The 66,403-nt window shown below is 33.3% G+C and overlaps 5 protein-coding genes and 2 long non-coding RNA genes across 10 annotated transcripts in view; 4 read left to right on the forward strand and 3 right to left on the reverse strand.

Annotated features, from left to right (window-relative positions):
• The window catches only part of LOC7490384 (probable E3 ubiquitin-protein ligase RHC2A), a 1,818-nt gene extending 625 nt beyond the window's left edge, over nt 1–1,193 (forward strand). The window contains exon 1 of the mRNA XM_024611331.2: nt 1–1,193. This exon is cut by the window's left edge and continues 625 nt beyond it. Within this exon, the coding sequence (XP_024467099.2) occupies nt 1–732 (732 nt within the window). The 3' untranslated portion in view covers nt 733–1,193.
• Nucleotides 1,194–8,216: 7,023 nt separating this feature from the next.
• On the forward strand, nt 8,217–10,162 carry LOC7490385 (aspartic proteinase PCS1). The gene has a single exon (XM_002315179.4). The coding sequence runs from the start codon at nt 8,444–8,446 to the stop codon at nt 9,776–9,778; it is 1,335 nt and encodes a 444-aa protein (XP_002315215.2). The 5' UTR covers nt 8,217–8,443; the 3' UTR covers nt 9,779–10,162.
• A 2,653-nt stretch (nt 10,163–12,815) lies between these two features.
• On the forward strand, nt 12,816–16,458 carry LOC7490386 (E3 ubiquitin-protein ligase SDIR1). Of its 3 annotated transcripts, XM_002315180.4 has the most exons (9): nt 12,816–12,990; nt 13,069–13,260; nt 13,355–13,409; nt 13,568–13,620; nt 13,747–13,975; nt 14,147–14,261; nt 14,854–14,899; nt 15,629–15,757; nt 16,140–16,458. In XM_002315180.4, exons 2-9 carry the CDS (start codon nt 13,183–13,185, stop codon nt 16,263–16,265), a joined length of 831 nt encoding a protein of 276 aa, XP_002315216.1. In that variant the 5' UTR covers nt 12,816–12,990; nt 13,069–13,182; the 3' UTR covers nt 16,266–16,458. The 3 variants fall into 3 exon arrangements, with proteins under 3 accessions (XP_002315216.1, XP_024466522.1, XP_024466523.1); XM_024610754.2 differs by lacking the exons at nt 12,816–12,990; nt 13,568–13,620 and having other exon boundaries at nt 13,075–13,260; XM_024610755.2 differs by lacking the exons at nt 12,816–12,990; nt 13,355–13,409 and having other exon boundaries at nt 13,121–13,260.
• A 365-nt stretch (nt 16,459–16,823) lies between these two features.
• On the reverse strand, nt 16,824–19,336 carry LOC7490387 (peptidyl-prolyl cis-trans isomerase FKBP20-1). The gene is made up of 6 exons (XM_002316238.4): nt 19,170–19,336; nt 18,733–18,855; nt 18,512–18,645; nt 18,341–18,420; nt 17,216–17,308; nt 16,824–17,097 (listed from the first exon to the last, which is right to left on the reverse strand). The coding sequence occupies exons 2-6, from the start codon at nt 18,839–18,841 to the stop codon at nt 16,947–16,949; spliced, it is 567 nt and encodes a 188-aa protein (XP_002316274.2). The 5' UTR covers nt 18,842–18,855; nt 19,170–19,336; the 3' UTR covers nt 16,824–16,946.
• Nucleotides 19,337–26,420: 7,084 nt separating this feature from the next.
• LOC127905815 (small polypeptide DEVIL 11-like) lies at nt 26,421–27,231 on the reverse strand. Its single transcript, XM_052456194.1, has one exon. It carries the CDS (start codon nt 27,054–27,056, stop codon nt 26,802–26,804), a length of 255 nt encoding a protein of 84 aa, XP_052312154.1. The 5' UTR covers nt 27,057–27,231; the 3' UTR covers nt 26,421–26,801.
• Nucleotides 27,232–45,546: 18,315 nt separating this feature from the next.
• On the reverse strand, nt 45,547–48,463 carry LOC112328900 (uncharacterized). 2 transcript variants are annotated; one of them, XR_002984185.2, is made up of 4 exons: nt 47,841–48,463; nt 47,016–47,565; nt 46,860–46,928; nt 45,547–45,961 (listed from the first exon to the last, which is right to left on the reverse strand). It is a non-coding gene; the product is annotated as an uncharacterized LOC112328900 (long non-coding RNA). The 2 variants fall into 2 exon arrangements; XR_002984184.1 differs by lacking the exon at nt 47,841–48,463 and having other exon boundaries at nt 47,016–47,834.
• A 335-nt stretch (nt 48,464–48,798) lies between these two features.
• On the forward strand, nt 48,799–49,977 carry LOC112328901 (uncharacterized). The gene is made up of 3 exons (XR_002984188.2): nt 48,799–48,932; nt 49,404–49,468; nt 49,641–49,977. It is a non-coding gene; the product is annotated as an uncharacterized LOC112328901 (long non-coding RNA).
• The last annotated feature ends 16,426 nt before the right edge of the window (nt 49,978–66,403 follow it).

Genomic DNA, 66,403 nt, shown 5'->3' on the forward strand with positions numbered 1-66,403 from the left:
ATGAATGGAGGGTTTGGCCGCTATGAGAATCAGCACCCGCCGGCGTCAAAGTTGGCGATTGAATCGATGCCTACGGTAATTATTAACGAATCTCATACTTTTACCGAATCGCATTGTGCTGTTTGTAAGGAGGCTTTTGAATTAGAATCCGAAGCACGAGAGATGCCTTGTAAACATATCTATCATACTGATTGTATACTTCCTTGGTTATCTATTCGTAATTCTTGTCCGGTTTGTCGACATGAATTGCCCTCTGGTGATGATGACGGTGAGGATGGGGTTGGGAGTCCGTTACCTGAAGCAGGGAATGGACAGGGAAATAACGAGGAGGAGGCAGTTGGGCTGACGATATGGAGGTTACCTGGAGGAGGGTATGCGGTGGGGAGGTTTACAGGGGCGAGGAGGGGAGAAAGAGAGTTGCCCGTGGTTTATACAGAGATGGATGGTGCGTTTAACAATGGTGGGTTGCCGAGGAGGATATCTTGGGGGTCTAGAGGGGGTGGAAGGAGGGAGAATGGTGGTGGGGTTAATGGTGGTAGAGACGGTGGTAATAGAGGGTTTGGTTTTGGGAGAGTTTTGAGGCATTGGTTTGCTTGTTTTGGCGTGGGACGGGGTTCGAGTTCAAACTCCAGAGTCACTGGGAGGAATAGGCCTTCTCCTGTTTTTAGCAGTTCCTCTTCGATGAGGAGAAGGGGTTGGGGCGCTGAGATTAATACTGGAAGGAGACGGTGAGAATGCATTAATGAGAGATGATCAAATGGATGTTCTGTTTTTTGCTTCGAAGGTGCTTGTTACTGAATTGTATATACGGAGATTTGAGAATGACACCCAATTGTGAGTTTCAGTTCATAATATAAAAAAAGTAGGGAGGTTTTATGAATTGTGTAACGATACTGTCTCAATGAAAGAATCTCGAAGAAGCAGTGGGAGCAAAGTACCTGAAAGATGCTGGAGCTTGGCATTTGGAGAGGAACATTTTGGGAGCCAAGAAGGTACAGGCCTAATTATACGAAAGTGCCTTTAACTAGTTTTCATGCAGTGAACTACAGGCCTTGCAATTTTTTTTTTTTTGTTTCTTCTTTAATGTTCCATTATTTGGTATTTGTAAGTTAGCAGCAGACCAGCAGTTGTTTTTCATCTGTCATTCTTTTTCCAAGAAATCTATAAACTCTAGCACCTCTAAGTTTGAAGCACGTTGCAAGAGCTTTGGTTTGGGCGTTTTGCTTCTGTATGTTTTAACTTGCACGCACAGCACTTATGTTGAATCTTCTTGGAGTTCTGGTTGCAGTCCTATTTCTCTCACTTTCTGGAACACAGGAGTAACCCTAGACTGGGTCTTGTCTAACCTTGAAGGGAGTTACGTGTGGCAACTTGCTTTTAAAATATATATTTTTAAATATATTAAATTTATTTATTTATTTTTAACATCATTATATTTTCATAAAAAAACAAACTTGAAAGGCATCAAAGCTTACGATATTGTTTGATATTTTAGTAATGATTATTTTTTAAATTGTTTTTTTAGAAATACATTAAAATAATATATATATTTTTAAAAAATCTATTTTTAACATTTGTAATTTAAGAACATAAAAAAATTTAAAGCAAAGTAAATTTAAATTTTTTGAAAAACATGACATTGCTGCATATAAAGCACATTCGTTTGGGTGTGTGTTTGAAAATAATTTTAGATATTTTTTAAAAGTATTTTTAACTTAAAAAAATATTAAATTATTAGTTTTTTATGATAAAATTAATAATTTTTTTAGTATTTTTTATAATTTTAATAAGCTAAAATAAAAAAATATTTTTAATATATTTTCAAAAAACATTATTTTAAAAATATCTTAATAAAATCTCGGACACAAAAGTTAATTGAATTCTTCAACAAATCCTTGTCACGCATATTGACAAGTGGGGTTTAATAATAGAACGGACATGGCGAATCAATTTTTTTTTTTTTCGAAATTAACATGTGCTGTCAAAGTTGAGCCTATTCGAGTTCTTGGCTCTCTTGCTCTGCAAGAATTCCAATAAAAAAGAATTAAAATGTGATGAATTATGGAGGGTAGCAATCAGGAATCATATTGAATTGTCATTAATACAGAAAATTCTGAAGTGAGATTTGGTCCATGCATATATATTGGGACGCTTTACAGTTGTGATTCCAACAAAATTCAGGGCCTCCTAAGCTGGCAGACCAAGTTGCTTACGGAGTGTATGACTTTTGGGGACAAAACGGTGACTAAAATGCGGTAATTTACGCTTAAAATCATGCCCTGGAAGTGCCAAAATTCTGCGAGGACCTTTGGAAAGGAATGATGACAAGAGTATGAATAAAGGAAATTATTCCACATCAATTTTGCAGTTCGAGAATTTGCAATATATCAGAATTCTCAGTTGCCAACTTCTTACGCATGCTTCTGATTTGCAGTGAGCCCAAAACTAGTGCAAGGCATGTGGAATAAGATTTTATTCGATCCCCAGTTTGCGTTCAATTGGGATCAATGATCTTGGAAAGTAAAAACTGTGCCAGAATCTTTTCTAGGCGATACAAATATATTTAAGCAATTCTCGCCAAATCGAAAATGTAATACAATATTGAAATCTTCTACTCTCACGCGATTGATTTCTAAGATTGCCTGGCTCTAGGCATATGATTCTGTACAGTCTGAATTTGGACCGTTCATTAAAACCCACGAGCACCACATCAGCCTCCTTGTTCAAATCAACGTGGATGTGTTTTTACCTCTTGTTTGAAACCCTACTCGATACTAACATTCAGGATGTGTTACACACACACACACACACACAACAGTCTACTTGCCGTCTAGCCGGCAGATTGATTTTGGGCCTGTTGACCAACACATGATATTGAGCTCAAACAAAGACATGATGGAGCAAATGCTTTTAAAAACATTTTTAAAACATAAAAACAACTGGGCTCTGAGCTAACATCATCAACTGGAAAAGGACATGGACTAAGCTGCTTCAAAGAAATATATATAATGGTGAGAATTATGTGGTGCAGGATTGAGGTCGACTGCATTGAGAATTATGGTCGTGGTTGGCTGCTCTGAGCTATAAACTAAAGAAGATGTGTTTCTCTGGGAGGTTATATTGCAATGATACAATTGAATATGATATCATGCGAAAAAAATCAACTCAGCACAATAATTTTAACAAAGACTTTATATTATTTTTATATTAATCCAAGAATAATTTTATATTGTTTCTTAACAAAGATTTCTATCCAGCTTGAACAGCTATTTCAAGCAATTTAAACGTAAAACAAGTATTAAATGGCTTCCTCTTAGGGGAAATGCCTTAAATTTTAATTCCTAACAAGAGTTGGTCCCGTCTCTTCGTTGTTTTTTTAATGCAAAAGGTGATTTACAGGTTCGAGGCTTTGCCCGTCCACGTAAATTTAATGGCAGAATTATACTGTTGATTATTTTTTTTATAGAAGTATATTAAAATATTATTATTTTTTTAAAAAAAATATTTTTAAAATTAGTAATAATATATATATATATATATATATATATATATATATATATATATATTATAATAGTGTAATTATTATTTTGCCACTTGATCATTTTACTTTTAGCATTTGCTTGAAGATGATTTTTTTACCATGATATAAATATTTTTTAAAAATAATACAAGGTTATTTTAGTAAATGTATTTTTTTGCTGCATAACAAAATTACTAATTTCTTGTGCAAGCAAAATATTATTATATACAATTACTTGCGTAGATTTACAAAAAGTCGCAGTGTTATTTTAGTTTCAAGTTTATTTTCCTTTTAAATATACAAGAAGACTTCCAGAAATAAAAAAAGTGAACTTTCACCACAGTCGTGACAAGATTTATGTATATATTCCAAGAACAAGAATTACAATATACAGAAACTGAAATGAAAGATGGACCGACATATGCCTCACCAAGGTCAATAATCAACATAGTATCAAGTAGCTGGGAAAGATCTGGATTACTCTTTGTAAGATTAGAGCAATCATGCATGGAATTCGTAAGTATTAATGTATGGAGAAATAAGCATGCCTCCCCCAGAAACAATCAAACCTTACTGGAATCAGCATCCACAAATCTAATGAAGTGGGGTCTTGTTTCTAGATTTAAAAACGCGTTAGGTTTCCTAAGAATAGAGTTCACATCACACTTTGCATGCATCGCCGACTGACCTTCTTCCTAGGTCATGACTTTTGATGATGAAAGCGCACCAAATTCTTTTGTTTCCTTTCGATTTGACTTCTCCATTAGCCATTAATATGTTTTAAAACAATTTGTGTAAATAAACTTCAGCGAGACAAGTAGTCCCAGTTTTGTTAGGTATCTTTATGTTTAGAAGCAATAAAAGAAGGATATAGACTATCGACCAGCATATACCGAACTGAAAAGCAAATACCTCGGAGGTCTAATTGTTTAAAATATGTAACTTGCAACCCGAAGGCCAATTCTAGCAAAGTTCAAGTTTTGTTTTTAATCTCTATTAATGATCGGCTACCCACTCCAAAATTGGAATTTCATAAAACTTCACTCCATGTTCTAGCATGAGATTAGAGTTCTACACCGAGTATGCGTCAAGGAGATTCTTAGTTCGTAAATCTACTCAGCTAAATGTTAAGGAAAAACATCGAAGTTGTTGTTGTTTAATGTTTTCAACTCAATAGTTCAAGATGAGATGAACCGGAGCTGTTCTCTTGGCATTGAGTGTCTTGCCGGTCTCCATATCAATCCAGCTATCGAACAGTAATTGAAAATATTTTGGAAACTGAGTCGGTAACCAAACAATGGATTGGAAGGAGAGGCATATTTTCAACTCACTAGTGGACATAAGATGAACATTGTAACCCCTGCAATTTTCCAGGGAAGTGTAAATATGGGCGCTTTACCGTCAAAAGTATTCTGTCTTTATTCTAGAAAATGTGTTGCATAATTGTGTAAAAGCCAACGATGCAATAACTATTCGATTTGCGATTGATAGCGAGAGGTTCGTCTGGTTACTTGAGGTGTCATCACTAGCTAGCTAGCTAGCTAGATTCGTGATTCTTTAGTACAGTTGTGACTTGGCTTGTCTCACGATAGAAAGCTAATGCACGATGAAGCAGAAGCACAATGAATTTTGGTGGCCGCCAATTCATTTGAGGAATCATTATGTAGGATAATAATATAAATTATATTTTATAATTTTATTTATTTAATATATATTTTAAGTTATTGAATCGTAATTTTTTGAATATGATATTAAAGTTTTGTTGTTTAAATGGTGATAAATTTAAATCTCAATATTTTCATCTTTTTTTTATAATTAAAATTAATTAATATCATAGGATATTAATATAGGATATTAATGTAAATTTATACAAGTTTTAAATTTAATTTATTTGAGAGAAAATGTTAAAAATAATATAAATCATATATTGATGCAAGTTTTAATCTTAAAGGAATTTCATTTAAGATGATATTTTAAAAAATAATAAAAATTATATATTTACATATTTCACTTAAAGGAATGTATTAAAAAATAATATAAATTATATATTGAAATCTCACCTAACAACTCAAGTTTTTAGATTGAGATGATTTTTTAATAATGAATAATTTTTTAATAAATTAATTAGTGTTTATTTGAAAGTTTTTTTTATCTTTAATCAGCTTTCTTAAAAAAAATAATATATTTCTTGAAGTTTCTTTTGCAATAAGATTAGAGCATGATTACTTTTCATCATGATTTATTACATAAAATATATTTCTTTCATAGGCTAGAGATCTTATGTAGAGCTTGATGAACTAGTTGAGTAATTTGAGTTTCATCCCGCGTGGTCCTTGTATTTTAGAATTTTGATCCTTGCTTTATTTTACCTCAGCATATAATTAATTCAATATTTTAACTTCATAATATGCAATATGGAATGATTGTTAAATACAATAATAATAATAATAATAATAATAATAATAATAATAAACATTTTTTTAGTTACGTCACGACATTCTTGAGGTGTGAAATTACAATAAGAAATCAAAACTCTTGTCAATATGTTATAATTGACTTGTTTCCGTCAATCAGCAATCGAGACAAACCTAAAGTTAAAAAATCTCTCCCTGTTACAATTTATTGATTGGAAGAGTTGGCAAGCTATTTCCTTCTCACAGACCAAAGTCTCGATTACGAATCTTTGCCGAAAGTTTCAAATTTCAAACCTTTGTTTAATTCTGGGTTACAATCACGAATATTTTACACATAAATCAATTTGGCTTGTCTATTATTGTTCGTGAGTCAAGATTAAATAAGAGCTTCTCATGTCCAACCGAAGGGTTTTGATGGCTACCGGTTCTTGGGCTCTTCCTGGTTTTGATAAAACAATCCACTTTTTGTCCCCCACTGCACCTTCCAGAGAAATACCCTTTTTGAAAGGGCTCATTGGCCATTGTAAAACTGTCTCCATGCACCATGAAAGCAGTTGGAGATACAGTCTTTGAACTAAAAAAACAACAGATTTCTCATAAACACAAAAATTGTAAGTGCTCACAGTTCTCAAAGGAGAAGAAAAAAATTCAAGTCGAGCCTGTAATAATATCATGGTGTCGTTTTATTGACAATGTAGTAAAATTACAGGACAGCATCGTGCTACAAAAGTTATGTAACAATCGCACACAGAACACTATGCATATGTGATGAAGTAGAAAATCCAAGCAATTGACATCGGCCAAGAGAAAAGGTCCAGCAGTTTTCATGGAAACTTCAATAAAATAAACTTTTAAAGGCAGAGGACAATGTTTTAGCGTACAGGGTTTCATGGAGATGATTTAATTACCAAACTCTTTTATATAGTTTCAATGTAGCAATCACTTTAAAACAAGACAGTTTTTGTTTCGTCGTCAAGAAATTCAAGCCTTGATTAACTAATTTTTTAGTATCTAAATTGACTTGGGACAACATTAAGCAATTGCTACCTATCACAATGCAAAGAAAGGGGAGTGGAATTTGCCAAAATGCAAGCCGCAATGCATTGCCTATCACATATAACAGTTGCTTTTCGTGCCAAATTAAGAAACCACAAAGAAATTTTTAGTTAACTACGACATTAATGGAAGGAGAAAAGTAACATTCGAATTTTAAATTATGATTTCATTAAAAACAATTAATTAAGCACCTAACCTAAGATCTATATGTCATCTCCCGACCAAACATGTATTAATCCCCACTTCAACATGGTTGATTCCATAACCATCATTATCTTATAACTGTTCTCATGTGTGCCGTGGATAAACTTAGCAGATGAAATTTTTCAATTTCATTTTGGAAAATTACCCTTTTCCTAACAGGAAGAGTACATGTAACGGAATTAAAATCCAACATGAATACGCAGATGAAGAGTATTGAACTGATGCGAGTTTAGACTTGAACGATAGACAATCCAAGACAGACAGCAAACACAACAAATTCGACAACATAAAATGATAGTTACACAACAATATAGTGAGTTGTTATGTCAGTTACGATCATAGCTTTATGAGAAAAATGAGTGTTTAGATCATAAAGGCATGACTACTAAACATGAAAGCATGACTGAGATTGCTTTCTAAAACACTAAAATTATAAAAATATATAACAAAACCATTCACTAAGTTAATGAAAATATGAGAAAAAAAGCACCTCACTACTTTTTAAAATATAGAGATGATAGTTTTATATTTTGTAATTTTTCATATGCTTGTTTTTAAATAGGTTGCATAGTCTTGATTGTGTAGGGAAATGTTAGCTTGGGTGTATAATATGTTAGTTTTGTATATACTATTCAAGTTTTGTGCATAGAATACATGCATACAAATTTGTGTAGTTTTTTGTTGTTTTGAGATTAATAAAGATTGAAATTGATTTATGTAATAATACGTGTGCTTATTTAGGTTATATCCTTTTTAATTATGTGTTTCACTTGTCTCGTAAAACGGAAGAGTATAAAAAAAAATTTAGACGAAGAAAAACACTTAATTATTAGATAAAAATGAGTAGTTGAAAAAAAAAAAAAAAACTGAATCCGAGAAGAAGCTAGTCTGCCGCATAAAAGCTGGAAAATTTCGACCATAATTTAACCCTGTGACAGTACTGTGATGGACTCGAAGTCGAAGGTGTCATTCACATCATCCCCGAGAAAAGGCCTTTTGTTTTGTAATTGTCCACACGACGAAAATCCCAGTCTCCAAAACTAACACCACGTATTCTCTTACAATTAATGCATTTTTCCAAGCATAGTATTTAAGCAACACAAATAAAGGAAACTCCACAAGATTGACCGCAACTCCCTCCCTCGCCTTCATCAATTAGTTCATTGATCTTTCAAGTTTACAATTATAAGCCATTGAAAGCGATTGAAGCCCCAAGCCAAGATAAACAGAATTTATCAAACAAGACATCATGGTTTATCTTCGGCTTCTTGTCCAGCTATTTATTTCCTTCATTTTCTTGCGATCCAAACAATGTTTCTCTTCAAATCAATCACCAATAATATTACCTCTAAGAATCCAAAACAACCATCATATCTCAACACGAAGACTCTTCTCCAATAGTTCTTCAAAAACCACGGGCAAGCTCTTATTTCATCACAATGTTACCCTCACTGCCTCTCTCACCATTGGCACGCCCCCACAAAACATTACAATGGTTCTTGACACAGGCAGTGAGCTTTCTTGGCTCCGTTGCAAAAAAGAACCGAACTTTACATCCATTTTTAATCCTCTTGCCTCCAAAACATACACTAAAATACCTTGTTCTTCACAAACCTGCAAGACACGAACCAGTGACCTTACCCTGCCCGTTACTTGTGACCCGGCCAAGCTCTGCCACTTCATCATCTCTTACGCTGATGCCTCTTCCGTTGAAGGCCACCTCGCATTTGAAACTTTCCGGTTCGGATCGTTGACGCGGCCCGCTACTGTTTTCGGGTGCATGGACTCGGGCTCTAGCTCCAATACAGAGGAAGATGCAAAGACAACCGGGTTAATGGGCATGAACCGTGGGTCATTATCATTTGTGAACCAGATGGGATTTAGAAAATTCTCATATTGCATATCGGGTCTTGACTCGACCGGTTTTTTGCTTCTTGGGGAAGCCAGATACTCGTGGCTTAAACCCTTAAATTACACTCCTTTGGTTCAAATTTCGACCCCTTTACCCTATTTTGATCGGGTCGCTTACTCGGTTCAGCTTGAGGGAATAAAGGTAAATAACAAGGTTTTGCCTTTGCCCAAATCGGTGTTTGTACCGGACCATACCGGAGCAGGGCAAACCATGGTCGACTCGGGTACCCAGTTCACGTTTTTATTGGGTCCGGTTTATAGTGCCTTGAGAAAAGAATTTCTATTACAAACTGCAGGGGTTCTAAGAGTTTTAAACGAACCTCAGTACGTGTTTCAAGGAGCAATGGATCTCTGTTATTTGATTGACTCAACTAGCTCTACCCTGCCAAATCTACCGGTTGTTAAGTTAATGTTTCGGGGAGCCGAGATGAGTGTATCGGGTCAAAGATTGTTGTATCGGGTTCCGGGTGAAGTTAGAGGGAAGGATTCAGTGTGGTGCTTTACTTTCGGAAACTCTGACGAGTTGGGAATTTCATCGTTCTTGATTGGTCACCACCAACAACAAAATGTTTGGATGGAGTATGATCTTGAAAATTCTAGGATTGGATTTGCGGAGTTAAGGTGTGATCTTGCTGGTCAACGGCTCGGCTTGGACGTCAAGAATTTAGCATGACTACTCTGCGCCGGGTCAGCTCACACGTGGGGCTAATAAAGTCTATATATTTTCAGTAGAAAAAAAAGGGAAAAGGCCCTTTATTACCCGTCTTTGATGGATGGGGTGCCACCCTATTTTAAAGACTTGAGAATATATAAAGTTCCATGTTTTTTGGGGGCGTTGTGGAGTGTGGGGATTGGATTGAAAAAAATGAGCCATCGTCCAGTCCATGGTTCACCACGATGCCTAGTCGTAGCCCACTGATCGGACAGTGGCTGTGCGTGAAGAAAATTTGGGATTTTGGAGCATCAAATGCACTGCTCGGTAATATATTTTTGTATCTTAAATAATATATTTAAAATATGATGCCAATTGGGATTCAACTCCCTTCCATTGCTTTCATATTTGTTATTCTCTGAATCTCTGTTGAATTTGTGTCAGGTTACTGAGTGATTTCGTCTTCATGTTTCAAAAATGATTTTTAAAAAAATTAAATTTTTTATTTTGAATTTATTTTTTAATATTTTCGTATAATTTTGATATATGATGTCATATATAATTTTTAAAAATAAAAATAATATTTAAAAAAATAACTGTTATTATAATAATAATAATAAAAATAAAAATAACTAATGAAATATGATTAATTTGGTTTAATACTGGGGGCAGTTGGCTTGTGGGTGCCATGCCAACACATTTTGCTCTGTTCTGCACTTTACAACTAGCAATAGTGTAAAGTTGCCCTATCGGCTGTTCTGGAGAGCCATTTGATTGTGAAATTTCACCAATCTCCATGTCTCTGTCCAGCCAGCGGTTCTCCTGTTAAGGTACTCTCCTGTCTTTTGATGCAAATGGACGGCTAGTAATCATTGAAGTTCACGATGTGATTTGTTAAATTGTTTTGAAAGTATTTTTAAAAATATTTAATTTTTTAAAAAATTAATTTCATATTATTTGATATATTAATATCAAAAATAATTTTTTAAAAATAAAAAATATTATTTTAATATATTTTAAAATGAAAAGTCTCAATCATATTTTAAATCTTATACATGCTTCTGACTTCCGGTTCATGTAGAGTAAAAATAGGGTGATATTGTTTTTAAAAATATTATTTTATTTAAAAATATATTAAAATAATATTTTTTTAATTTTTAAAAAATATTTTTGATATTAAAATATTAAAATGAGAGGTAAATATATATAATTTTTTTAAATAAACAGGCTTTTAGTTCTTCTGAATACGGATTTCTGAACTTTCTGAGAGGTAGGCTGGCAGTGTCAGCCGCCATATGTGATCCACTCACTTGTATATGTGTAGTCATTCAACATTGTACAATCAGACTGTAGAAATATCTCCTTTGAAAAAAATAACATTCTTGCTTGATGTAATTTACATGACTGTCCTTTGCGAATATTATCTTATCTTTGTAGTTTTATATGCAATAAATTAGAAGCCAAATCCATTTTGATTTGATTAGAGAAATCTAAATCAGGGAGGTTAGCAGATAAAAAGCACAGCTGAAGGGAGTAAGTTAGGTATTAAGATTACGTGGGATTGGATATAGCTTGGCAAAAAGCCCTCCAGAAGCCCCGTACCGTCCATGCAATTATGGGTGTTTAGTATTGTAATTAATAATGTTTTATAAATGTGTTTTTATTAAAAATACATTAAAATAATATTTTTATTTTTTTCATATTAAAACAAAATCCAAAAAATAAATTTAATATTTTTAAATAAAAAAAAATTTTAAAAATAAAAATTCATACATGATACATATTGGAGCTATAATACCTAATGTATAAGTTATAGCCCAATTGTGTGTCACTGTTGCAGACAAATTGAGTTCCTATTTATCTCACTCTTTAAAGATAGGTAAGTTCAAAAATGTCTCCGGGACGGGCGGTGAAACCGGAGTTTAATAAAAATTTAACTTTTTTTACATTTTTTAATATATTAATATTAATCTTTAAAATTTTAAAAATAAAAAATATTTTAAAAAACTATCACTATTGTTCCAAACACTCTTTACAAGTTGAGCATGAAATCCGGCTCATAGGCTTTTGGTCGGCACACGCATGATAATTAACGAACAAGAAAAAGAATTAAGGTTGGTGGCAGTTCAATGTTGTAATAATTAACGAGTGTCAATTTTTTAAATTTAAATGTTAATCTTGTCTCCATCAACTAGTCACGTGTATCAATTGTTGGATTTATAATATGATTAAATGATAATTTTGAAATTCAAAATTATTTAATTATTGCAACGGTTAACTAAAAAGGCTAAATACATTTTTTTTTCATTCTATCGAATATTTTTAAAATTAAAAAGTCAACTGTAATATTATTTTATCCTCGTTAATTGAAGTAATTATTAGAAAAAAGTTTAGAGCACCTCTGCATAGTAGTGATCCAAAAGCTTGATCCCTGAAACCAGGATTACAAAGACGAAATCGTATCTACTTCCCTCACAGTAGTAATTTCATTCGAATTTATAATATGCTTTACTGGAGAGATTTTTTTTTTTTTTTAGATTTGAGGAAACCCCACTTTTAGAAAGCATGCTTTGTGGGTCCAGGTGAACAAGTAAAATCCCGGCTGTCTCAGGCTCTTACAAAATATGCACGTCATGACTCGAACTCGAGACCTACTTTGCAGATCTCAAGTTTTTTGTCATTACGCCACACCTTTTAAGAACTCTTTACAGAAAAGATAAATTAGATATATTAAACAAATAATACCGTTTCATAACAAAATCCAAAGAAAATAGAATATCACTGAAACAGTGACTTTTTTTTAAATATACGAAGAGGTAAAATAGTTAATACAATTCAATAGAAGTGAATTTATTAGTTTTAAAAGATCAAGGAAGAGCTTATTATTGTTGATTTATCTTAAAAAGCGTACTTTTGTAACAAAATACTCATCCAGCCCAGCCCAGCCCAGCCCAGCCCAAGGATCCCAAGAAAGAGAAAACATGGTAAGCATTTTCGTGTGGTGAATAAAAAGCACAAAACCGACGTCGCTTAGACCATCATCATTAACAAATAATAACGGACGCAATGGTTCACAAAACGGAAGGAACCGAGTATTGGCTTCGGGGAGTCGACAAAGGTTGAAATGAAAGCGTTGGTTTTAGGCAACAAAACAAAAGGAAAGGCCTAAAACCAACCAACAAATTCATTGTTCAATCCCTTAGATCGCATCATATCCATCATGATCATCCTCTGTAAGTACATCTCATCTCATTTCATTGATTGAGTTAGGTGTTTGAAAATTGAAACCCTAAATCACGAACTAATTGCAGATTGACGGAATCGAAGCTGAGTGGAGAAGCTGGTGCTGTTGCTATTGTTATTGCTATTAAAAGAAATACATTGATAATATAATTATTATCAAGATAGAAGGAACGAAAAGAAGAATGAGTTTTGTTTTCCGGGGAGCTCGATCTGATATCGAAAATGGCTTCCCTAGTTTTGTACCTGAACGACGTACACTGGTAATCTTATTATTAATGTCACTCCTTTCTTTATTTTTGTTTCTTGTTGATTATGTAATAATTTGTTGTGTTTTTTTCTAATAACAATAATCAGCGTGTTCACGCAACTCGGCCTGTCAATTCCAATTCACTTGTTTTTCTTGTCACAGGTAACTTCAATTTCATCATCATCGTTGTCGCACATCATGATCAATAATAATATTAATAATAACAACAATAATAAATCCGTCTTATAGTTTAATCGTTTTTTTCTTTCAAATTCTTCTTGCTGCCTTTTGTTTTATTTATTTACTATTGGTTTTGGCAGTTCTCTTGCTATTCATGATTTTGAACTCGCACCAAATGTCACCTAATTTCCTGGTATTTTTCTTTTTTTTTTTAACTGAATACAGAATCTAGTAAATTTCATGTCTTTCTTTACTGATAATGATGAGTTTTAGAGTTGTTTGTGCTAACTATGTTATGTTTTTTTTTTTTGAGATGTAGCTTTGGCTAGTGCTTGGTGTGTTTTTTATGGCGACGACTTTGAGGATGTATGCAACCTGTCAACAACTCCAAGCTCAGGCGCAAGCCCATGCTGTGATGGCAAGTGGTCTTCTTGGTCATACTGAGTTGCGGTTGCATATGCCGCCATCCATAGCCCTTGCTACCAGAGGGCGTTTGCAAGGACTCAGGCTTCAGCTTGCACTTCTTGATCGAGAGTTTGATGACCTAGGTTTGTGTTCGTGGTTGTATTGTGCATGGAAGGGGACAATTATGTGTTACGAGTCAATTTTTTTGAAAGATGAAACATGCTGTTTAGTTTTCATTTTACTTTTGTTCTTTCCTTGCTAATTTCGTTTGTTTTCTGAAAAGGATTGTTCATGTAGGGGTTGTTTGCATGCAGATTATGAAACTTTGAGAGCACTGGATGGTGATAACGTTCCCAATGGCACTTCAATGAGCGAGGAAGAGATAAATGCCCTTCCAGTTCACAAATACAAGGTCACTGGTCCTCAAAAGTAAGTGTTAATGTTTTGTTTGACTTGTGTATTTTAGAAGTGCTTTTATGTGAATGTTGCTCGAAAAATATACGAATGGCATTATAGAGACTGAGGAGTTTGCTTAGGCATTTGGCCTTTTGGTTGTGGGTGTCTGCAAGCATGCCATGCTTAGGGATTGCATATTGTGTCAATTTTGTTTCCATATAAACAGTTTGATTGTCGGGCTGGAGCAGTTAGTTAAAAAAATTTTGGAGTTCCCCATGAACTTATCAGATTTCTTTGTTGATTCGAGAACTTGAAAATCTTAAAAACCAGTCTGAATGAATGAACAACACTCCAAATCCAGAGAAGGTAGAGCCTCCTCATTTTCCCACCTCTTCCAACATTCCCTGAATCAGATCCTGGATAGCTGTTTTAGCAAAGTGAAAAATAATCAAACACATAAGATGATTTTTAGAAGAATGTAGTTTTTCTTTTTGAAAAGAAACAAAACCAGTTTGAATCAGCAACATATGCATAGCTTATCATACATATTTTTGTTCTCTCTGCATATCCTTTTGAGTTTTTTTGTGTTTTGATGTCTTGACAACAAGCTGTTTCTTGTTGTCAGTGGTGGCTCCTCAATGCAACAAGCCTCTTCTTCTGTCTCGGCTGAGGTACAAGCCTTTGTTTCATGTCAATTACTTTTTTTCCCTTTTTTTTTTCTAGGTATGTCAGAACTTCAGGTTCATTAAAATTTATATTGTGCACATTGAGACGTGCAAATGTGGTTCGCAATCTGCTGCCTTGTCATTTAACAATTCAACTGCTTTAGTTATGGTCTATCAATGCACATTCAGTGGCTGTATCTCTGTAAAAGTCAGTGCTGTAAAGCTTCTTACTGGTTAGTGGTATAGAAGTGTGGGGGATAGATAATTAGTTTACCATCTTTAATGGTCTAGAACTGGCTTCAAATAATTGTTTCTTTTAATGGTCTAGAACTGGCTTCAAATGATCGTTTCTTGTCAAATGGGCATCTCCTAAGTTTCAAACAATCAACTTTTGTGGATCCTTGCATGAGCAACCATGTCAGGCACATACAATTCTTTCTGTGGGAGTAGGTATGCATGCCAAACACAGTTTATAATGCTACACATGCAACGGGGTGTGCCTACTGGACACAGTAGATAAAGCTACATGTGCAACTGGGCGTGCATACTGAACACAGTAACATAATACTGCATCTGCAACTGGAGACAGCTTAAGTATTTCTGCACCTGCTGACCACTTTTTAGTACATCAGGCATAATGATGCCTTTTTACAGCAATGGAGCCCTCTATTTTTCAATATCATTTTGGCTCACATCAGCGCAGTTAATCAGCCATTCTTTTATTCTTCTCTGTAGCAAAAGAAGCAAGATACAGGTAATGCTATTGGGAGCATGAAGTCTTCAGATGATGAGCTGACTTGCAGTGTGTGCTTGGAGCAAGTTAGCATGGGGGAAGTGATCCGCACCTTGCCATGTTTACATCAGGTTCAGACTCTTCTCGTAGTTATTTAACTTTGCTGCACCGCACCCTTTTATTTTATTAATCTAAACTGACCACTTGGTCTCATTAACTTCACAGAGGGTCCCTCATTTAAGTGCTTAAAACATAGACCGCTGTGCATTCTTTTATGCCATTTGGTCTCTGACTTGCTTCCTTGGGCAGTCAGAAACTCGGTTCAAATTTTGCCCGTACTAAGTAGTGACTTGTTGAAGCAATTTCTCTGCATCTGCTATGTTGTAGTTATTTCAGTTCCCCTTTTCCTTTTTCTTTCCCCTCTTTGGGTGAAAAACAGTAATCTTCAATGGCTTTGTGTTTTACCAGTACAAGTTTTGAGACCTCATGCCAGAAAATATCTTCATTTTGCAGTTCCATGCGAATTGCATTGATCCATGGCTACGGCAACAGGGAACATGCCCAGTCTGTAAATTTAGGGCAGGATCTGGGTGGAATGAAAATGGACAAGGTGGATTGGATGCTTCATACATGGTTTAGCTACAAGCACTGGCATATAGTTTTGATAGATTTATATACTAAATACACAGCATTTATAAGCTCATTGATGAACATGGAAGGACTAATTGAGGGTGGCTAAGCAATTGTTGTAACACTTGATTTAACATTATAAAAACGGAGGTTCCTGTATAATCAATGACATAAATACAAGTTATATCACAGTATTTCAGCAGCTCAGAAATGTAATTATATTGCATTTACGGTGTCAACCGTGCAATGTGGGATCTAAGAAATACTATATGGTAAAATCTTCTTTCAGGGTCAAAGGATGCAAACTAAAGCCTCCGTCTTAAGTAATAGATTGATTCCTTTGTAAAGCTCAGGCATAATGCGTTCACCATCTGTTCTGAGCAAGGAGGGGACACTAACCGACTCGGCCTCTCAAGCTCTTTGCCTAACCCAAAAAGATAACCCAGTTCACCATCCCAGGTGAGAGCGGACTGGGACTTTATCTCAGAGGCATGAGCACCCCCAGGGCCCGCACCATCTAAATCTTGACCAGTCCGTAACTGAAAATCTTAAGGTATTAACAACTCATAATTTAAAGGTCTTTCATATCATCATATGGTCAAAGTCAATAAGCACACGACAAATGTTTCCTGCATGTATCATCTCATTTATCTAATATTCGTTCTTCATGAAGTTAACAGCGACATGGCCCTATTTTGCCTTTCCCTTCCCCTTCCCTTGACCTTTCTTCGATTCCAGCTTGGCTTGTATTCTGGCGGCAGCGGCGGCTTTAGCTTCTTCTCTCCTCTTCTTCTCTTCCTCTTTAGCTGCTGCAGCAAGCTCCCTCTGCTTCTTCAGCTCCCTGATTCAACATTAAAGAATGTCACAAGGCCATTTTATTGTGTCAGTGAGGAAAATTCGAAAAAAAAAATTCAAAATTGAGAGTGATCTATTTTTTTATGTCAAGAAGTATAACTTACTCGAGCCTGGCCCTCTCTTCTGAAACACTGGTCACACTGGAACCCTTCCGTGGCTTGCAGGCCACCAACTCCACCTCAAAAATAAGAGTTGCGCTGTTTAAAGTATACAAATATTTAATCAAAGTAGAACCAGACCTCCATTTTTATGATAGTGCGAAGACAACTACCAAGAGCGTGCACTAACTGGCATGTTGGATTATTTTAGCCATACAAGCTCCATTTTACAATTCAAATAATTTAGATCTTTGATCCACCAAAGTAACTGAATTGCAAAGTTTATAATAAAATTGCACAAGATTATTGTATATCTCTAATGGTAGTTGGACCAACATACTTAGGGGATTAATTAAACAGGACAGTCTATCGACCCACAAATTCATCTTGTTTCTGTCACAAAATTGCATGACTAGTTTCATCGAAACAGTCACCTCAAATGTTATATGCATGATTCATGAGTTATTTTTTTTTATTATAACATCAAAAGAATAGATAGGTATACATTCTTTGTTAATATCTCTCGGAAAACTAGAATCAGATATCCAAGATGGAAGATCCAGGACTGCACTCAGAACTATCCACAAGGAGAATTGGATTGCTTGTTTAGAAAGACATTCAGTTCAGCTGCCATCCACCAAGGTTTAAATCTTGTGGGAGATTTGAACGGCTGTTAAAAGGGACGTCTGAGTCTATACGGGGAAAAATTAAGGATGGGCTTTCCTGTTAGTGTTTAAACACCAGTCTATGACTACCTCGTTGATTGTGCACACATGCAGATTTTATTAATACTTTGAATAGGTTGCTGATGAGGGTGCGGTACCAAGGAGGATAATCAAGCAGCCCGGGTTGAAAATAATGGTGGCGGCCAATAAGGATTCCAATGAGGATGCTCAACGAGCTGGGGTGAAAATGGTGGTGGCAGTGGCAGTAGGTGATTCTAGTAAAAATACCAATCATATTTAGGAAACGCTTTTGGAGACAAAAATCTCCAGTCACATTTATTTCATTTCCAGTAGATCTTTCCTAGGCCATTGATTTTGAGCACAAATGTTCCTAATTCAAACAAGTCTCGGCATCAGAAAAGTTATTCTAAACAACAAATTGAAAAATGAATCTACATTGACATACTCAGGTGGGATATCTGGCGGGGAACCTGCACTGCCATAAGCAAATTCTGGTTTGCAAGTAATTTTTGCAACCTCCCCAACCTGGTAAAACCAAAAATATACATGTTACTCTACAAGAGATAAAAATCTTAAAACGAAGTAGAAAGCTTGCATTGAGAAAGCAAGTTTTGACCTTCATGGTTTTCACTGCAATCTCCCATGCCTGAATCACCGAGCCCTTCCCAAGTTCAAATGAGAACACAGTATTATCCATGCGTGTCGTATCAAAAACTTCACCGGTTTCAGCAAGTGTGCCCTCGTATTGAACTGTTCAAAGCAAGAATTCACATTTTATTTGGTAAACCAAAAACAAGTTAGTTAAAATCACTAACTAGCAGCAAGAGCATACCATACCATCAACAAGAGGAAGATCATCCGAAGGACAAAGCGCATCAGCTTTCGCTTTCCTCAAGATTGTCTTGACAACACCTCCATCACCGGATAAATCAATTGAATCACTCATGTCACCTCAATAGCCTGATTCATCCAATTAGATCAGATAATAATCACCAATTAACATTTATTATTATTGGCTATTGAGATAGAATCAGACACATGAAAATAACGACAATCGGGGCCAGAACCCTAGGGTTTTAATTACTAATAAAAAAAAGATTACTACTGCTTCATTTTGCCTCACATTTCTATATTAATATACAGAAACAAGTGATTAGATGCATATTAATCGAACATCAGTTCAAATTTCACTATAAGAAAAAACTATTTAAAAAAAAAAAAAACTGCAATAAAATCTTACTACCAGATGATGATTTTTTTTTGTTTGAACTGACCTGGTTCAGTGAGAGAGAAGAGAATACGAGAAGAGATGGAAAAATCGGGTTGAATCAGTGACGAGGTATCGGGGGAAATGACAGGGATATCGGTGGCCATAGGCGTCTTGGTGTGGTCTTTCAGCGCAGCTGTGTGTGAGAAGAAACGAATATAGTGAGCGACAAATGTGAATGTGGGCTTGAAGCCCAGTATACGATTAGAGAAAAAGAACTTTAAAGCCCATGGTCTCTTCTTCTCATTGCAGGGTTGGATATTTTAGGCTCGGTATGGGATGTACGCGAGTCTAATGTTGGTTTAAGTTTTTAGTTTTGCTGAGCTAATATCACTCCTCCAATGCTCCGCCTGTAGAAATCTACCGTTTAACTTCTTATGAACTCGTGGAAAAGTATGGTGTCGAATGCAGAATGTTTCATCGCTTTAAGAGACTTAATTAGTCTATATTTATGTAAAATAACTTGAAAAAAATAATTAAATTGGGTAGAATCTATTAGGATTTATCTAGTGACATTGGTTGTCGGCTCAATAATTATAATTAAAACTTCAGCTAGTATTTCCAAAGGTGTCATTTATATAAATTCTGTGACGAGCCAAAATATTTGGGTAAAATTAACCAAATAAAATAGAGCTAGTAAACACGTTAAATTCATAGAATTTGAGTTTGAGAGTTAGTCAAGCTCAAAATAATCTGAGTCTGACAAACAAGTTAGATCTAAATGATTTCAGCTTGGCATCAATCAGCCTAAAATAGTATGAGTCTGCAAACATGTCAGACTCAAAGAATTGAATTTGATAGTCAGTCAAGTTTAAGATAGCATGGATCTAGCAAACATGACAAACCTAAAAAACTTGAACTTGACAGTTAGCCAAGACCAAAGTAGTATGCATCTTTCAAATATATCAAACCTAAGAAAGCGTGAATCTAGCAAACATGAGAGATCCAATGAACTTGGGTTTAATGATCAGTCATGCTCAATGTAGCGTGGATCTGGAAAACATGACAGACCAAAAAAACTTGGGCTTGGCTGACTGACGGACCCAGGAAAACATGGGTCTGACAAATATGTTAAGCCTAAAGCATTTTGATTCAACTATTACCAAGCTTTAAGACTATATGCTTGATTCTAGACAATCTCCTAAAATAAAAGTATTAAAGGCATGATAAATTGTCATGACTCTTTATATGTAATAATAATTTATATTGATGTAATGATTTTTCTATACTCATAAGTGTATGTAGGGTCTCTTAAGAGACTTGTCATACTTACTGTCTCATTTGTATATGTAGGGGTTATTATGTGTCTCGTTAATGTTGTCGAAAGTAGATGACTTTTCAATCCTTCCTTTCTATAAAAACGACAAGGTTCAAGGGAGTATATATATATATCCCTTGAACCATTCAAGTAAGGGTTCATAATTTTTTTATCTTGTAAGATAAACTTTTACGGATTTTAGAGTATTAACCCACTTAAAATTCAAGAAAACAACATCTTTATTCCTTGAATTTAAGATTCTTTCAAGTCATTTGTTACCTTAAGATATTTATTACATTTCTCATATATACTAACTTTAACATCGGTAGGCCTTTAAGTTTCATTTATTGGAATTGTTTTTTCAGTTATTTAACTATAAACATGGAACTCCTAAGACCAAAGAGAAAAAATTCAAGTACTTGAACACATTGATTAACCATTATTCCAAACACAATTTTAAATAAGCTCAACTATTTTAAATAATACGAATAAAAAAAGCTGCAACAATAAACAAACCGATAAAAAGAATTAACAGCATAAAAAAACTATACAACTCAATTATCAAACAATTCAATACTGAAGGGAAAAATTAAGAAATTTTTTACAAAAAAAAAAAAATATAAGTAAAATCAGGTTAACCCTGCAACCCTAAGCATAACATTGGTATAACCCCATATAAATAAAAGTGAAAAAAACATAGCACAAAGACTAATTTCTAATAAATAAAATGTTGATGAAAGAAATTAAAAAAAAATCAAATTGAAAAAGGACTTAAAAAATAAACAAAATCAACCTGTGACCAACTCTATAAAAGGTAAACCGTAAAAAATAGCACAACAAAATTAAGAGATGAAATTGAATAAAATATACAATAAAAAAGGATCCAAACACAAAAGAAATATCAATAAAAATATTATGGACTAAATTTGACATAAAAATAACTTGAAATCAAATGTTGAGTAATGAAACTAAAAACAAAGTTCAATTAGAAAAAGAAAAATATAAACAAAAAAAATAAAGACCAAGTTTCATATAAAAAAAATAAATAAAACCAAATAATGATGGATGAAATTAAAAAAATAATAAAAAGACACATTTATATTTTGGCAAGGAAAAATGAGAGAAAAAAGCTCATCAGAGCCCAATCATTGCTCTGTTGTGTACAAGCACGGTATCAACAGAAAGATCATGGCGAAACCCTTCCAACAATGCCCTTGAAGGCTGCCTTTGGATGCACGCGGTACGACGCCACACACATCAAGAATTTTAAAAAATAATAATATTTACGGTTGTTAAAATACCAAATTACTCCATTTTGATAATAACTAAAAACCAGTTTAAAAATATAAAAAGTATCCTTAATGCAAGCTGGCAAGATATGTTTTAAAAGGTAGTATGGTCCTTCATTATGCTTTTAAATATAAAAAGATCGAATTGCTCTTGTGAGCCTTTCAAAAAACTTTGTTTGTAGAAGTATTATAATCCTTATACTATACATGTAAAAGATAAAAATGTTGGATTGTTTCCGTTAACCTTTTAAAAAAATTATTCTTAAGAGTAATATTATACCATGTATTTAAAATATATAAAAAATTGAGTTGTCCTTAATAAATATCACAACAATTAATGGCTCTTGTAAAAAAAAAAAACCACATTATCCCTAATAGCAAGTTAATTAATTTTTTATTGATAAAATAATAATCACGGTCAAAATGTTATGTATTTAGAGACACATTTAATTCTTAGTTTTTTTTTTAACCGGTGGTAATAAATAAATGCCTTCTATATCCTAAAAATAATTGCTTTCTAATCACCAAAAAAGGGGCATGGCCTTGGTAATATCATTATCAAAGTGGCTGGGGGGGAGGGACCTCAGAGGAAAAGGAAGATAAGATTTTCCGAAATGATATCACCTAAAATTAAAGATGGTCAAACTGTAAGTGATAAGTGATAACACAGTCCAAAATGCAATGTATTAGTCACCGAGAGAGTGGTCCAACATCCCAAAAACCGAGCATGTCGCAAAATTCAATCCCAGAAACTCCATGGTTGGAGCGTGATATCTGGATACCATGCCCATGTCCTCGGAGCTGAGGAACTCGAGGGAGGGGTCCCTCCCTTCAATAATTGCTCGAGCCTCCACCTCCTACCTATCCCAATCCAAGACCACGCCACTCATCCCATAAAATAACAACTCCCAATTGGGACCCACCCAACGCAATAACGCTGTTGGGATCGCGTTTCCAAATAGCGCCGTGCAATAGAAGAGTTCCACTCTGTGTAATATTTATTTTCGGCCGCTTGATCAGACTACTCACCCTTGCGTGTCCATGATGTGACCGTTGACCGAACAGGGACGTGTAGAGGAGTGCTGCTTTTGCTGTGGGGGCTTTTGAAAAACCAGGGGGTCACGGATCGGGAATGGGCCCACCATCAGTTGTAGAGCCCACACAAAGAAACATTTTTTTGGCTTCTTATATGCTTCTCCCCGAAATTAACAGTGGAGCGCGCCCACAGTTGTTGCCTTGAAATATTTTTAGTGCATGGGGATAGTCTGCTCGGTAATGTGGCAAGGTACGTGAGTACACGAGGATATCGTGTCTGCTTGGCAATGTGTTAAGGTATAGCAGTTGTCTTTTGTTTTAATTATAATTTTAAAAGAATTTATATTAAAAAAACTATAATTTATAAAATAAAACTTTAACCTGTCACACCGCTACTGCAAACGCTAAAACTTTTCTTTTGGTTCATCTCCGTCTAGTCAATAAAGATATAAATAACGAGGATGGAAATCAGTGTTCCCTTTCACCGATGAATGATGATCTGCAGCTGGAAAAAATAATTGCTTTTGAGCACCAAACAACCGCATGTTATAAAGAAACAACAGAAACATCGATTTTTAAAAACATCTTATCAAAACAATAAAAAATACACATACATTAAATTATAGTTTATGTGCGATATTTTAAAATATACTTCGGCAGATTGAGTGCCGATCTTCGACACATCTTTACAAGACAAACATACAAAGTTTGTCGATGATGATGTATGGTATAAATTATAGACTGAATTTTGGCTTGATCAACGGTTTTATAGAGCTTCGATTGAAATGCTGAAGATAAAAAAAAAAAAATTCTATGAACATCCACATTCCTTTAGTATAAACTCAATCCTCTATTTTTTTTTTGTTCATCAAAGACTCCCAAAGAATATGGACCGTTAGGATAAACAGTGCGGCTAATTCTTCCTTGTTACTCTATAATCGAGAAAACATATGATTACTTTCACTTGAAAAAAGCCAATGACCAACTATAGTCTATACTAAACGTACTATTTTCAATAGCAAAACGTGAAAAGAAAAGGTGAAATAAATAGTAGTGATTTTTAAAATATACTTTACGCCGAAAAGAATGAAAAATTTAATTGCGGCAACTGTAGATTATAGATATGGGCCTGGTCAAGAGAGGGATAAGGTGGAAAGTTTGCTGAGAGAGCTCGCAAGTCTCGCATTGTGGCTAAGGGAATCAATATGCAATCATAAATGGGGATTTTGGGTGTCCCAGAGAGATTGATTCTTAACATTTTCCACGTTAATTAGAGTACAAAACTCGATCTACTATTACCACAGCTGTCAAGTAAATTTTGTTCTAAGAATCAAGTTAAGATCATAAATAATGACTTGGATTGACCATGTTAGAGAGATGTGGGAAATTAATTTATATTTGTTACACTTGAGGAGAAATATACACACTAAACATTCACTTATAAAATATTTTTTAATCTCCAAATACTCAGTAATGTTTTTGCATGATAGTAAATTCAGACTAGCGAATTAATAAATTAATAATAATAATAATAATAATAATAATAAATTATTAATTTCAAGTATATGAGATTAACCAAGCTGCCTTGAACATTTATATTAATTAAAAAATAATAATAAGAAGAAAAACAACAACAATAACATAGATAGTAATATATGGAATATAAAATAAACCAACATTACACATTAAAAACCCATCAAGATTCTTATGATCCAAATAAAAGTGGGCGAGGATTTGCGGGTTGACCTTGTTGGTTTTAATTTCTCCAGGAGCTATCATGTCCAGTTCACCTCTCCACTAATTAATTAAGATAAGGAAGGAGACCCTCTTATCCTTGTTTTCTTTTTGTTCTTGATGTCTCCCTTGGCACGCCAAGCTAAATTCCAATGATTAATATCGAAATCTTAATTTGTTTGGAAGATATGCTTGTTTGATTGCGTAGAAAGTGCGTGTAAAGAAGAAAAAATTAGGAGGAAAGTAAAGTTTTTGTTTGACCCTAATGAACAAGTAAGACCAGGGAAAGAAGAGAAAATGGAAAGTAATAGAAAAATAAAGATACCTCTAATAGCCAAGCTATCAATTATCAACCCATGAATTCAAACTAAAAAGACAGTGAACATGATGTGTTTCGGCACATCAAAAAAGCAGACCGTATTCCGATTTGGGATTTCCGGCGCCACCACCACACTTTCCCTATATTTTAAATTAATTCCAGCTGCCAAACCGGTCACAAATCATTTATATTCTCTTTTTTTACGTTGTTATTTTCACCCCGCTATTTACTACAACACTAATATAATTTTATTTGATGTGGTATTTTTAATTAATTCTTCTAATCAACATCAAGAAATAAAAATCAGTGAAAACATTTTATTTTCTTGTTGCAAACTTAGGATCAAGGTGGTGTTATAACCCAATAAACTATAAATTATAATGCTGAGATGTAAGCAGATATTACATTGCATGCATAAGGTCGGTTTAAACCTAATTAGAAAGATCATTTAGCGTGAATTAGGCACATGCACTGAGGTCAATTATCATCATCCAAAACGACGGCGGTCGAAGAAAGGTGAGAGACAGTTGCTACGTGAACTGTGAGCCGTGAAGAACACGAATTTGCGAACCCATGTGTAGATCAATCGGTGGCATAGTCAGCAATGAAGCCAACTTTCTATTTCCAACGCAACAACTACTGCCCTGCTGTTGCTACATAAATCAGCATGCTATACTCGGTACTGTAATGAAAAAATCATGTAATTTCCGATCTGTATTACACGCCAAAAAGTTCAAAATTCTTAATTGTGTGCTTCCTTATTTTAGAATTTGAAGCTTTATGATTCCCGAAGGTTTCCATTTTATAACGAGCAGTAGTCAGAACCCATGATGTTAACACCACACAGCCACGGTATCCGGTATCAGCCGACAGGGGAGGGGAGCCCAGCTGTAAATGATCTCCATAGACAGAATTACCCCCCAAACTACATGCTAATTTACCACTCACATGCCTCAGAGATTTACCCCCACCCTTTATCACTGATGTTCACGTGAAAAGTACAAGAACAACCCTGAACAGGATAAGCAGTCAAAGTGGTCCTTGCCCCGGTCAGTGGCTCGAGAATGCAGGATATTATCGTCATTTGGAGCATTATACTGGGCATTGAGATTCGCGCCCATTACCTTCCCTAGCTAGGACAAGGAAACCCTATTTAGTAGAAATGACAGTGCATAAACAGTGCGAAGTGTAATCTTTAATTTCTTCAAAATCAAGCTTTATTGACTGCCATGGCAGTTAATGTGGAAAAATAATTGAAGAAAAAGGCATCTCTTTTGCGCTCTTTTTGGGCCATTGAAGGACCTAAGAAGATACTCGCTCCCCCCACTTGATCCATCTTCTCACTGAGACGACTCTACTAATTTCATTAATTATCAACATCCATGATGGTGATACATTAAAAATTAAAAAAAGTGAAGTAAAAATAGTAACTGATGCGGCCAAGCACACCGGATCCACAATTCCACAGAGACACACCTGCAATAGCTGCTGCAATGGTTGAATGGAATCTCTGTCTCTCTCACAAAGTCCAGAGAGAGAGAGAAGAAACTAGAGTGATGTGAGATCACACCCTCCACTTCAATCATTAAGACAAAGGGAAAATAGATAATGGACATGGAAGAATAGTGAGAATTACGCATGGATGATCTCTCTATTATATTAATCTCTAACACTGAAACTAACAGTAACATCAAGAAACCATCTCCTTCTAAGGAGTTTCCAGATTCCAAAAAAACAAAACCAAAAAGCAAAAGAATGCAAAAAAAAAAAAAAAAAAAGGCTAAAAAATCTTTATATACATGTATATATATCTTGCCCTTCCTCTTCCTCTTGGATGCCAAGAAAATGCCTTGAAAATGGGTTTTTATTGAAGCAAAACCCAAGAAACCATCTCATTGAACGAAGGAGATATAAAGTTAAGAGTCCAAAAAAGGAGAGAAACCTCAACCAATGTTTCTCTCACTAGATCCCTTTGTCTTTCCTTTCTTTCTCTTCCCAAATTCTTTAAGCATCACTATAGTCTCTCCAGCAAATAAGCATCGTCACACACCTCCTCACGATGTAAAACCTAGCTCTTTGTTCTTTAACAAGCCTTGCACACTTTCTTGTAAAAGAACATCTCCTTTGAGATGAATCCTTCATCAGAGAAGAAGTTGAGGATCTGCTTCTTGATGACCCCTCTTTCTTGGACAATTTCCACTTCTCATCAAAGTAGAATTGTGGTGGTTCACTTGCACTATGAGTGAGAGTAATAGCCATGACAATTAACCAAAAAATTACTTCTCAAGAATACTTAAAATTCTCAATTCCCTCTTTCAATGGGCTTCTAAGCAAGAACAGAGAGAGAGAAAACGAGTCACAGGAAGTGAAAACGAAACAGTGAGTTTCTTGGAGTATGGAGACCGCGTCAATGAGGCAGGTTAGTGGGTTGGGGGCTCCTATTTATAATAAATTAAGAGTGAATAAAAAGGGTTGCAGATGGGTGTGGCAGCGGGTATCACCCGGGCCTTCTTTGCCTCGAGAGGCCCACCATGTAATTTTTTTTATTGTTTAATTATTTTATATAAAATCCATTTGTATTTTATTGAGGCTGGTTCCCAATACATACGTCATAGGCCATGGAAGGGAGAGAGAGGGAGAAGGAAATTTAATGCAGGAAATCTCACTGAGCTGTGTGGGGCTGTAAGCCTGTAACTGTAAATTTCTTAGTAATTAGAAAAAGGCATTTTTTTTCTAATGCAGGATCTCTCTGCTTTCAACTGAGTCGATCGAATAAATAGACATGATTTTACGGAGCACGATTCACAAATTGAAAAACATGCAATCGATGGCCTTCCAGCGATTTCTGACATGCCTATCATCCACAGACCATCAATAAAAAGAAAATGGTATCTTGCACGCAATGAAATCTACAAAGAGGGTAGCTTATGTTTTCTAAAATGCTTTCTAAATTGTTATTTATTTGAGTAGAATATTAAATTAATTTTTTATATATAATTTTTTAATAATTTTATATATTGATGTTAAAAATAAAAATATATTATTTTAATATATTTATAATAAAAGAATAGTTTAAAAAAATAATGCAGCACGTTACCGAACCTTATAACGAATTTTCTTAAAAACCGGCCAGGAATGCAAATTTCGAGGTTACAGGCATCCATAGCTTCGGTTACTATACTCCAGCCTATTCAACAACTAAAAGGCGCTCAATTTGCATGATGTCATCCATTTTATAGCCTTTTCAATGGATAGGTTTACAGATGCAGTGCTTTCATATCAAAATCAGAACACCAAAATATATATATATATATATATATATATATATATATATATATATATAAAATAAAAAAAATTGAAAGTAATCTAACACCTATTTAAAAAGTGTGTTTGTAATTATTTTTTAAAATATTTTTAATTTAAAAATATATTAAAATAATATTTTTTTATTTTTTAAAAATTATTTTAAAATTAGTGCATCAAAATAATCTAAAAATACTAAAAAATATTAATTTAAAATAAAAAAATAATTTTTTTAAAAAATGTTTTTTAAAAAGTATTTAGCAGTCTAAAGTCTAAACTTTAAATTGTGAACTTTAAAAGCTCTCGAAAGGCCCTACAGGGCTTAATTCGTCGCTTCCAATTTGATAACCTTTTTTTTTTTTGTTTTGTTTTTTTTGCATGCCGCTCTTTTAAGAGAGGGTGTGATATTTTTGTCTTTTTTCCACGCTTTCGGGTTGGTAAACAGTCCATTTTTTTAGTTGGTGATTGATATTTAAATTCAATAATGTTTTTGAAAAAAACAATTCTAATTATTTTTTTAAAAAAATATATTTTTTATATTTTTAAATAGTTTTTGATGTACTGATTTCAATAATAAATTTAAAAAAAATATTATTTTAATATATTTTTAAATAAAAAATATTTTTAAAAACAACTTTTTAAACTAGACATACTCTTAAGACTATTTTTTTTTTTTTATCAATTATAGAAAAAGGGTGAAGAATAAAAGACTTGTAAGGTTTTTTTTTTCATGTTATTTTTTCACTAAAACATCCAAGAAGGGTCAAATTCAAATATTCACATTATTTAAAATAGAAATGAAGAATTTTTTATTCAAAGTATTTGTTTTCTCAGGTATATTTTACAATCTAGCCTTCTTAGGAAGTTGGACGTATTGTAAAAGAAAAAAGAAAAAGTGAAGCAGTCCAGGATTTTATCTTCTCAGAAAAAGGACAAAAGATCTTCTTGATTTTCACCACAAGATCCAGAAATTCACAGGTGGCAACTCATCGCCAAATGAACTTGAAGTGGTGTCGAGTACAGAAAGAGAGTAAAGTTTTTTCTGATTACTCTAATGAGTATGCATGGATTGTTAAATTGGAGACTCTAGTCGAGACTGACAAAGGAGTACAGTTTCTATACTTACCTGAGTGCACGAACCCACCGCCCACACACCCGAAACCACCAAAACAACACGGAGTATACTCCGACGTCCCACTAGTTTACTCGCACTCCATTTCTTTTTTCATTATATATAATTATGTCTTCGAGTACAATATCACAGAGATTTTGATGTTTTATTTTGGATAGAGTAATTGATTTTTTGTTATATAATTCTTAATTAGAGTCACGGAGCAGTTATCAAAGATGAAACTTAAACTTAATAAAATACGATATTAATTTTTTTGTACGGACGTATAAGTTCAAATGTTGGACCAGAGTGCGATGAGTAAGCAATCTCCACAATCAATAAAAATTCCTAAAGTTTTTTTTTTCACATTTTACCAGTGATGAAAGCATTGGGCACCATGACAAGGCCTTTTTTTTTTTCTTTCTAATATTCCAAAATTTGAATTTCAGCATTTTTACTGGAATCGAGGGCCCAAAATGTGCACACAACTTCATAGATATAGATGTATAGATATAGAAGAGCCAAAATTTCAGCCTTGACTTTCTTTTTTCTTTGAATGGAAGTGTTGTTGGCTCAACTAATCAAAATTCAATCTCAATGTGATAAATGATAAATCCAGATTTAATAGATCCAAAAACTCTAAAAACACATTTTTTTTTAGCTCGGTCAAGAAAAAAACTCAATTTCTCTTAAACTCCGTCAAGGGAAGGACCTACCTCCCTTAGACTCGGCTAAAAAAGGACTCATCTCTTTTGAGTTCAACCTAGGGAAGAGTCTAGTCCCGTGGACACAACTACATTTTAAATCATACTCTCCTTACATTCTTAGGTGTATAAAAGTCCTCTAAGGGTCCATCATATTTCCATCAATATTAATACGTATATCAGGTTTCAGCATTTTTACTGGAATCGAGGGCCCAAAATGTGCACACAACTTCATAGATATAGATGTATAGATATAGAAGAGCCAAAATTTCAACCTTGACTTTCTTTTTTCTTTGAATGGAAGTGTTGTTGGCTCAACTAATCAAAATTCAATCTCAATGTGATAAATGATAAATCCAGATTTAATAGATCCAAAAACTCTAAAAACACATTTTTTTTAGCTCGGTCAAGAAAAAAACTCAATTTCTCTTAAACTCCGTCAAGGGAAGGACCTACCTCCCTTAGACTCGGCTAAAAAAGGACTCATCTCTTTTGAGTTCAACCTAGGGAAGAGTCTAGTCCCGTGGACACAACTACATTTTAAATCATACTCTCCTTATATTCTTAGGTGTATAAAAGTCCTCTAAGGGTCCATCATATTTCCATCAATATTAATACGTATGTCAGGGATATTTTCCATCAACACTAATACAGATGTCAGAGATATTTTTCACTCATTACAACTATTAGGGCAATATTACATTTTAAACTCTCCTCTCCATTAAGAGATTTATGAGATATAAATAGATCATGAATTCTTCAACCAAAAAAGGTTTGAAATCTCCATTCTCCACTGCATATTTATTTCAAAAAATATCTCTCTGTAATATTATTGTATTTTCTCTTAAAAAGTCAATGACTTAATCATTGAAGAGTCTCCAAATTCACTAAAAGAGACTTTTTACAGGTATCTGGCACCCACCTCCAGCCACCTTGGATAGGGAGGATGAATCAAATTGTTAGGACCAGAAGATTAACTGATTATCCAAGATATAAATCTTGCCCTCGAGCTACTTGGATTTTTTAGGACTTTATCAAAATAGCCTATGTGAGTAACTAATAAAAAAAACTTTCAGTTTCTTTTTAATGACATTTCAAAATCATCTCATAGCACACAACTACGACACATTTGGGATAGAATGCTTGATGGATCTACCCGTTACCACAAGCACTTTTGCTCATTCGGACTTCTAACAACTCATCAACCAAGAGCAACCCATCTTATTTTGCCGCTCAGAGGTAAAATTAAGTTTTACCACCTCAGCAAGTCTTTACACCCACAACATCCCCACCATCGGAATGGATTGACCAAGGATCTCTATGGTGTAATAGCACCACTCTCCAAGGGATTGATTAAAGGGCTCCTTAGAGTTCAACAAATCATATCGGGATATATTATCCTTGATATAAAATAAGTTTATTTTTAAATTAAAATAATTATCTCTCTGACATATATTTTCTATCTACAGATCTCCAATGGAGGCTTATAGACTCATGCACAATCTCTTTAAAAGAGATCCTCCTTAACGTGATTGCATAATCTTCTTGCAATGGGTTCTCACTAGTGCAATTGCACAATCTCTTTGGAAGGGGTTCTCTCTAATGCGACAACTCCATCCTCCATGATAACTTGAGATGGACAACTTCAACAAAGCAACAAAACCTTTATTTTATGGACAAATATACACCATCAAGGCTAACTGAAATCCAAAGAACTAACATAACTCTCCAGATAGGCTCTCAGACCTAATACTATCTTCAGGAATGATTTTGAATCTCCCACTATCAGGTTTAATCTCTATTTGGTAAGGGGTTTTGACGCCTCATGACCTCATCATGGAGGCCACAGACCTCCCACTCTTAAAAAATACATTAACTCTTCAAGGAAGGGACTGACTTGGTGTGATATCCTACATCAGCGGGTGATGATTTGGTAGCTAACCTTATTAGTAGTGCTGGTTGTTGACTTGTAAGACGCGTTTTGAGACCATGTGTGGTCACTAAGAACAAATCCGTGAGGGCGGTAAGGCCCAAGGCGAACAATATCTAGCAAGTTGGGCCGGGTTGTGACATTTGGTATCAGAGTTGGCCTCTCTGGTTGTAATATCCCACTTCAGTGGGTAAAGATTTGGTAGCTGGCATTATTAGTAGTGCTGGTTCATGACTTGTCAGACGCGTTTTGGGGCCATGTGTGGTAACCAATAACGAATCCGTGAGGGTGGTAAGGCCCAAAGCGGACAATATCTGGCAGGTTAGGCCAGGCTGTGACATTTATCTTCCTGATGCAATAACATCACCCTTCTTGAATTTCTCCCAGCCATTTAGAAATTGTCTAAGTACAGACTCTTCCCCCATGAGTTTTTCCACTTATTATAAAATCTTTTTCTATGTATGGGGTTCACCTCTATATACTTGGAAGTTTCTTTTTCAAACATGGTGCGTACCCCTGCACACGAGCTCTATAGTATATTAACCGGAGTTTTCACATTGCTTCTCATACAAAAAAATTCAACAAACTTGTCATACCGAGTACTTTTACAAGTCTTTGCATACAAATATCACAAAAACTTGAGGGCTACTGATAAACCCAGATTTAAGGGCACTAAAAAATCCTAAAAAAAACCACCTCCTCTAGGCTCAGTCAGGGAAAAGACCTAACCTTCATTTAACTCAACCAAAAGAATGACTCGGTTCCTTTGGGCTCAGCCTAAGAAAAAAGCTCAGTCCAATAAGCACAACTACATCTTGGATCCTACTCTTCCTACAACCTCGAGTGTATAAAAGTCATTTAAGAGCCAATTATATTTCAATCGATATTAATGTCGTGTAAAAGATAGTGTATAAAAGTGATCTAAGAGCCAACAACTGTATTTCGATTAATGTCTATAGCCATCTTTGTCAGCTCTTTCTAATATAATACATACTTTAGAGATATTTTTCATCAACAATGACACTTATGTTTGGAATATTTTCCTTTAACATTAGTACATGTATCATTGATATTTTCCAGATTAAAACTATCAAAATAATATTATGTTTTAGCATTTTCTCTCCTCTTCCAGTCATCTTGGCTGACTAGAAAAAATAAATTAAATTATCAAAACTAAAAAACTAATTAATTATCCAAAACATAAATCTTGGATGCAAATTACTTGGATTTCATGGGACTGAATCGAAATGCAAACTCGGGTGCTTTCTAGAATTCTGCAAGAGTTAACTGACGAAATAAACACAAATCTTTATGCCCATTGAACTTGTTAGCTTCCAGTTAGTGAAATGATTATGTGGGTCAGTGGATGCGACCGTACACAGTAACTGAGCCGACATGCTCTTCACATTGGGTAACCTAGTGCAGGAAATCACCTCCAATCTACAAAGACACGACGAAGAAGGGCTAATGACCCAGTGACTGATGGCTGGCGTGCTTTCTAATTTAAGCTCTATGACCTTTACAAATGGTGGCCCCAATTGTTCCAAGGCTTTATCATGCGTGGCTACGACAAAGGTGGCCGTAAAGATAAAAATAATGCATCAAGGACCATCTACGAAATATGACAGAAAGCACATTTGCAATTTTAGCGAAAGTGTACCGTATATTTAATGTTAAGAGAACAAAGTTATGATTTTTTCTTCTTCCTGAAATGCCTGAAATCTATGTAAAATCTGAACTATTGTTGATAAAAGAAGAAATTAGCTAGAGATATGAAGCTCTTCGGTTTAAGTTTTGCTATCAAATTATTCAAGAAATTCTAATATAATACCTCTAAACATAAAAAAAAGAATTAATTTAGAAAATGGGATTTCCCTTTCAATATTGTAACTTTTATTTTATTTAACGTCCCTGTAGATTTTTACCCTACAACATTTTTATTTTTACATAGTGTATGTATGATATTATATATAATGCATAGTGTTTTTTTAAAATATTTTTTTAAAAAAATATTAAAATGATTTTTTATTCATATATATATTTTTAATATCAATACATTAAAACTATAAAAAAATACTATAAAAATATCAATTACATGATTTTTAAATAAAATATATTTTTAAAACGTTTTAAAAATAAAAATTATCATACACCCCCAACACTCATTTAAGTCTCGAAACTGTAGCCTGAATGAAATGTTAATGTTGAGCATGAAATTCCCCGCCGTTAACTCGATTGTTAATAAGACAAATCCTGGAACAACGAATCTGAAAACTGCAGTGCTACTTAGTATAGCCTTTTGCTATTCAACCGGGATTGAAGGCAGCATTTCAATGACTTGACCATTACAATTTTATCAGCTTAATTTCAAATTCAACTAATATGGATAATTTTAAGGATAAAAATAGTACTAATATTATTTGAATTATACATGAATTTTCAAAAATAATAGAACACAATAAAAATATTATACCCTAAATTTTCGTTTTTTTACCAAACATTTTGAGTAATTATATTTCTAATAGCCATATCATTCCAGGGGACAGTTTCCCTAAAGGAATCCATGTTTACTTTCTAAAATTTAGCCCCTTTTTTTCAAGGTGTTATTTCATTCGACCATGAACTAGTTTAATGAGTGGAATAGTAGCTGGTATTTCACAAAAGGACCAATTAGATTTAGTTGACATTAAAGTTAGCTAATTAATTCGTTTCCAAGCTTCATTATAGTCTTTATTTTCTTTTATTTAACATAATTAATAAAGGAATTCTTAAAATATATTGGGCACTTCATTTGTGTAAAATACACAGGAATAATTGAATTTAAAAAATACCAATTTAGTATCAAGTATATGCAGTAGAGGGAAGCGTTATTCTTCTTGAATAGCGCCATCTCGTAGACTGGTGTGATCACATGGTGCACATGATGACAATGTCGATAGAGGTCAGCTTTTTATAGATTGTTTACGCATCGTATGGTAATTTAGTTAGGCTAAACTATACTCCAATTAATCCCCTTAATTGTGTTATATTCAGTTTCAGTTTCCATAGTTGAAGGTGCATATTTATCAACTCTATAAAGTTTTTGAAAAAGTTCAATATGACCCTTTTCCATTAAATAACTAACCACAATTAGTGGTGGGATTTTGAATTTTCTTGATTTTCTTTGGACTTATAAGGGTTTCTATAGAAAAATATCACATGTATGGTGTTTTGAGAAAAGTAGGACTGAACAAGAAAAAATGAAAAACAAAAGAGCATTCCCATATTGAAATTAAGTCTTTGTGAAGTATTGAGGTTACTCGTGCCTCTTTGCTCAGGTGTTGATCGGCACTACGGAAGCTATGTGTCTCGGGTCACAGAGATCAAAGGTCCTTATCGACCCTTCTTTTTTGGTCAAACGTCAACATCTATACACAAGCGACAAGGAGAGAGAGAATCTGGTGCGTACACGTGTAAATAAGGTAGAAGGTGATTTCCTAGGCAATTTTTTTGGGCGTTGTGAATAGAAAGAAAAACTAAAAAGGTTCATTGAATGGAAATTAGTTTGATAAATTTTGGATGTTGTCCGGTCAATGGTTCCAACATTTTTTAAAAAGTGATCACATGTCAGTCATATAGCAAGAATTCTAGGACGGGAGTCATGATAAATCGATCCAATTGCATTAGAAATTAATTCGAGAATTGTTTGAAGTTTGAACTGAATTATATTTGAATTCATTATATATCAAAACTAAGTTAATTCTGGATCGAGATATAAGTAAACCATTAGACCTAAAATATAAAGGTAGTATTTAGCTGATCAATTACATGCTCACATTCATATGATTTAGGAATTGGGATCCACTTGTAAAATGCAAACACGATATATCTTTCCCTTGCATGCATGAATGTGAGAGAGACTGTTGCCGTAGAAGAACTGAATAATCTCTCAGACTTGTAGTCCTTCTCATTGGTTTTGAAATAAATCATTAACCTGGGTAAGTTGACATTCAGACAACCCTTAGATTTTCTTCCTGTTAATCTGAATGCAATAAAGGTCGGATGACTAGGGCGTCTTCAGAGGAAACATGTTGCACATTTAGAATGAAGATCCTGTGACATTTCTTGTATAAACCAGCTCTTTCTATATATGCAGTCTTGAGGGTCAGGTTGGAGACAAATTTAAATACAATAGTGCAAGTGATTCCTATATATGTCAACAACTTGTTGAAAATTAATCTCTAAAGAGTAAATCGTACATTCGAGGACATTAAATGACCACCTTAAGAAATGCAATGAGCATTTCAAGGATCCTAATGTGCCCGTGTTCTTCAGCTTAAAGTTGCAGACGTTTGTCCCGATCGAATGTACCTGTTCGGACAAGAACATATATATGGACTGGTTTAGTTGATGTTCTCACTAATATATAGGTTCGGTTAAGTGCATTTAGACAAACAATTATAACTGGAGGAGTTCGGTTTCAGTTTCTGGCGAAATCGTTGAACTAACGGTGAATAAAAATTCAAGGTCAACTTGGACAAGCTGAAAAAGGGATCCAATCCATGCCTCTGTTACAATCCTGGGACAATCTTTGGATGTACAGACAAGAAATTTTGATTGCATCCTACAATTCTGAAGTATGTGTTTTGCTCATTTATTCATTGCAATTTTATTGGCAGAAGTTCCTAAAGTGAAAATCCGGAAATGGAAATTTCTTGCTTATACTGTGATGATCCAAAATATATACTAAAAGGTTATCTAATATTTGAGATGGTTGTTAACCAATAAATTTAAGTGCTTGAATTCTTTTTTTTTAATCTAAGAAACTCAGGCTAATAATAAAAGATTGAATACCTACAAAAACGGATCTAATCGAAAAACCTAAAAACCTTTCGATAATAAAATCAGTATATTTATGAGAAATATATAAAATGACTTAAGATAATAAATTATTTAAAAGTGCTTTAAATTCAAGAAATAAAGATGTTTGTTTTTTAGTTTTAAGTTGATTAATGCTCTAAAATCTACTTATATTTTATCTTAAGAGATGAAAAGTTATGAACTTTTTACCTGAATAGTTCATGAGGTATTTATACCCCTGAACCTTGTCGTTTCAGAAAAAAAAACTGCAAAATCCTTTATTTTCGGTAACATTAATGAGAGACAAATATCTTTTACATATCATTAATAAGTATGGTAAGTTCCTTAAGAGACATTGTATAAACCTATAAATATAGAGAAATTATTACCTTAATATTAACGTTATTCTAGATGGAGAGATATGACAGTTCATTACGTTTTTTATACTTATATTGTAGAGGATTGTCTAGGATCAGACATATAGCCTTGATACTTAGTAATGTCCAAGTTCTTTGGGTCTATCATGTTTACCAAATCTATATTTTCTTGGACTTGGCTGATTGTCAAATTCAAGTTTTTTGGGTTTGCCATGTTTGGCAAACCCAAGTTTTCTTGAATTTAACTGACTATCAAGTCTAAGTTTTTTTAATTTAACATATTCATCAAACTCACGTTACTTTAGACTTGACTGATTGTCAAATTCAAATACTTTGAGTTTGACATGATTGCGATACCCATTTTATTTAAGAAGATTTTTTAAAAATAAAAATCTTAACAAAAAAATAATAATTAGTATTACCAAAATGGAGCACATAGTCTTATTCTTGTTTATCACGAAACCTTGACTAAATCCCATGAATCAGAATTTGAAGAGAATTGAAAGTACGTAGTAGTCTTTTATTTACCGTTGCACTTTGCTTCATCCCAGATTTTATGCTACTGTCTTTGATCAACTGGGAGTTGAACCACCGAACTCCAAATTAAACCTCTTTTCCTCGGTGGATGCACTATCAATTGTCGAGACTGCGTATTGAGCTGCGTTCTCAACTTTTTGTGAATACACTGTGAAAATTAAGGACCAGCTCTGATGAGGAAGGCAATGTTCATGGGTGCACATTTACCCTGAAAATATTCATCATCAGTTTTTTTCCACATAAATTCCTATGGTGTCATTATTTTTCTTGCGATGATTAGTTGATGTTTTCTTTTTCTTGATAAAAATGATTAGGTGAGTTGAGCAGTCAAAGCTCTCCTCAACTGCAAAATGGATGCCAGCATACTAAAGAATTCAGTTTGTGACATCAATGTGACAACGCATGAAATTGAAAACGGCTAAAATAAGGAAGGAATAGTTTAGCCTCTTGGGATCATGAGGAGGCTAATCAAGTGTCTTAATTTATCTTAACTAACCAATCAGAGCCTCTTGTCCTTCTCGGTCGTGCCCTTTAATGGTTTCTAAATCAAGGCTTGGGACCACTAACAATGCTTTTGACTTTGCTTAGGCAAGCTTGGGCATGATTTATCTTCCTCTTTCTGGATATGTTTTCTTGTGACTAACACTGTTTCTAAATAAGAGTCGACTGTTCCCCTTGTGACTTCTTTTATCATCGTGCAGGAGTGTCTTCACCTCTGAAGTTACAGTAATGTTCTAAAAGCAAAGGTCAAAAAAAGAGGAACAAACTCTGGTATCAGCTTTAATGTGCTGCATTTCAAGTCGTGTAATTCCATAAAAACTTCGAATTTTAAGTCAGTGGACAAACAGTCTACCTGCACAACTTTTCCGTTTTGTCATTTGTTTAATCAAAGCGGGATTAGAATCTCACATGCCTCCATGACAGTATAGCCTGCAAATTGGTAATCAAACCTATTGTTATGTATTGGCACTAAGCACTTGGCTGTGAATGTCAAAGTTATTTCACACAACATCTACTTTGCAAAGCTGCAATAAGATAAAAAAAATTTGCAGGACTTTTCCAAGCCTTGATCAAAATAATTTTTGTCCCAATTTGGTCAAATCCATGTGAGTCAATTTGAAAGAGAGGGTCATTAAGGGAACATTAAACACCATTACCCATGTCTTTGTTCAAAGGAAATTATTTTTATTATCGTTCCTGTCGGAGTCTTCGTGACGTAGAATATGATATTTGGAGCAACACAATTGTTTTAGACAATGAATGCTGCCTGTATTTTTTAAATTTTGGTGTCATACTTGATTGATTTTCTAATCAGATGATTAATATGGATAATGATCGGAGGAGATTTTCTGCCCCTTTGAACTTTTTTCTATTGATGATGATGGCCTTGGAACTTGGAAACAATTATCTTTCTCAAGTTATGCCTATGTCAGTTATTAGGTTTCAAAAGCGAAAAATCGCAACGAAGTTCCCTTGTGGCAAAGCATTAGCGCTACTTTGATTTTCTGTTCCAACTGAATGTATGAATTAAATGAAGGCACGCCGTTCATACAAAATCATATGTTTGATTACTACAAGTACCAAACAACGTTCTTATTTCCAACAAATGAGAAACCAAGAAAAAATTTACTTGAATTTCACTCAAATGGATCTTCAGTATAGTCCCTGGAGAATTCTTGCTCACAATAATAACTGAGATCAATGATTAGTCTATCTGCAAACCCTATAGGAATTTCTTTTCATGCAGCTTGCTTATAAAAAGACTTAGGCTCCTGCCTTGCATTAAAAATGGAAAAGAATACAGCGGGCTCTTCATCGATGCCGATGAAAATCTATCACCAACTCCACTGCTGGAAATTAAAACATATCTTTTTGAAAATACTGTATGAAACAAAATTGCAAAAGCAGGAGCAGCTCCCTTAAAGTATGCCATGTTCTAAGGACAGGATGCATTCACTCTAAACTTAGCAGCGCCCCCCCCCCCCCCCCCAATTGGTTTCCATGGCATCTTTATTTTCTTTGTGATTATCTGACTTGACCCGAAAAAATTCTTCTCAAATGTAAATTGCAGTACCATACAAGCACAGAATTAATTTTCTCATTCTGCACATGAACTCAAACGTCCAAATTAAGAAATGAAGAGAAGGAATCTGGGATCATGGAGTAGTTAATTTTTTTTGTCTTAATATAGCTTAATTAAGTTTTGTAGCTGATTGCAAACTTTGTCCTACTCGGTCGCATCCTTTGCTATTGATTTTGAATTTATTGTTTCGTCATCTAGGATAATAACATTGCTGCTTATAGTCTATCCTTCCTACTAACCCTGCATTGTCAAAGTCTTCTTTGTTGTTATTTTAACTCCTAATTTATGATTCCATGCTACACATAACATGAAGTTTGCCTCTAACATTGTCCAAACATTTCCCTTTTAAGTTGCAGTCTGTCAACAAAAGAAACCTGTATCTTTACCTCTAAACCAATTTTTTCACATTCCAGCTGCTAGTTATTTTTATCTAACCAGCACCGATAAACATCTTAATAATGTTCAGCTATCATCGCTGAATTTTTAAACCACCACCTCAATGCAGTCATCATTATGCAACCATTGGTATACTTAAATTTGTAATCACTTACTGTGAAGTTTGAATAGCACAAGCTACAACTTGAAACATATTGGTATTGTTAAATTACAGTTTGGTGGGAGCTCTTACTGATTGAGATGATAATATCACATGCATCCACGTGGACTACATGGTTTAAATCTTCAAAGTAGAGCCTATTTGATGTCAAAGTAGAGGCTTCAGTACTTGCCCTATCCTTTTCCAGAATAAATTTAAGTTTCTCATTGCTATAAGAATCTAGATGCACTAGAAAGATAACTCGGAGGAAGACAAAAATCAAGCAGGATGATTCGATGCATTCCGAGCCTCCTATTTCGGATATTTTATTCAGATATAGTTATTCTCCTTGATTGTGTTAGCAGAGGACAGTCAATATATGTGTATATTAACTTCATTTCTGTCTAATCACATATTTTTCCCCATCTGGTCAATTCAACACATTGTTTGTTTTATGATGAATATATCCGTCACATGATCACATAACCTTCAAAATAACTAATGGCTTTGTTTACCGATGATTATGTGCAAACCTCGAAAGATTGCCTGCTACACTTACTCGGACCTCTTACCACTAGATATAGAGGGGTGAGGATAACGGCTTCCATTATTTTAAAAAAAAAACCACTTAGATGTAAATTTTTAATTGCAGACCAAATCTACCAGAACATGATGTGAAGCTACGGAAGATGCATGATCTATGATATAATTTGTGGTTATGGAAATATATAGATTTTGTAATCTGATTGATATACAATGGCGATCGGTTAAGATTTTGTCCTCCTGCATTTTTACAAACATAGTATGAAATTTGTGAAGAGAAAGAAATATATTTCTTGATGTTTTGCTTTCTAATTTAATTTTTTGCTGACTGATCTTATGTGGCATTTCAATGTTGTAAGTTGCAAAAGGCTGAGTAGATAATCAGTAGAAAAGGAAAAAATTGAAAAACAATTGATCTTTACTGTAATCTAAACAACAAAGAAGCCCAAGTTTTATGACTGCTAACATTTTCTTGCAAGCAATGACAGATTGAAGGCATATATAGTACCTCATAGAAACAACAAGCATGAACATTTATGCATGCGATCTGGTCATATACCTGCATGCATTCGAGCTTGAAGTTCCACTGTGTCCTAATTAAATGAATCACTTGGATGAGAATGCGTTGTTTGGTCTAGCAAGCTGATGCTCTCACAATTTATAACTAGGTTTGTTGCTTTTAGACAAGTTATCTTCCTCAGCAAAACAATCTGCTTCGTTCCCATTGAAAAAGCGATGTTCTTGCTGCTAGCTACAAATCCCAGTCCTTCTACAGACAGGCAGATTTTGCTTGCGGTAGAAGTATCAAACCAATAAACAGGAAGATCTTCTCGCTTCATATACAGTAACGATTTTGTTTGTTACTTCATTCTTACTCAAATAGATCATACCTTCAAGGAAAGCAACTCCTCTATGAGTTTCTTACTTGAATGTTCAGACCAATTCTTACAGATTAGCTACGTGTGTGGTAATTTTTTTTTTTTTACTGAATATGAAGGCTTTCTTCCACAGAAAAATCAACTCTAGTCTGATAAAATGAAAGCCATAATCAAGGACTAATGGTGGAATGGGAGTTGAAATTAAAGAACAATTAGTAATTGTGTGATTTTCGATGTCAATGCATTTCCAATCATGGGTTCCATATAAGAAACAGCATTTTTATAATTATAATGAACTGATCATTGCAAAGTTGGGGCAACTCCCTTAAAGCTTGCTTGCCATGTCTAAAGGATAGGAAGCACTCCAAAAATATTCATCCTTTTTTATTCTTTTTTTTTTTCGGTGAGGTCTTTGATTTAATTACTCTCCTGACATTTTTGGTTCGTGATTAATTAGCTGATAACTTGACTAGTCAAAATTCTCTCAAATGCTGCATGTACAATAGCATGCAAGCAAGATTTTTTTTTTTTTTGGCATTTAAAGCTCATCTACCACATGGAAAACAAAACCAAAACAAATTTATAAAGGAGAGAAAGCATCTAGGATCATGGGATATCGGTCAATCTGTTCTCTTAAGCAAGCTAACTTGTAATCTATACTTGATTGACCTACATTTTAAAGTCTTTAATTTTCTATTCTTTTGATTCCAAATTTATATATGGTTTTGTCCGCCACTAACTTTAATGTTCACGAGCACTAGTCCAAATTTCATCTTTTTTTTTCCTGCTCATCGAAAGCATTGAAATTGAAAAAAATTAAAAAAAAATGCAGAAACTGAACACATGCCTTTATTTAACAATGTAATCGTTAGCTAATTGAACAATGATCGTGTCCGATTTCCTTGCGGGAAGACTTAACTCAATCTTTTTTTGTCTTTGAACATGGGGGATAAGAATACCACAGGCGCATGTGATCTGCTTGTTCTAGTTCTGATGCAATGACGTTATGTACCGCATAATTTTATAGCAGAGAGAGAATCGTTATGGGAACATGAGACATCATTCCCCGTATCTTTGTTCAAATCAATTTCTCTTTTTTTTTCTTTTTTTCCTGGCTGTCTGAACCGAAATGTGTTAAAAATATGACGTGGAGGAACAAGAAATCGTCCATGATGATTCGGAGCAAACTAAATTATCACTGCATATTTATTGCTTGATTTCGTGATCTTACTGTTGATTACGATTAAGAATTCAGGATTTTGTTCTCCTTTGTCAGACAATCTTGTACAAAGATCATGGATTTAACTTCAAAAACAATCATGTCAAGATGCTTTTACATCTTATCTCGAGAAAAAAAAACAATATATATACATTTTTTGTATCTAACTCGAGCCACAAAATAAAGGGAAAAAATAAAGTTAAAGAAAAGCAACCAAAAATTATTGGGTTAATTTGACACTTGACCCAAATAAAAGCGAGATCATTTCAGCTAGGCCCATTAAACGCTGCCTGGAATTATTGTTGGGCCGTGTGGCACTCTATCAAAAAGTTTATAAAGCCTCAGAGACCATTGAGCTGCCAGAAGCTCAACGGCCGAGAAACGCCAGAAATCCTAAATCATGCCCCAAATGGGTTTCTCTGATCTTTATCTTTATTTTATTTTTTATTTTTTTATGAATGTAATCGAAGTTCGACTTATTCGAGAGTAGGAATAATTTGAGAAACCTATTTGGAACATGATTTTTCAGAATCATAGCATTAATCCAGCAATTAACCACTAATATATGTAAATAAAGATTTCAAAAAAAGGACAATGAAAAGAAAGAAACGTCCCCAGTTCTCCAAGATACGTAGCCCTCTGAATAGAAAAAACAATTTCAAAACATCACGGTAAAAGGACAAAGATGGTTGGTTACTTAACGATTTAACATTTCTGATAAAAACATATTTTAATTTGTAGGTGCATTGAGAGATTTACATTTTTTAACGTTTAGATTTAGCGAAATTGTTGACTTAATTATTTTTTTTTCTTAGAATGACCTAATCAATAGCTTCATTCGTTATTTTGTGCAAAATTCGGTGCATGCAATTAATTATATTATATTCATTACCGCATGTTTTATTTTAGTTACAAATAGTTTTACGCTAAGGTCTAAGGTTAGATTAAAAAGATATTGGGTCAAGATTTTTTATAACATAAAAAAATGTGTTTAGGATATAAAAAATTATTTGATATTGTTATTAAATTTAATCTAACAATTCAACATTAAATTCTTCAAATCTAACTCTTTACTTAGCCCTAATTTAAATTTAACTCTGAAAAAATTATTCTAACCTGATCTAATTTATCTGATGAGTATAAGAACAACTTGAATGACTGATTAAATTGATCAAAGTTCTGTAGCTTATCTTGTAAAACCTTTGAGTCGGGTTACGGACTTTGTTGGGTTTAAAAAATTATATTTTAAAAGATTTTATATTTAATGATATGATAATAAAAATAAATGTTTGTAAAAATTAAGTATCAATTAAATGTCAAGATATATGTTTAAAATTGCGATGATTTTTAAAAAATATAAAATAAATTATGAATAACTAATTTAAAATCAATAAAATATTAAATGATAAAATTGTATGTAAAAAACTTTAAAAGGTAGAATTTTTAAAAAAGAAAAAAAAAATTAAAAAAATAAGATGATTTAAGGTTTGTATAACACTAAATAAATACTAAAGCACTGTAATGTTTTCCATTTAGAGAGTAATAAAAGAAGTGTTGAATTATGGAAAATTTAACTGTAGTACTTTATTTCTTGTAACTTCCCTAAAAATCTTGTAACAACGTGTAAGCCATAATTTTTCATCAACTTTGTACTAAAATGGTTCTGCGTGTTCGGAACGGGCTTCCCTCGAGTTTTAGTTTCCTCCATTTTCTTCGATCAGTTAATTAGTTTAATGATGTCTCGTATAAAAACACAACAATACAACTAATAACTACCATAACCTCTTTTGATTCATCTTCTTAATGTTTCCTCTCTATTTTTTTTCTTTTCTTTATTTTTCTCGGATCAATTTACACGTAAATTGAAAATAATTTATTTCTTAAACAATTCTAGGGACACATTCTTCGTATTAGAATGATACATTCAGAAGATTTTAATAAGTTTAGCTTTCAAGTTTGAAACTAGAAATCTAAGAGAAAATCTCCGTCAATCCTTCGAGATTTCTCTTTTCCTTATATAACACGTGTTTTCAATACTAAAAAAGGGAATAGAAGAAGACTACACGAACAAAACTTCAAAAGTTCCATCAATATTATCGACTCGATTTCTTCATATGTTGATAAAGATTTTCGCTGTCGAGAACTCAAGTCGCCAAAATTCATCACTTATTAACACTCAATCTGTTTGTTGGCGCTATGAGATCACTTGATAAAATGAACTTTATTCAAGGTTTTTGGTTAATTTGTTTATTGCTCATCTTCTGTTCGAAATTGGAAAATGAATTTATTTTATACGGACAAAAAGAAACAGAAAGAGTTGGCGGAAATTTGCTTGAATCATTAGTTAATTTTGAGAGGATAACGATATATATATACTAGTGTCCTGAGGGTTAAAGAATTGTAAAAAATAAGTTGAATATTTATCAGTTGAGAGATAATTTTAAATTACTTGTCACTAATCGACTTATTCATTCTTGGAGAATTATACTCGAGGGGAGAAGGATCCAAGAAAATCACAACCTTTTCATTTTGAAATTTCGAATTCGTCCATGCTGCTTCGATTATTTATGCGTTTTCTTTTCTTTTCAATCAATTATTAGACATTTGCTTGGTATCAATTACGCTCTAATTGACATAAAAAAGATAGATTTTCCAACATTTTTAACTACTAGCTAAGAAAATAACAATGATGATAGTAACTGAATATTTATTAGAATCTATCCATATATATTGAATTAACATGATGTTGTCTGCTATGATGAGCGGATGCTATCCAACTCACCGGCTTCAAGTCAATTGCTGTAATGCAAATGCAAGAAGAACAAGAAATTCATCTTATGAAGGTAAACATTGCAAATAACATCATTTGACTTGAATCTCATGCAAATTACAAAAAATCAGCTAAATATTAGGGTTTACTAATTTTGTTGTTTATTCTTTCAGATAGCACAGCAGGCTCAATCCAAACCCTTGTTATAAATAAAGTCAATGCGCCAATTCAAGTGGCACTGGGCGTTCAACTAGATGATCATGAGTTTAAAAGAGTGATCTTGAGATATTGACTATCACTCAAACATTCCGCAGCCAAAGCACTTCACTGCACACCTAGAACACAGGATTGTCCAATGTTAAAAACAGAACACCCTAAATTGTCCAAAAACATAGGTAGCATCAAATATAAAGCAATCCAAATACAATACAAACTTTCTGAGACAGTTAATTAGTTCCAATTCCATGCCTGGCTTTAGTTAAAATATTTGTATGCTCAGCTGCATAGTGGAACTAATTTGAATAGTAATTGGTACTTGCAAGAAGATTTATGACAATTAAGAAAAGATATGGCAGACGTTAAACCATTATACAGAATTGGTACATCAGGAATGATGTCATCGACATCCATCACTCACAAAATCACTTACAATAACATGGTTCCTTTCAAGATTGATCATCAGATAACACAGGTTTCTTGCGATGAATCGATCGAATATGCAACATGTACATGAGATTAAAAGCCTTGAGTACAGTGGATAAATATATACAAGGAAGACAATTGCAACCAAAATATTGGAAAGAGAACAAAAGGAGAAGGAGAAGAATTTAAGACAATATTGAAATGTTTATAGAAACAGTTGTTTCGGTAAAAAAAGAAAGGGTTCTAGTACCGATTAAAAGCCTACAGGGTAAAGTGGATAATCCACTTCATCATCTAGCTCCTACAATAGAACTACAATCAATGCTGCAAATTCTTTCTTTTCAGCCAGATCGATCAACACAAAATAATTCCCATTATTATATATGGCATGAGCAATTTCCTGAGTAGTGTATATATCAGATTACTTGAGCAATTCCACAAGATATTAGACAGCCAGTTGGTTTATCTTTTGTACATACATTAACTATTTACAGCAAAAACAAAAATCAAATGTCAATCTAATTAAGGTATCTCATTCCCATGGTATCTAAAATATTTATTTTGCTTTAGAAATAAAAACAAATATAGTACCTTGTAAAAACTCGTATGGGTGTACTATTATATACCATGTAGCCTATCAAGCTAGGCACAAGCTATTATCTGAAAGAATAAACAACAAAATTAGTAAACCCTAATAAATAGCTTAAAATTAAACGGATATTTTCTTGAATATTTTATCACACACACCCCGAAATTTTGAGAAATCAGAAGATCTTCCCTGAACCTGAAAAAACAAAACATAGTTTCCAAGAATATGGTTAGAAGAACACATGGTAATTCCTTCTTTTAATGCTCAAATGTACAACTACAATATTGGTGATAAGAAACTGGAAGGCAAAATACTAAAATTCCCGTCATCAAGCTAAAGATTTCCATGAAGAGGTAACGAAACAATCAAAACTCTACAAATCTACATGTACAAAAGAGCAACAAAATGATTGTATGTGTGACTTGGTGTATTCAAGCACATCATATCCCTGGGAAAAATTAAAAGCTTTGTCAGTAATCTGAACAGTACTTGCACATATTATACACAGCTGGGAATGATGATCAAGATCTAAAGAAAGGACGATAAGAGAAGAAACATATATATATAGAGAGAGAACAAAAGAACCTCCATGTATCCAAGAAATAAAAGAGGCCCACGATGTCTAACGATGTACAGGTTCATACCGAAGTACAGACATCCTTAATAAGATCAGATCAAGTGGTGGTGGTGGCAGCACCAAAAAATCACCTGAAAAAAGTAAGTCAGATAAAAGCACTCGAAAGGAATCATCACAACAAATTCAAATCTCTTCAGTGAACACGGAGATTTACACCCTATTACCAAAACTCTGGTGCAAGTTCGGGTTAAACAACACAAAACCCTAACAGGTATCAATGACTGAAAATAGCCACAACAAATTAAGTAGTGAACCGAAACATAAGCTCCAAGAATGCTGATTAATAATTTAACTGAGTAAAAAAAAAAGGTATATATTTCAATTTCAAAGTATTTAGTGAGTTTACCTTCATCTTTGGGAGCCGGTAAAGTTGGAGAAAAGGAGATAAATAAGCCATTTATTGCCGCTGCAGCATCATCAAGATTCCCAATTCAAAGGGCTATTGGATTGAAAAAAAGGGACCACCAAAAGCCACCATCATCACCACACACTAGCCCTAATAAAGCTTGTGAATCTTGATGATGCTCCATAGGCAAACAGTGACTGGTTTCGTTAATTTCTTTTAGATCTTCGCAACCATCATCATCATCATCTCACTATCCCCATGCAAAAGAGATGACAAAACAAATGGGAAAGACCAGAGTAGAGAGCTATTTGGCTAATTAGGACTTTTTCTCTCCTACCTTTATTTTTCTTTAACAAAGGTAACCCTAATCCAAACCCTAAATCTATCCAATGAGGGGAAAGTGAAGGGAAAAAAAGTATAACGAACGATAAATAAAAAAAGCTTTAAAAGTTTAAGCCCATGTCCAGGAGTGGGAAATAAGTTAAGACCCACTTGGTACAAAAAGCTATTACTGGCGCCTGTTCTTAAGCACAAACCGACAAGTGCTAAAGAAAGATTCAAGAGAACACGGAGAACTATTTACTCAACAACATAAAAGGCCTCAAGAAAAAGACTCAATGGGAAGACAAGGGAAGGAAAGGAGAAGATGGTTTGAGTGCTGAAACATTGAAGGGTGTTAGGGGTATAAATACTCTTAGTACTTAGTAGAGGCTCACTAGGGTTACGTACCATGGGGAATGAATACTAGAGGTGCGATGATTATTTGGTTGGATTTGTAAGGCGGGTGGTGTGTGGGTGGGCTGTTGGTGTGCCCACAACAGTTATCCATCGTAATCCACGGTACCAAATATACCAAAATCTTTAAACCTCACTGACCAAGTCATTGTTTCTTTTATCAAAGGAACAATAGCCACTTTGAGAATGAGCAAATGAACTTCTGACCGCCAGTAATGGTAGATGTTGATAAAGGTTGCGTCTTCTACAAGCATTTTCAAGTGGGCGGCATGGGGGATGGAATTGACAAGGCCATGACCAGTCCTCGCATATCAAGTGACCCGGGAAGGTGGAGAAGGGGGTCTCCTAGGGTTTCAGGTTCCTTGTTTTGATCCCTCACTTGCTATTTTGGGCCCTTTTGAAGCTTTTCTCCGTGACTAAGTCTTGCAAAGTTTATGCCCACTTTTGTTTTTTGTTTGTTTAAGTTTTATCTACAGTCTAATTTATCCAACAGGCCAAGAGTACTTAACTAGATACGTAAAGTAATACTTACTTGTTTCTCTAGTGCTCATTTTCATCGACATATATACCCTACATACCCCCCTCTTTCAGGCTCCACTTCATCATTGAGATTCAGTGTTTTCGTGGGTTATAGAATTTAATTTGTACTCCCATTTTCATGTCTGTATATCTTCCATTTTATATATATATATATATATATATACACACACACACACACTTACATGGTTTTTTAAGTTAAAAATGTGGACGAGATGCTTGTAAGTTCTGATCTTTCTGTGCATCTATCTATACATGCATATGTAACTTAAGATTTGCTCCAGCCTCCAGCTGATATAATGTTCAAGTAGACGTGGAGTGATCACTGCCGTGTATATTGTGAGAGACAATTAATGGTATGCTACCAGTTCCTTTTCTCATGGTAATTATTTCTTGTTTGAAGGGCTTGTCCATACATTTCCTCTATGTGCATTCTAGCTTCAGGGATATGGGGTCATCGTTGAATTATTGAATTTCAGTAGGCCCCTCAAAGTACATTAATTAATTTACTTTCGCATTGATTTGCAGTCGACTGGAGTATCCTAGTCTTTCGTGAAATTATTCCCCTATCCACCGGCCTCTTTCTCACTGGAATTTTCATGTGAGGTTCGATTTTCCACTGATCAGGTGTTTCAATTTGAAAGGCCTATCCAAGATATTTCTGTTTCTATTTAATTACCACTGATTCAGAATTCTCAGTTTCCATTCACACGGTACGGTACGTGTTATCGGTTCCAGAGCCTCCACCACCTAGCTAGATCGATTATGCAGATTTTCTTAATTTTTGGCCAATACTTCAGACAATTTTTGTGCAATGTACGTTTATTTAACCATATATATGTACTAGTCAGATATCAAATTAAAAAAAAAAATATGCGTGAAATCTTTGTCTTCGTTCATTAAAGTTTTTGAAACTTGGAAGACCAAGAGGAAATTGTGATAACCCCCCCCCCCCCCCACCCCCCAGCAATTTAGCTATATTAACCATGCACCTTCTATATTTATATATATATAAATGATGGTGATTTAAAATTTAATATGCTTAAGAATAAAAAAAAAATAGTGCTAGAGATTAATCACACGCTCATGTTAATATTTATTTTTTCAGTATTTAAAAAGTTGATGGATGGTAATATATAAAAGACTCATCATCTGTAAAATAATTTATTTTATGGGATTTAACTAGGAATTCTTTGATGATAAAATTAATGACTTTTAATAAAAAAATTATAATAAATAAGAGAATGAGTTTTAAATTATTAAAAACAATAATATTTGTTTTTAATTATGCATGATAAATACGATGTAAAATAAAAGTATAATAAAAATAGAGATTTATCTACCCGGCCCGCATATTAATTATATATGATAAATACCAAGTGGAATGAATTTAAGAAGATCATTTCATGTGAGATTTTTTATGTTCATTGTATGTATATCGCTCTTGGCTTCCACTTTGCATACCAACTTGCGCACAATTTCTAAACTTACGTCTCTTTCTGAGGGACTCGAATTGTAATATTCTAGATTTCTTTCGCTTACGATGCAGCAAGTTATCACCATCATCGTCAACAAAATCACAATGTGAATGGTGACTTGTATAATTACGGGTTTGAATCTAAGCTTTGAGACATTACCTAGGATAATGAAGAAAGCCATTTTCAATTTAATGATAATTAATTAGTTGCTCTGTAGGGTTTGCTTTGTTATTGGCATGGCTAACCAAAGCAAAACATAAGATTACAGCAGCAATAATAATTGTATATTTGAATTTTGAGAGAAATTGTAAGAAAATTAACTTTCATTTCAATTTTTTTCTTAAATGAAAATCATTAAATTGCCATCCAGGTGTAATGGTGGGTTATATTAATGGCCGTCGATCATATAACTCCCAACGAGCTTCTGAGCTATAACTAATATACAATATATTTTTTTAAGAATAAGCACTAGCTATACCTCTGTGTTTGATAAGCTATAATCCAATTATTTTTTTGAACAATTCAGCTGATCCAATTAGGCCTGCAAAGTACCAAGTGATTTGATTGGATAACTTTCACCTTATCATCCATGAAACTTGCATTGGTGAGGAGAGAGGATATATAGGCATGTTGATTGGATAACTTCTTATATTGAGTTGATGTTATTGATGTTGTTTGGATTGTTGGTTTACATGATAATATAATAATGACTAGCTAGTGGATAAGATAATTTATAGCATGAATATAATTATGCATTCTTATTATTATGGTGTCCTGGTAATGTTTTTTTTTCCTTGGTTTATAATAATTGTTGACCGTAGATCTGTATATTTTTTATTATTATTGTTGTTTATAAAAAATACTAGCCGTTAAAGAATCATCTCAATCCAATAGCTTAAGCTGTTAGGTGAGATTCTAAGATATGATTTATATTATTCTCTAACATATTCTCTCAAGTAAAAACTTTTTAGACTTGAAACTTGCACAGACTCATATTATCTTGTGCTTGATTTTTATCAAATAAATAGAGGTAGTAAGATTCAAACTCGTGACCACTTGATCATTAAAACTCTAATACCATGTCAAAAAATCATCTTAATTCAATAGTTTAAACTGTTATGTGAGATCACATGATATAATTTATATTATTCTATAACACTAGTCGTATAACATGTTCTTCCCAATCTTGATTATTATCAAAACATGAATTCTCATGAATATGATATAATCAAACATTATTTGTAAAAGACCAACTATATATGCACGTGAGTTCCCTTTTGTTCTCAGTTATTATTGTTTTAAAAATATATTTTATTTAAAGATATATTAAAATATTTTTTATTTTTTATGAATTTTTAACATGAATATATAAATATCATATATATATATATATATATATGTATATAAAATATTAAAAAATACCTTTTCCTACCAAATATTCTTTCAAAGCGCATCCACGTTCAGGCTGAATGGCAATGTCAAATAGCCTCCTCCTACAATACATGGCTGGGTGGTACATTGGTAGTTAAGAGATTTCTCCCTGGGCCTTTATGTCCAAAGAAAACCATCAACGCTAGGAATTAAAAAAACACCTGAGAAAGAGAGAAAGGACTTGATGACTGATGTGACAATGTTGATGTTGCTGCCTGGCGTACGGTGTCTTAAAAACAGAGAGGAACCAGTGTTGAACACAGTGAAAGTGGAGCAGTTTACCCATATTGCTCAATGCCAACTAGCAAGCATCCTCCTCGTACGTACAAACTCCTGCCTTCTCTTTCTCGTTTTTGTTACTACTTTGTCGACCCTCTATGTTGCAGCAATGTTTTGCCCTCCTTGATGCAATAATTAATGTTGTTATATAAATGTTTAGCAGCATTTCTACAGATTCTAGCGACGCTCTCCCCTGTGTACTGGGTTTGTTTTCATGCTTCAACTATGCTGTAAAAAGCTTCAAATAATATATCTCTTATTTTCAAATAAAAATATTTTAAATAATAATATCTATTATTTTTCCAAACATCCTCTCATGTGAGTTGTGGTTAAATAAGTCTGTAGCTATTTAAAAAAAAAAAAAACCTAAACTCACCTCACCTGACTTCCAAATACTGCATCTTTTCCTCCCCAGACCCCTTTTCCATCACGCTATTAAATATTCATTTTTTCTATCATATCCTTATTAAAATTTTTATTTTAAACAGTTATATATATATATATATATATATATATATATATAGAGAGAGAGAGAGAGAGAGGTCACTGTTGGGGAATCCGTCACCCATGCGCGGACATCGGAGGGTAAAGCACACTGACACAATAATTTACGTGGTTCGGCAAATTGCCTACATCCACGGGAGAGAGTCTATATTATTAGAGATTAGAGAAAAGATACAAAAATACATGTAGAGGAGGAGGATTACATCCACTCTACTCAACTCATCAACTCTCTTGCTGCACTTGCAGCTGCTGCAATGGCAGCAAGGCTGCTGCCATTGCAGCTCACTTTCTCTCCACTCTCTTGCACACACTCACGTTCTCTCTCTATTTTGCTCTCAAATAATTGCCTCTTTTATAGGCAAACATGGCAACCTTCTCCAGCACTCTTGTCAAATAAGGTGGGACAAGCAAGCCTTAAAGTATGCCACCATTTGTGGCATTAATGGAGCAACCACTTGCTTAGTGGTGGGGTATTGCCACTAAATGACAATATCCTAACAGTCACGAGTTCAAATTTTTAAAATTGTTAATTTCTAACTAGGGATATAAAGTTCATGTCTTAAAAAAATCGACTGTTGATAGGAGATGGAATTGGACATGAGATGGATCTTTATCAGTACTCAAGTACCACTATAGCCTGGTTGATGTTTTATTTTTTCTATAATGTATTTGTTTCCATGCGCACTTTTGGACTGCGGTTTGTTAGGCTCTATTACTCTTGCCTATCAAAAAAAAAAACGGGGAGAGATAGAATTGATTACTTCATAAACTACAGGGACTTGAATGTATATACTGTAGAAAAATAAAAAAATCATAGGTTAACTTGGATTTTTCATTCAAGTTCATATGCCGAAAAATATGGGATGTGCATGTTTAGAGGATCGTGGAGTTTACTAATTCGTTAGATAGTTTTGGATAAATCTACGAGTGATATATATATATATATATGAAACATTCATTTAGATAATTGCCGAGATAAACACAATGAATTTAAAAAAAAAACTAAAAAAAATTGAAAACAGGTCCAATTACAATATATTATCTATTTTTTTAATACATTTTTTTCTCGTCATTTTTTATATTTCTAAATAAAATAAATTTTAAAAAATATGATACGAATGAAAAGGATTAAGTTATAAATAGATTTAAAACACAACAACTAACTAATTAGTTAAGTAATTCATTTTGCAGAAACGAAAAAGACTGATTTAATTTTATCTATGTCTTTAAACTCTGTATAGCTGGAGAACTTGATAACATTTTCCCTGGAAATAAAATGACAAATATAATTATCATCAGTAGTGATCAATCTTTACTTGAGAAGAACCAGTATATATATAAATATCCTTGTTTAGGTAGCTGTAACTATATGCAGACTTCTAGAGACGAAGTACAACTTATTAATCAAATATCAGCTGCATGCAGGCTTTAAATCATGCAGCCGGCCATGAATCTCGCAGAAAACTGGAAGGAGAATGTATAAGCCATAGCAGATGCTATATCTAGGGATAGGTTAGTTTTTTTTTTTTTGGTTTGCTTAGGATTTGATTGTTAGTTTAGTTATTGTTCAGAGTTTTTGGATTTATGCGTAAATTAGGGTTAATTCATGATTTGCTAGAAATTATGGTTTCAATCATGATATTTGTCAAATATTGTGTTTAATTTGCAATCGCAATGTCCTTGCATGTGTTGTCTGAGAACCGTAAGAAGTATGAGAATTAAGTGCTATTTTGTAAATATTTTTTTATTTTGCCAAACCTTTTGCTTTAGTTTCCTAATAAACGAAAATACTCTTAATTCTAGCCTTTTTCTAAAATTATTTTTTCAAAATAGCTCTTTTTCAAAAAATAATAATTAGAAAAGTATCCCAGGTTAAACCAATATTTGAGAAATAACATATTCAATGGGTTGCCTTGTAGAAAACAAAGCAACAATTTAAGAGGTTACACAAATATTGAATACAACTTAACCTGTTAAAATTATATTTTTTTTTATTTTGATTTTAATTTATAATTTTAAATGATATGTATCATCGACAAATCAAAATAATTAATTTATTAATGTCATTTCAATAGAATTACTTGACTTATCAGATTAATTAATCATTATAATAATTATCAATATATAAAATGAGTTATGGTCAAATTAAAATTCAATGGGATTCCTTACTTAATAGGTTAGTTTTAGTTGTAGTGAATTTAAATTTCAATAGGGTTACAAACTTAGTAGGTTCATTAATTAATAATCATGAATACAATTTTGAAAATAAAATGATTTTAGTAAACCTGTTGTTTTGATAAGTTAGAAAATAGATAAATATTGAGAATAAAAAACATATAATTAATGTGTGTTTATCTCGGAAATATAGTGATCAAATTTAAGTTTATATTTATATGATATAGAACGGATTAGAAATATAGATAAATATTAAGAATAAAAAAATAGATAAAATAAATTTTTATCACGTGAGAAAATATTTTTACCTATAAAAGGTAAAAATGAAATTTAGATTTATCTAGTAATTAAATCACTAATTTTAATAAAACAATTAAAGATTAAAAAAACTTGTGTATTAATTTCAAAATAAATAAATTAAGCTGTGCTGTTACTATAAACACAATCTACTGTATTGATATTTTTTAATTTTAATAAAAAAAAACATCTATTTTCTAAACAGGACGCAGCTTACGCATCGAGTTTGTTACGTTTTTCCTTCCATTCACTCTCTATCTCAATTCTCACCCCTTTCTCTAATGTTTCCTCGCCTCTCTTTCAGTGTCGAAATAGTTTTCCTGACTCAAATTTTCACAGGTAACGTACAGTCAGTGTATATATATATAAGCAAAATGATTTCCAGATACAAATTATTATAGGCTAGCTAACGCGAAATCCATCTCTAATACATCGAAACGTCAACGTTTAGATATGATCTAGGTTTTTTTTTTTTATCGATAATAAAAAGCCCAGTGACAGTATTTTAACTTTTTCACGTGTAAAAAGAAAACCGATGTGATATATATATAGAAATGCTCAATTTCGCATTCATAAACATTTTAAATACATTTAGTGGTGGAATATTTTTGCTGCTCTACAAGTATTAATTAAATGCCTCTAAAAAATTATAAAAGTGAGTTTTAAATATTTTTTCCATTAATTTCTAAAACTATTAATTAATATATTTTTAGTGGAAAAACATCTTCTAGACATTAAGCAGCTTCTAGAAATGATTGTACATACTTTTAAACACTTTATCTGTTTCTCTCGTGGTATATCTCTTGAACATGCTCGCATCATAATATTTATTTACATTAAAACCTATGAAAAAATTATTTAAATTAATTAGGGATCTAACGATAACGTACGTATAGGTCCAAATTGCTCACTCAGAGCCGATGTTAAGCTTCCGTGGAGGGGCAAATTAATATTTAAGCTTTGAAAACTCTCAAGCTGATTAGTAGCTGGTTGCAAAGTGATCCTATCCACTTGAATGAAAAAAATTAAGCTACTAGATGAGGCTTGAACAATGATTTTATGCTATATATATTCTTTTTTTCATGTTGAGTTTTAGTTTATTTTTCTCGTCCATCGTAAATATTATAATCTATATCTGAATCAGTATATTCATCATTTCACGCGTTATGACCTTTTTCTTGAACTATGATTGCAAGTGAGCACCATTTTTTACCTTGACCACCTGTCTGCTCATCGGGTCACCGTTTAATTAAACTAATTGTGCAGATTTTATACAATTATTCATCGCAGTACATGTTAATATGTGTTGAAAAAACAGAGTTTTTTTTTTATAAAAAAGTAGCATGTTAGAAAAAACATTTTAGGAAAATAATACTATTCAAAACTAAATTAAAAATATAACGAGTCGTAGAATCATTTCATTAGAATGCTCGAACTACAGTTTTATTAATTTTTAAAATTTTAAATTTTAAATTTAATAAATAAATAAATATTATATTTATTACAGATAAAAATAATATTTATTTATTTTTAACGGATTCGAACTTGGATGGATGTAATCAAGAATATAAATTTTTATCTTTAATTGATTTTTTTATTTCAAAATCATGACTACAGAGTTTTTTTTTTTCCTTTAAATTTGTTCTAGTCATTGGGTCCTGGTTGCCAAGTCCTTCAATATTATTTTTTTTATGTTTTTTTTATATAATGGCTATATCTGTAAATCTTTGTTTCAATTAAAATATATTTTATTATTATTAAGTTATTCTTGTTAGAGGGTTACTTGTCATTACATAGCCTATTTTTATAATATATATTTTCTATTCTAGATAAATTTGATGATTTTTTAATTATGTAAAATACAATTTGATAAATATTTAATAAATATTATTTCTTAATTTATCTTTATATCGAGACTAATATTTATTTATTAAAAATAAACAAATATTATCTTTATAACAATTTTTTTATTAAGTTTTGAACTGCATTATTTTTTTTTTTACTGGTTTAGTTAAAAAAAAAACTTGAAAAAAAAAGTTTCGCTTAACGTGCGGTTCATATTCTGGCATTAATTATATTACTGTTTGTAAAAGCAAAAAATACGATCGATATTCGAAAATCAATATAAGTAACAGGTTGTCACCACAGATCCAGAATTTTTGGGTAGTCGTGAAACTCTTGCCAACGAAATCACATCCTTCATCGACAGATGAGAAAGATTGGATTTACTTACACGAGTATCTGAGAGATTTGGACACCAACTAGCAGCTGTGGGGTTTTTGCTCATCCAGGTAAAAGGCCTCGTGTATCAACTTGCCCATTTAGGTCGTCTTTACTTGCAGAACTCGTGCATTAATTATGTGGCTGTATGTAGTAAGAAACGGTTTCAGCTTTCAATTCTGGCATTGGATTTGATGGGGCTGGTTTGAGAGCTAGAGAGAGTAAGCTCTGCTTCTAGCTGCCAAAGATGATGCGGGAAGCCATGCATCTAAGCTATTCTATGATAGTGATCGATTGTGCTTCTAATTTAATTTAAATTTACTCTGCTCTCGCCTCTCAGTACTGGAAGTGACCATTTTCTATCGTGTTGTGACATGATGGGGTTAAATCATCCACGTCAAAGGAAATGTCTTGTGGAGTACCAGGTTCATCGGATGATCCATGTATATCTTTTGGTTGCTAACGAGAGAAAATGAAGACGTCCACCAAACCTGAACTGGTTAGCATTAAAGTAAATAGTTTTCTTCCTTGGATGTGACTAGATTGGTTGATGTATCATGGACCTGTATTTAGCGTGATTTTGTTATTAATTCTGTGGATAATATTGATTCTTAAAAGTGTTTTTTCTTGGTAATTTATTAAAAAACACAGTTACAAACTCACTTTTAAAGACTAGTTCAGTAGTTCCCCCGACTTAAAAGCAATGCGCTCGTTAATATTATCACATGCATCAAGTTCTTTGGCATCAATATCCCAATTTTAATACTCCCCGCGAAAGAATTCATGATTTCATGTAATGTAATTTATTTACTGTGTGTTTGATACATTGAGCAAAATTAGAAGGACAAAAGTATTGAACTCCACACTAACTAGACAAGACAAATAGTTATCATGCCCATTGCTTAAATACATTCTAGATTATTGCTTGTTTGGTATCATGTTTCCAACTCTATTTAGATGCAATTCAAAAATGTACTTATCTTCAAAAAAATATCAAATTAATATTATTTTTAGCAATTTAAAAATATTTTAATATGCTAATATAAAAAAAATCAAAAAAAAAAATTTAATACATTTTCAAATAAAAAATATCTTGTACTACAATACCTAACAACTTTATATTTAAGTTTTGGTAAACATGGACCAGAACAAAACAACTTGTTATACTAACACAATATCATTATCCCCTCTCATGATGTATATAAACATATAAATAATAGTCTAATTATTTGTAAATTATAGAAATAATTAATTTGTTTATGAATTATAAGAAATAATTTTAATTATCTTTATTTTAAAATAATTTTTTATATATAATTTAAAAGTTAATATATTTTTAATGTGCAGACTTTATGTTTTTATTTATTTATTTATTTGTCCCCACTTGTATTTCTGCTATTTGAGTGCATGAATTTTTAGATGGCATTTGGTCATGAAACAAAAGAGACAGAAATAGTAAAAACAAAATTATGTTTGGTAGTCATGTATAAGATAAAATGATTGTCTTTGTATCATGTTTGCTATGGTGGATATGACATAATAAAATATCAAAAAATCAATTATACCCTTAACATGTATTGTTCTCAAATTTACATATTTTAAAAAATAATTAGATATTTTTTTACTTTAATTTATATTGAGTGTTGAAATTAATAATATTATATTAACCTTAGTCATAAAATCAAGACTAACTTGACGGGTTGACCTGAAGTCTGAACCGGTCTAAGTTTAAAAAAAATAAATGAATAATTGACTCGACTTGACCCGATCAAAAACCCAAATCAGCTTGGGATAAAACATATGTCAAGAACTCGTTGATTTTTTTGAAAAAAATAATCAAAATAAGATTGCTTTGATTATTTAAAAAAAACATTAAGTCAATCAGGTTGACCCTTCTGACCCATGACCAGAACCGTGCCCCAGGTCAATTATCGAGCCGAGTTTTAAAATTATGATAATAATTAATTTTATCTATATATTGACCCTTCTAACCCATGATCTGGGTCCTGCCCCGGTAGACCCCTAAGTTAAGTTTTAAAACTATGATAATAATAACTTTTATCATAATGTTGACCCTCCTGGTTCGAGACCCTGGCCTTATCCCGGATTGACCCTCGAGTCAGGTTTTAAAATTATGATAATAATCACTTTTATTTTTATATTAATTCGAGTCAATAGTCAACCCGGGTGAATATAAAATTGTATTTAAGAATAAATAATTAAAAACTTTTAAATATGAAGATAGGGGAGATATATTAAATCAAGTTGGTATAATTTTTTTTTATTTTGGCAATTCACTTTTTATTCTTATTTTCTTTTAATTTAAATAATTATTATTGTTATTTTATTTAAATTTGTCAGACATGACCTGTATAAGAAAGTGAAATTTTCAAAAATCCAATTGAGAAATTTTTAAAAGTAAATAGAAAAAAATAAAGGTATATAGGTATACTTAAATACAAAAATAAAAATAAAAATACTCTATTTAATAAAGTGTAATTTTTATGCATACATATACGACAACATGTATTTGACGTAAACTAAAAGAAGGCGTTGATTAGTAAAAAAAATTTGGAAGTTAACGCATTCAAATAGCAAAAATAAATGTTGGTACGCTCAAGTAGAAACATATATATATATATATATATATATATATATATATATATATATATATATAAAAGAGTCTTTAAAAAATATGTTATTTTATTTACTTAATTTTTTTTCTAAAATATAATATACCGTGGGTAAAAACGAAATTAATCCAAAAAAATGAAAGAAAACGAGTACGAGCTATTTGATGTTTAAATCCATGAGACTGGACGAGCTTGTTCCAAAAGGCTGATAGGACCAAAACATCACTTCTTAGTTCTTGCCTCGTCCCACTGTATATATGTATGAAACACCTTCGCAAATCATATATCATATCTTGTCCTGTCTTGTACGTATACCAGACAGATCTTTAAATATTGGTGTATATAAAGACCAAGTACATGTATTAATTAACTTCAAGCATCTATTCTGGCATAATTACCAGAATAGAAAAAAAAAATTAATTAAAGACAAGAAGGTTCGCCACTTCGCCTGTGTGTGTCTGAAGAAAATTTAAGAAGCGAGACATGTATTTACTGGTAGGTGACGTGGTCCGAACCATCTTCCCAGAAATACCAAGCCATTAGGCTGTCGGGTCTATAATTTAGTGTTGTCTCTGTAAATAGAGGGTGTGAGTGAAAGTAACTCAGAGTTTTGGGGCAGGGAATGCTAGAGCACTCTTGTATTCAAAGAGGCATCGTTTTCTTATGATAGGAGTCCTTTCGAGTGCTAAGGCGTGTTAAGTAGGAGTTTGTTATTGAATTTTGTTTAGACAATGATGTAGTGTGAGAATATAGAGTAATAACTAGAAAACCATTTGAATGTAATCTGTTTTTTAATACTGAGATTTTTTAAAGTGATTAATAGGTGATTATAATCGGAGATAATAATTTAATCAGAACTTGATAGATATAGATGTAATCTAAATAAATGAATATTTTTTTAACTCAGTAAATAATAAATAAGATATGAATACTATCAAATTCAGCCAAAAACCTACCTGGAATATATATTTATATTATATAAATATATTTGTAGAATATTTAGATTTTTTTAATACAACCTGTTGACTTTTGTTTGTTATTTTTACTAAAACGACGTCGTTTTGATTTTTTAAAAAAATAAATTGACCAGGACGACCCGGTCAAAACTCGAAACTCGGACTTTAAACCGGGCCGGGTTTAAAAACTATGTATAAAACATATATATATAAATAATATTTATTATTTTATCATTTAATATACATATACTTTGAAGTATAGTTTATGAACATTTAAGTTCTGGCTAGTGTATGAATATCAAGAAATTCAATTTGCATACACTTATTGTCATTTTTAATTATAATACTTTTATCTACGAGTCATGCTATTTTTTTAAAAAAATAAAAATTAATCGGTACCAGAATATTTTGGATGATCAAGGAGTGGGATCTCTCTCCAACTATTAAAGTTCTTCTGAAACCAATTCTAGTGTTGGTTTCAATAGATTCAGAGTTATCTTATTTGATAGCATATAAAAAATAATTATTGAATAGGTTAGCCGAATCACATTAAATTGTCTCCACGTTTTATCTATAAATATAAATTAATATCCTCTCATACTTTTTTTAGTTTAACGTGAGTGTCCGGGCCAGCTTGCGCGCACCTCGACTAATCCCACGGGCCCTGAAGTTAACGACCATGTAAGCCTCCAGTGACCATCGTATGAGCAACCACAGGGCTCGAACCTGAGACCACAGAGAGAACAAACCTCTTGGTTCCAAGTTCTTACTACTAGACCATCACCTAGATGGTTAATATCCTCTCATACTTGTTAACACGTGATGTATCATGGATGTCAAATCCTAATCTTTCAAGTTTCAACTCAAATCAATAACTAACATTGACACATGCCCTTTTTCAATTTTAAAGTAAACCCAACTTATATAGTTAATTAATTATGTTACAGGTTATGTTAATTTTTTCTTGAATATAAAATAAGTATTTAAATATTTTTAATTTTTCTTGAACTAAACCCAACTTTTAGTTTTTTTTTTATAATATTAATGTTGATGTTAATGCTATTTATCATTCGAATGGAAGGGTAGATGGTCTTTTATCTAGTGGGAACTCTGGACTCGAAAGTCATTGGGTTGGGTTGCGAAAAGGACAGTGTTGCCCGTGGCTGTGGACCACTAGAGAAGTTAAGTATGGGCCTAGAACCTAGAGCTGCCTGCATGAGAGTCTCGAGTGGCGGCTCCACCATTTCTAGGTGGGCCAATGATCTCAATAGAGTCGGAGGACCAATAATAGACCTTCCAAGAAAAATCAATCAAGGAGGAGAAGAAGTATCGAGTTTATATTTTTTATAGGAACACCAAAATGGTCTCAATTTGAAATACTATAAATACACAGCAAGTATCAGACATTTTTTTTTAAAAAAAATCTACTCAATTGTCTGTACCAATTCTAACTCCACAGACAAATATATATCATATTGAAAAGAAGAAAAAAACATTTCCCCATTCAAATTTACGAACCAAAAATCATTCGAGCATTCACAATGAGTGCTTGAGGTCAAAACGACAGGATCGACTATAATTTAAAAAAAAAAACGGAAGAAAAAAAGTAATGAGCAAGAGAATGCTTTTTCCTCGTTGAAATTGATTTTTTTTTCCTGAACTGAAACAGAAGATGATGTTCTAGAGTCGTGTCATGGTACAACCTATCAATTTATTTATAAATGGTAGTACAAATTACAATTTGTGGTCCGGTCCCTATAAGAAGGAACTAGACCCAGGATACCACCTGAAGATGCATGGTATCCGATGCCGTCGTACAAGAAATACGAGCTCCGAACCAAAGAATCCGCTACACACTCGTACACTGGACACCATTGCAACAGGTACCCTCCTTTAATCAATGAGGCTCGCCTCATGCAAGGTACAATAATTGAACCCAGCGACATTCAAATGTCACAACCTTTGAAATTTTTAAACCTCTCTTATTATTCCTTCCATGGATCAAGGGCTCCAGCTTTGAGCAATAAAAATAGCATCATTTCTGGATACTGGGAAACATCGCTGTAAGTTCACGGCTAATTAACATTAATGTAATTGAAACCAGTTACAGAAATTGTTACAACTGCTTCAGTACTTGATTATCAGCAGTGTCAGACAGATATGTTCAAGAAATGCATTGATATATGGAGCTTAAAGATGGGTTTGGTATTCCTTGCTAGTCGAAGAACCTCAAACAAACAAGTCCTGTGGAAATGATGAGCTCGGTGGAAAAACTAGCTAGGTTCTCCTCGGATTCTTGTTTAAGAGTTTCTATTTACGTTGATGTAGTTATTGAGATGTTGGTTTTGCTACTTTCATTAATTTCTGATAGAATATTGGCGGTGAAGGGAGCATTCATGATAGTATTCTGATAGAATATTGGCAGTATAACGGTGGTGGTGAAGTAGGTTGGGGCCATTGTGATAGCGGTAATTAACTGCGATGGTGGAGATAGGTCAACAGCCAATCTTTCAGCAAACTTGATTCTGATAAAATGTAAGCAGAATAAGGCCTTGTTTTGAAAATGTCGAATGTTATTATAGTAGCCAGCCTATTGATCCAAGCACAAGAGTACTACTGTAGTCAAGGCCCAATAATACCTGCCTGAGATAGGTAATAAGTTGGGGCATGGGATAGCAGTTTAGCTCGGCCTCGAAGCCATACAAGGGCCTATCCTTGATGGAGGTGAACTTCCACTTTCACCTAGACAAGTAGACCTTAAGGATTGAGGAGCATCAATCCTTGACTGACTTGCAACACAGTGGCTTTGCTAATGAGAGCTACCATGTAAGAATACTTGACTTCACAGGGGAGAAAAAATAGACAGTTGAAGCATGACATTACTACACATATTCAACGGCAAAACATATATGATTTACACTTGAACCGATCAATCATTGCAAGGTGGTTAGGTCATTCACAAGGGACTCCATTTTAATGTGTTGTACAATTGTTGCCTTGTCTATCAATGTTTAATCCTTTGCCCAGTGCCCAGAGTCATCCACTCTCCAGAAGAGCTGAATTTCTTCTCAGCAGAAATAGGCACACAGATGCTTGATATAATATTTACTCGTTAATAGAATTGGGTTTTTGACTTGGTGCTGCTACCCAATGTCCTGCCTAGCTGCTGCTCCGCAAATTGCTTCATGCAATATACAGGCTAGTGACTCAGAAGGGTTAAGCTTAACTGGTCTGCTGGTTTGAACTTTGAACCCCAACCTTGCCAAATGACACAAGGAGAACTATGTTGCTGCGTGGGAGGGCCACGCCTCCCTCCAAATATTACCTAGCCCCCCTATTAAATTCTACTTACTTCCCTCCCTACCTCTGTCAAAGGAGCAAAAACTTTCCTTCCTCTACCAACAACGTGATTATCTGGATTTATTGACACCGCATTCGAAAATTCATCAAAAAATCTGGCATGGGCAGAAAAAATGCTACTGCTATATATATCTTTTGCTGATCCTTTACGGAGTAGTTCCTAATTACGTCCCAAACCCCAGTGGACAAGTAAGCACACAAGACTTGAGACATGGAACTCTTCAAAATCCAATGCTAGTGGAATTCCCACCTTTTTATAACCTTAAAACCAGCTCAGACATGGATAAATAATCAATCGAAACATTCATTGATTTCAATCCCACAAAAAAAGAAAAGAAAAGAAATACAGTAAACACCTCCAGCAAAAATACAACATAGCGTGAGTGAAGAGGAACCATTATATATAGCAAGAGTGATAGACATCCATCGTATGAAAGGTTAAGAACCTGAGAAACAGAGTGCAAGAATAGAACATGTTTCTAATTACTAGCCTAGCTAGCCACAATCCTGCTAACAAACAAGTAGTTTTCCTTCTAGGGATTGGCAGTTTATCTTCAATTAGAGAAAGATGATGTAATCCAAGGATCTCAACAAACTACAAGTATACAAAACAAGTTACGTAATTAAAAAATAAAAGCCACCTTACTTCACAGTTGTTGCACACAGCTAGCTAGCTGGTCAAGCACAAGCTTCCCTTCTTGGTGCAATATTCAGCAAGATTGCTTCAAGATCAGGAGGCTGAAAATATCCTTCCTTTGGAGGGTTCCTTCTTTGCTTCGCATAACAGGGTTTCTTCTTGGGTGGTGGCGGGCACACCAGAGCCGCTGGTATCTGATATTCGCTGCGTCTTGGTGTCCTGCATCCTTCATCAACTTCCATAATTAGTTCAAACAAGATTGAATTCGTAATCGAAGTGAAACTTCGTTTTATTGAGCTGTTTGTGGTCTGAACCTAGAGAAGACTGGTTCGGCTACTGCAGTTTGGGGTAAGCATGCCTGCCTGTCCTTTTTTAAGAGGCTAAAACAGCGCGCCAGCTTGCTAAGGACGGTGTGCTGTTTAACCTTTTTATTTTTGTAGTTTAAAAATATTATTTTAATATACTTTAAAAATCAATTACTAACCATAAAGCTTTCACGAACCCAGGTCCAAAAAGACCCAACTTTTTTTTGCTTACATACCATGTCCCGATTTTTTTTTTCTTGGACCTAAATATGTTACAATGATTCGAAAATCCACAGGAAGGAAGGTAATTACTTTTTTAATTACAAGATCGACCCAACAATTTATATTAATTTGACTTTGATGTGTATGGAAACAAATTTAAATATTGTATTTCAATAATTTTATTTTTTTTCAAAGTTTTAATGTTGAGGTCTCATGATGCAGACTTTTTTTGCTTACATTGAAGCTTCGTGGAAATATGATTTGTTTATTTAAAATGAGGAGGCGCTCCTTGTTTCTAGAATGTTCACCTTTGATGGGCGCGGCGCGAGAAGGTTCAAGGAATTGATGGATTTAAATCTGGACCACACGTTTAGTATATGTAGCAGGGACTGAGGTTATGGGCTTGGTAGGCCAAGCAGGTACCTGGGCCCATGAGGGGAGTTTATTATGGTGGCATAAGGTAGGTACGTGTACACTGAGCATCGGCATTTCACCGTGTCCTTTTCGTAGAAAACGTCACCTCCATGGGCATAAGCTCTGCAGACATACTGTTAGAGATTAATTTTTAAAGTATATTTTATTTAAAAATATATTAAAATAATATTGTTTTAATTTTTTTATATTAACATGTTAAAATAATCTGAAAATATAAAAAAAATTGAAGGAAATAAAAAAAATTAATTTATTTTTAAAAATATTTTTAAAACGCAAAAACAACCAGATAATTATTTTAAAAAATTGGTTTAAGAAAAACACTATTAGTTGTGGCCTTAAAAAAAACAGGTTTACAAAAA

The sequence above is a fragment of the Populus trichocarpa genome, chromosome 10 (assembly GCF_000002775.5).
Source record: "Populus trichocarpa isolate Nisqually-1 chromosome 10, P.trichocarpa_v4.1, whole genome shotgun sequence".
In the NCBI taxonomy this organism is placed as follows: Eukaryota; Viridiplantae; Streptophyta; class Magnoliopsida; order Malpighiales; family Salicaceae; genus Populus; species Populus trichocarpa.

Excerpts from the sequence above, each read along its gene's own strand:
- LOC7490385 (XM_002315179.4), top strand. The coding sequence starts at position 8,444 with ATGGTTTATCTTCGGCTTCTTGTCCAGCTATTTATTTCCTTCATTTTC.
- LOC7490387 (XM_002316238.4), bottom strand. The coding sequence starts at position 18,841 with ATGAGTGATTCAATTGATTTATCCGGTGATGGAGGTGTTGTCAAGACA. Across the intron at positions 18,421-18,511 it reads TTGCAGTGAAAACCATGAAG|GTTGGGGAGGTTGCAAAAAT; the intron begins GTCAAAACTTGC and ends TGGTTTTACCAG. Across the intron at positions 17,098-17,215 it reads GAAGAGAGGGCCAGGCTCGA|GGAGCTGAAGAAGCAGAGGG; the intron begins GTAAGTTATACT and ends ATGTTGAATCAG.
- LOC7490386 (XM_002315180.4), top strand. The coding sequence starts at position 13,183 with ATGAGTTTTGTTTTCCGGGGAGCTCGATCTGATATCGAAAATGGCTTC. Across the intron at positions 13,261-13,354 it reads TACCTGAACGACGTACACTG|CGTGTTCACGCAACTCGGCC; the intron begins GTAATCTTATTA and ends AACAATAATCAG. Across the intron at positions 13,976-14,146 it reads TCGAGAGTTTGATGACCTAG|ATTATGAAACTTTGAGAGCA; the intron begins GTTTGTGTTCGT and ends GTTTGCATGCAG.
- LOC127905815 (XM_052456194.1), bottom strand. The coding sequence starts at position 27,056 with ATGGCTATTACTCTCACTCATAGTGCAAGTGAACCACCACAATTCTAC.